At 49.9% G+C, this 71,120-nt stretch overlaps 1 protein-coding gene across 1 annotated transcript; it reads left to right on the top strand.

Annotated features, from left to right (window-relative positions):
• The first annotated feature begins 10,926 nt into the window (after nucleotides 1–10,926).
• On the top strand, nucleotides 10,927–70,503 carry SLC37A2 (solute carrier family 37 member 2). Its single transcript, XM_073320785.1, is given in 19 exon segments — nucleotides 10,927–11,026; nucleotides 11,029–11,270; nucleotides 35,326–35,407; nucleotides 36,067–36,142; nucleotides 37,745–37,823; nucleotides 39,382–39,517; nucleotides 43,603–43,679; nucleotides 44,945–45,111; nucleotides 47,816–47,853; nucleotides 49,830–49,979; nucleotides 55,348–55,438; nucleotides 56,058–56,120; nucleotides 56,825–56,910; nucleotides 60,473–60,521; nucleotides 61,876–61,949; nucleotides 64,313–64,391; nucleotides 65,489–65,586; nucleotides 67,172–67,236; nucleotides 70,167–70,503. Coding segments are annotated over 19 exon segments (1,731 nt in total). The 5' UTR covers nucleotides 10,927–10,963; the 3' UTR covers nucleotides 70,183–70,503.
• The last annotated feature ends 617 nt before the right edge of the window (nucleotides 70,504–71,120 follow it).

Below are 71,120 nucleotides of genomic sequence, written 5' to 3'. Positions count from 1 at the left end.
CTATTATCTTTGGGAGCTATGCACGATGTCCAAGAGGCAGAACTGCATGCTGCTGATAGCTGAGTCTCGGACACTGCCGTCTGTAGCTGCTTCACGTGACCCTAGCTCTTTGTACTATCAGAAAACAGGGCTTTTATTTTAAAATGCTTATGGGATTTTAGGCAATAAATTCACAAACAGCCAAACCTGAGAGCCATCACTCATAACAGAGTGTGACACTGGGGGGCCAGAAAGAGCAGGGACTTGAGAGCTTTCCTCACCTGAGCACAGAGATCAGGGAATGACACAAGTTTCATGTCCCATTAACAGAATAACCCCATAAACCAAAGTAACTGAAACAAATATAAAATAGCAGCAGATTTTAAATAACTAGCTCTGCTTACCCGGGGTCTCCTCACCACCCATAGTCCAGAGACTGTTGTCGAAAAATCCTCGCCAGGCAGGTCTCTATTGGCATGGGAGTTTTATCAAGATTATGTATTAAAAAAACCACAGCTGCAAACCTGGAGGCCCCCTATGGTGGCGTGGAAATTTTTCATAATATTTTGTATGTATATTGTGTGTGCCTCAGTTTCCCCTATGTGCTGTATGGTTAACTAGATGGTGGGGAAAGTTTCTTGGGGCTTGTCTACACTGGCAATTTACAGCACTGCAACTTTCTCACTCAGGGGTGTGAAAAAACACCCCCCTGAGCGCAGCAAGTTTCAGCGCTGTAAAGGGCCAGTGTAAACAGTGCACTAGGCTGGTGGCTATGCCTCTTGTGGAGGTGGTTTTTTTAGCTCTCCCAGCGCTCTGCCATGACTACACAAGCCACGTTAAAGCGCTGCCAGTGTAGACTAGCCCTTACTCTTTGCAGAGACCCAGATATCTGGGTGTGACTGACACCTGGCTGCCTGGGGCCCCGGGCCCATGGAGAGTCTGAGAAGACAACGGCCACTCCAATTGCCTGGACATTTGGCACCTAGCAACTAATGACCATGGATGGCTCAACCTCCTTAGGAAGCCAGTCGGGTGTGAGGAGGCCAGTGACTATGTTTGCCTGGGAACAAGGACAAAGGACTGAGGAGGGACCAAGTGGGGTTATTGAGTGTGGGCTGCTGGAGGCAGGAGAAGTGCCTGGACTGTGACTAAAGAGGAATCAGAAGGCTCTGGGACTGACCCGATGGACTATGGTGTAACTATCTGTTCTCTATGTTAACTAATGACTTTCTATACTGTGTTCCAGACAGCTAATAAACCCTCCTGCTTTTACACCACTGGCTGCAAGCTACTCCAGGTTAAGGAAGTTGGGGCGCATTGCTCCCTTTGGGTGTGCAAGTCTCCCTCAGGTGTCCAACTCAGGTGGACTCATTGCAGGTAGCTCACAACGTAAAGCAGGGGTGCTGAAGGCTCTGGGTTTCCGTCTAAGGAGGCAGTAAAGCCAAGTGACTTACCCTAGTGACAGAGTGTGACCCTAAGGGGGCTGGCAGACTGAAGGGATTCTCCCAGGAACTGTTCCAGAGCTGTACAAGAGCATCAGACTTGTGGATCTGTGACACCCCCAGTGCAGGAAACCTTTCTGTGTTGCCCAGTAGTTTAAATGTGAAGCTGTCCCTTGGCGTAGCTTGCTTGCTGAGCTCAGAGGAGCACGCTGTGGAAGGGAGGTGGGGCTGTCACCAATCCTGCAGAATCAATCCCTTCTTTCATAGAGTCATAGATTTTAAGGCCAGAAGGGACCATTGTGACTGTGACAGATATGAAAATATGGTGGACAAATTTGATTGCATTAAGTATAAGTATATTTGGAGTTCCTTGTGTTAGAAATGAAAATGTTTCCGTATGACTGTGGGATCAGAGGGGTCGCCGTGTTAGTCGGGATCTATTAAAGTGGCAACGAGTCCCGTGGCACCTTATAGACTAACAGACGTATTGGAGCATAAGCTTTCGTGGGTGAATACCCACTTCGTTGGAGGCATGTCATGGAAATGTCAGCGCGCTGCATGAAGGAGAACTTCCTTTTACTTGTTTTAGACCTGCTGCCCATTAATTTCATTGGGTGGCCCCTAGTTATTATATTATGGGAACAAGTAAATAACTTTTCCTTATTCACTTTCTCCACACCACTCATGAGTTTACAGACCTCTATCACATCCCTCCTTAAGTCTCCTCTTTTCCAAGCTGAAAATCCTAGCCCCTTTAGTCTCTCCTCGTATGGGACCCGTTCCAATCCCCTAATCATTTTAGTTGCCCTTTTTTGAACTTTTTCTAATGCCAATGTATCTTTTCTGAGATGAGGGGACCACATCTGTACGCAATATTCAAGATGTGGGCGTACCATGGATTTATATGAGGGCAATAAGATATTCTCCGTCTTATTCTCTATCCCCTTTTTAATGATTCCTAACATCCCGTTTGCTTTTTTGACCTCCACTGCACACTGCGTGGATATCTTCAGAGAACTATCCACGATGACTCCAAGATCTTTCTCCTGATTAATTGTAGCTAAATTAGCCCCCATCATATTGTATGTACAGTTGGGGTTATTTTTTCCAATGTGCATTACTGTACAATTATCCACATTAAATTTCATTTGCCATTTTGTTGCCCAATCACTTAGTTTTGTGAGATCTTTTTGAAGTTCTTCACAGCCTGCTTTGGTCATAACTATCTTGAGCAGTTTAGTATCATCTGCAAACTTTGCCACCTCACTGTTTACCCCTTTCTCCAGATCATTTATGAATAAGTTGAATAGGATTGGTCCTAGGACTGACCCTTGGGGAAACCACTAGTTACCCCTCTCCATTCTGAAAAGTTACCATTTATTCCTACCCTGTGTTCCCTGTCTTTTAACCAGTTCTCAATCCATGATAGGATCTTCCCTCTTATCCCATGACAACTTAATTTATATAAGAGCCTTTGGTGAGGGACCTTGTCAAAGGCTTTCTGAAAATCTAAGTACACTATGTCCACTGGATCCCCCTTGCTCACATGTTTGTTGACCCCTTCAAAGAACTCTAATAGATTAGTAAGACATGATCTCCCTTTACAGAAACCATGTTGACCTTTACGCAACAATTTATGTTCAATTTATGTGTCTGACAATTTTATTCTTTACAATTGTTTCAACTACTTTGCCCAGTACTGACGTTAGACTTACCGATCTGTAAGTGCCAGGATCACCTTTAGAGCCCTTCTTAAATATTGGCGTTACATTCGCTGTCTTCCAGTCATCGGGTACAGACGCTGATTTAAAGGACAGGTTTAAGTGTGAAACCCATCAAACCCATAACTCCTGGTAGAGCTACAGCAGATCTCTTACAGCTTCAGCCAATCTTGATTTAAAGACCTCAAGTGATGGAGAATCCACTACATCCCTAGGTCTGTTGTTCCAAAAGTTAATTACCCTCATTGTTAAAAATGTGTGCCTTCTTTGTAGTTCGAATGGCTTCTAGCTGTTGCACCATACTCTGCCTGGTAAATTAAAGAGTCCTTAATTAGCAGGAATCTTCTCCCTGTGTAGGTGTCTATATACTTGCCTAAAACAATAATGCAATGCTCAGCTGGTTAGTGCTAGCAGCATTGACTCTTTCTCATCCCACACTAAGCAGGGTGAGTGATTGCCAAGAATATAAGAAAGAAGCAATCAGTTGGAAGCAGCTAATTGCGTAATTAGCTCAAGGTTCTGCAGCTCCAGATCTGCATGGCCCCACAGCATCTGCTCTGCCATCTACGGCAGAGTGACCCAGTCTTGACAAGCCCAAACATCCAAAAATCAGAGAAGATTTTAATTCAAAATCATGAGATCAAAACAAAACCCAGATTTGAGCTCTTTTAATTTGCCTGCTGACTTTTCAGACTTTTAACGATCGTGGGGTTTTAAGCTTTTTTCCCCGCTATAAAGGCTAGACCATTTCCTCTCTTCTAAATGGAGGCTGAGATTATCACATACCCTTTTGACTCTAGGAGTTAACATGAAATAGTGCAAGAGTTAACCCCTACACTCCGGTTGCAAGGAAAGCAGAAATTCTACCTCTAATTAAATGCACATTCCTAATATAACTACAAGTACAAACATTGGTTTTCTACAGCGTCCCCTCATTGGGCCTACTTCTGCTTTTGACTGCTGTAAAAGTGGGAGATATTATGTTGCAGTAAAACTGATGTGACTTCAGAACCAGGCTCTACATTGCCACCTGTTTTAGGTATTGGTGCTACAGGGAAATCGCTTTGCTACTGATGGGGCAGTGACTACGTTGGGGGAAAACAGCAGCCACTAGGAGCTTCCTCCACCCTCTGACACTTAATCCTGCTTTAGTGCCTGGCAGACTACAAGCCAGAGCCCTGGGGTCTGGCATATGGGGAAGGTAGCTGTATATGGGGGCTGAGAAGTGTTTGGGAGGCTGAGATGTGGGTATATGGAGAGTGTGTGTGTGTGTAATGAAAGAAGCAGAAGGATGTGTGAGGAGGGCAAGGCTGGGGGGAGTATGAGGAGGGAAGGGGTGGAGCTGGGGCAGGAGGTCTATGGAAAGGAATAGGGTTGTGGGGCTGTATGTGCTTGGAGATACAGGCAGGGTTGCAGGGCCGGCCCACAACATAATGGTACCTGAGGCGGGGAGCTCAAATGATGCCCCCATTGCCCTCTCGCTTGGCCCAAAACTTTGAAAGGTCTCAATTCTGCCTGCTTCCTGTTCTAGTCCTCTCATGGTACTGCTCTGCCACCTACCCCAATAAAGAAGAACTAACAATTTAAAATGCCTTGTTCAAAAATGTTAAGTAACACTTAACTTTCAAACGCCTGAACAGCAAATGTAACTTCCTTGTCTGCAGAGTAAACACTGGCATTTGTATCTGTGTGAATAATCAAAGTGGTGCTTTCCCTGACTTCTTGGTTGCAAAGATTTGAACTGTTTCCCTGCTGAAGGTCCACAGTCTGGGCCAGCTCCTGCTCTGTTGAGATGGTTGCAAGGCCGACCAGCCTCTCCTGTGTCACTGTGGAGCGTAGAAGTGTTCTTATTAACTTCAGCTTGGAGAAGCTGCGTTCTCCACTGGCAACTGTTACAGGAAGAGTTAGAAGTATGCGCAGGAGCAACAAAAGCATTTGGAAAGAGAGTAGTCATCTTATTTGTGCACATATATTCCAGAACAGCCCTTGGAATTGATCCTGCTGAAATGTATCTTGAAAGGGCTCTCGGTTCTTCACCTAAATCACTCGCATCAATATCGCGCATGTCATCATGTGTCAACACTGTCTCCAGTGCCCTGCATTGCTGGTGTCGGTCTTCTTCAGGTATAGTGAGGAGTTTTGGAATATCGGACAACATCCCAAATGTACTGCTGTGTTCCTTGAGCTGCAGGAAACGTTCTTCAACTGACTGTATTGCACAATCTAGCACCTGGTTAAAGAATTCAACTTTGAATTGTTGTTTGGGGTCTCTTATGAATCATAGAATATCAGGGTTGGAAGGGACCTCAGGAGGTCATCTAGTCCAACCCCCTGCTCAAAGCAGGACCAATCCCCAATTAAATCATCCCAGCCAGGGCTTTGTCAAGCCTGACCTTAAAAACTTCTAAGGAAGGAGATTCCACCACCTCCCTAGGTAATGCATGCCAGTGTTTCACCACCCTCCTAGTGAAAAAGTCTTTCCTAATATCCAACCTAAATCTCCCCCACTGCAACTTGAGACCATTACTCCTTGTTCTGTCATCTGCTACCACTGAGAACAGTCTAGAGCCATCCTCTTTGGAACCCCCTTTCAGGTAGTTGAAAGCAGCTATCAAATCCCCCCTCATTCTTCTCTTCCGCAGACTAAACATCCGCAGTTCCCTCAGCCTCTCCTCATAAGTCATGTGTTCCAGTCCCCTAATCATTTTTGTTGCCCTCCGCTGGACTCTTTCCAATTTTTCCACATCGTTCTTGTAGTGTGGGGCCCAAAACTGGACACAGTACTCCAGATAAGGTCTCACCAGTGTCGAACAGAGGGGAACGATCACGTCCCTCGATCTGCTGGCAATGCCCCTTCTTATACATCCCAAAATGCCATTGGCCTTCTTGGCAACAAGGGCACACTGTTGACTCATATCCAGCTTCTCGTCCACTGTAACCCCTAGGTCCTTTTCTGCAGAACTGCTGCCGAGCCATTCGGTCCCTAGTCTTTAGCGGTGCATTGGATTCTTCTGTCCTAAGTGCAGGACTCTGCTCTTGTCCTTGTTGAACCTCATCAGATTTCTTTTGGCCCAATCCTCCAATTTGTCTAGGTCCCTCTGTATCCTATCCCTACCCTCCAGCGTATTTACCTCTCCTCCCAGTTTAGTATCATCTGCAAACTTGCTGAGGGTGCAATCCACACCATCCTCCAGATCATTTATGAAGATATTGAACAAAACCGGCCCCAGGACCGACCCTTGGGGCACTCCACTTGATATCAGCTGCCAACTAGACATGGAGCCATTGATCACTACCCGTTGAGCCTGACAATCTAGCCAGCTTTCTATCCACCTTATAGTCCATTCATCCAGCCCATACTTCTTTAACTTGCTGGCAAGAATACTGTGGGAGACCGTGTCAAAAGCTTTGTTAAAGTCAAGGAACAACATGTCCACTGCTTTCCCTTCATCCACAGAGCAAGTTATCTCATCACAGAAGGCAATTAGATTAGATTGTAGGATTATCCCGTGCCTCATAATCAAAATGTCTTCTTCTTCGGTGACTCTTGCATTCTTGAGTGGGTGGGAAAATACCTTCAGTGTGAAGTTCCTCTGCCAACTTCTTGCACTCTTCAGAATGTTTTGAAATCCCTCATCTGACCGGTAAGACTGTAGGTATGACTTTGCTTTGTCCAATTGTTCCATTGCTCCAGATATATCAAGGTCAACATCTTGGAGTCTCTTGCTTACAACATTTATTTCAAACACTATGTCATGCCACAACACTAAGCCACACAGAAATTTGACGTTATGTATGTTTCTGGTGATTCCATTTCCCTTTGCCACTGTTCTCCCATGAACAGTTCCTGTCACAGCATTATCCTCTATAATGGCAACTATGGCATCATCTATCTTCCCAATTTGGTGTTTGATAGGCTTTATCACCTCCACTCGACTTTCCCATTGTGTGGCACTCAGTGGTTTCAGTGTCAGAGAGGATCTTCCCAGATGTTGCTTCAAAATTTGCCATCGATGAGTTGATGCAGAGAAAAATACAGAGATGCTTTGAAATACGTTAAAAAATTCAGCAGCCTCACTGGAAGCTGATGCTGCATCACTGACCACCAAGGTCAATGAGTGAGAACTGCATGGGACAAAAAAAGCTCGAGGGTTTAACTCTTGGATCCGTGTCTGCACTGCTCTGTTCTGTCCTCTCATGTTGGCACCATTACCGTAGCCCTGACCTCTCATTCAGCTATCGCAATTCCCGTCTCTTCCAGCTTTTTAAGAAGCACGTTTGTCATACCAGCTCCTGTAGTATCATCAATGTCAATAAATCCTAGAAAATGCTCTGACAGTCACCATTGCAGGGACATTGTCACTAGGTTCTGGTGTTGTTACAAAACGCTCCATTAAAGTCATTTGTTCCATATGGCTGATGTCAGGTGTGCAGTCCAGAATAACAGAGGAATCTCTTGCTGACTTCAGATCTGCCCCAATCTTCTGTTTGACTTTTGTTGCCAGTGACTGTATGATCTCATTTTGAATTGTTTTTCCAAGGTAGTGGTGTGTGTACATTTCTTGGGTGGTGACTCTTCTTAGATGGTCCTGGAGAACAGCATCAAACTCAGCCATCAGCTCCACAATCTTAAGGAAGTTTCCACTGTTTGGCACATACAGCTGATCTGAAGTGCCACGCAGGGCTAGGCTTTGGGTAGCAAGCTTTCTCACAATGGCAAAGAGCCTTTTCAGAACATTTTGCCAGTAAAGAGACTCTGATGCAATCTTCTCTTGATGCTGATCATCCATGGTGGCCTTTAACCTTAGTCTCATCTCAAGCTCTTTCCACCTGTGGAATGCTCTCTGGTGATATGCTGCCTTCTCATGGCATGCCAGATTTCTAGCCAGTTTTTTCCAGTCCTCTGTTCCTGTAGAACCCAATGTGGCTGGAACATTAGACTGGAAGAGTTTGCAACAAAACCAGTATGCAGCATTCTGGGTTTTTGAGTACATAAGCCATGGCCTGTTTCAGAGCAGCAGCCGTGTTAGTCTGTATCCGCAAAAAGAAAAGGAGTACTTGTGGCACCTTAGAGACTAACCAATTTAGACAGGAGGAGCAGGGAGGGTGCAGGGGGTGCACGGCGGATGCGGGTGGGGAGGGGGCAGAGGCAGGTGGGGGGGCGCACAGGAGTGGGAGGAGGGGGCGCACGGGGAGGGGGCAGATTGGGAGGGGAGGGGCGCACGGTGGGTGGGAGGAGGTGCATGGGGAGGGGGCAGAGGTGGGAAGAGCAGGGAGGGCGCAGGGGGCGCACGGGGAGGGGGCAGAGGCGGGAGGGGAGGGGCGCATGGCAGGCACAGGGAGGGCGCAGGAGTGCACAGGGAGGGGCGCACGGCAGATGGGAGGAGGGGGGCTGAGGCGGGAGGGGAGGCACAGGGGGCGCAGGGAGGGCGCACGGCGGATGCGGGCGGGGAGGGGGCACACGGGGAGGCGCGGGGAGGGCGCACGGCGGATGTGGGCGGGGAGGGGGCGCAGGGAGGGGGGCAGAGGCGGGAGGGGAGGGGCGCACGGGGAGGGGGCGCAGGGAGGGCCAGGGGTGCACAGGGAGGGGCGCACGGCGGATGGGAGGAGGGGGGCTGAGGCGGGAGGGGAGGCGCAGGGGGAGGCGCGGGGAGGGCGCACGGCGGATGGGAGGCGGGAGGGGAGGCGCGGGGAGGGCGCACGGCGGATGCGGGCGGGGAGGGGGCGCAGGGAGGGGGCAGAGGCGGGACGGGAGGGGCGCACGGGGAGGGGGCGCAGGGAGGGGCGCACGGCGGATGGGAGGAGGGGGGCTGAGGCAGGAGGGGAGGCGCAGGGGGAGGCGCGGGGAGGGCGCACAGCGGATGGGAGGCGGGAGGGGAGGCGCGGGGAGGGCGCACGGCGGATGCGGGCGGGGAGGGGGCGCAGGGAGGGGGCAGAGGCGGGAGGGGAGGGGCGCACGGGGAGGGGGCGCAGGGAGGGGCGCACGGCGGATGGGAGGAGGGGAGGCGCAGGGGGAGGCGCGGGGAGGGCGCACGGCGGATGGGAGGCGGGAGGGGAGGCGCAGGGGGAGGCGCGGGGAGGGCGCACGGCGGATGCGGGCGGGGAGGGGGCGCAGGGAGGGGGCAGAGGCGGGAGGGGAGGGGCGCACGGGGAGGGGGCGCAGGGAGGGGCGCACGGCGGATGGGAGGAGAGGAGGCGCAGGGGGAGGCGCGGGGAGGGCGAACGGCGGATGGGAGGCGGGAGGGGAGGCGCGGGGAGGGCGCACGGCGGATGCGGGCGGGGAGGGGGCGCAGGGAGGGGGCAGAGGCGGGACGGGAGGGGCGCACGGGGAGGGGGCGCAGGGAGGGGCGCACGGCGGATGGGAGGAGGGGGGCTGAGGCAGGAGGGGAGGCGCAGGGGGAGGCGCGGGGAGGGCGCACAGCGGATGGGAGGCGGGAGGGGAGGCGCGGGGAGGGCGCACGGCGGATGCGGGCGGGGAGGGGGCGCAGGGAGGGGGCAGAGGCGGGAGGGGAGGGGCGCACGGGGAGGGGGCGCAGGGAGGGGCGCACGGCGGATGGGAGGAGGGGAGGCGCAGGGGGAGGCGCGGGGAGGGCGCACGGCGGATGGGAGGCGGGAGGGGAGGCGCAGGGGGAGGCGCGGGGAGGGCGCACGGCGGATGCGGGCGGGGAGGGGGCGCAGGGAGGGGGCAGAGGCGGGAGGGGAGGGGCGCACGGGGAGGGGGCGCAGGGAGGGGCGCACGGCGGATGGGAGGAGAGGAGGCGCAGGGGGAGGCGCGGGGAGGGCGAACGGCGGATGGGAGGCGGGAGGGGAGGCGCGGGGAGGGCGCACGGCGGATGCGGGCGGGGAGGGGGCGCAGGGAGGGGGCAGAGGCGGGAGGGGAGGGGCGCACGGGGAGGGGGCGCAGGGAGGGGCGCACGGCGGATGGGAGGAGGGGGGCTGAGGCAGGAGGGGAGGCGCAGGGGGAGGCGCGGGGAGGGCGCACAGCGGATGGGAGGCGGGAGGGGAGGCGCGGGGAGGTCGCACGGCGGATGCGGGCGGGGAGGGGGCGCAGGGAGGGGGGCAGAGGCGGGAGGGGAGGGGCGCACGGGAGGGGGCGCGGGGAGGGGCGCACAGCGGATGGGAGGAGGGGAGGCGCAGGGGGAGGCGCGGGGAGGGCGCACGGCGGATGCGGGCGGGGAGGGCGCACGGGGAGGGGGCGCAGGGCGGGGCGCACGGCGGATGGGAGGCGGGAGGGGAGGCGCGGGGAGGGGGCGCAGGGAGGGGCGCACGGCGGATGGGAGGAGGGGAGGCGCAGGGGGAGGCGCGGGGAGGGCGAACGGCGGATGGGAGGCGGGAGGGGAGGCGCGGGGAGGGCGCACGGCGGATGCGGGCGGGGAGGGGGCGCAGGGAGGGGGCAGAGGCGGGAGGGGAGGGGCGCACGGGGAGGGGGCGCAGGGAGGGGCGCACGGCGGATGGGAGGAGGGGAGGCGCAGGGGGAGGCGCGGGGAGGCGCGGGGAGGGCGCACGGCGGATGCGGGCGGGGAGGGGGCGCAGGGAGGGGGGCAGAGGCGGGAGGGGAGGGGCGCACGGGAGGGGGCGCGGGGAGGGGCGCAGGGCGGATGGGAGGAGGGGAGGCGCAGGGGGAGGCGCGGGGAGGGCGCACGGCGGATGCGGGCGGGGAGGGGGCGCAGGGAGGGGGGCAGAGGCGGGAGGGGAGGGGCGCACGGGAGGGGGCGCAGGGAGGGGCGCACGGCGGATGGGAGGAGGGGAGGCGCAGGGGGAGGCGCGGGGAGGGCGCACGGCGGATGCGGGCGGGGAGGGGGCGCACGGGGAGGCGCAGGGATGCGGGCAGGGAGGAGCGCCGAGCCGCAGCCCCAGCACACAGCGCCGGGCGGGCCCTGGAGCGGAGCCGGGACGCAGGAGGCGGGGACCCGAACCGGGCCCCGCCGCGGCCGCAGCATGTGACCGGCGGGGCGGGGAACGGGGCTGACCCAGCAGCATGTGCCCGGCGTCCGGCCTCCAGCGGGGCATTTAAATGGCAGCGCCCTGCGGGCCTGCAGCCGAGCTCGCCGCTCCCCGCGCCCGGCACCATGAGATCCTCGCTGGCTCCCGGGATTCGCGTCATCCGGGCTCTGCCCCGGGACAGCTGGTAAGAGCCGGGCCGGCTGCAGGGCACCAGCGGCGCTGCGATGCCCGGCCGGGCCGGGGCACCGCCCGTGGGGACTCCGGCGGGCGAGCGGGGCTGGTCCTTCCGCCGAGCCTCGTAGCCGGTTCATCTGCCCACAAACCGTGGCACTGTCTGCTCCAGAAAGACTGGGCTGGACTAGCGGGGCGCCAGGGAGAGGACATGGCAGTTCTAGGGGGAGCCCAGGGCTGGAGTGGGCGCGGGGTGGCACGGGAGAGCAGGAGGGGGAGCCCAGGGCTGGAGTGGGCGCGGGGTGGCACGGGAGAGCAGGAGGGGGAGCCCAGGGCTGGAGTGGGCGCGGGGTGGCACGGGAGAGCAGGAGGGGGAGCCCAGGGCTGGAGTGGGCGCGGGGTGGCACGGGAGAGCAGGAGGGGGAGCCCAGGGCTGGAGTGGGCGCGGGGTGGCACGGGAGAGCAGGAGGGGGAGCCCAGGGCTGGAGTGGGCGTGGGGTGGCACGGGAGAGCAGGAGGGGGAGCCCAGGGCTGGAGTGGGCGCGGGGTGGCACGGGAGAGCAGGAGGGGGAGCCCAGGGCTGGAGTGGGCGCGGGGTGGCACGGGAGAGCAGGAGGGGGAGCCCAGGGCTGGAGTGGGCGCGGGGTGGCACGGGAGAGCAGGAGGGGGAGCCCAGGGCTGGAGTGGGCGCGGGGTGGCACGGGAGAGCAGGAGGGGGAGCCCAGGGCTGGAGTGGGCGCGGGGTGGCACGGGAGAGCAGGAGGGGGAGCCCAGGGCTGGAGTGGGCGCGGGGTGGCACGGGAGAGCAGGAGGGGGAGCCCAGGGCTGGAGTGGGCGCGGGGTGGCACGGGAGAGCAGGAGGGGGAGCCCAGGGCTGGAGTGGGCGCGGGGTGGCACGGGAGAGCAGGAGGGGGAGCCCAGGGCTGGAGTGGGCGCGGGGTGGCACGGGAGAGCAGGAGGGGGAGCCCAGGGCTGGAGTGGGCGTGGGGTGGCACGGGAGAGCAGGAGGGGGAGCCCAGGGCTGGAGTGGGCGCGGGGTGGCACGGGAGAGCAGGAGGGAGAGCCCAGGGCTGGAGTGGGCGCGGGGTGGCACGGGAGAGCAGGAGGGGGAGCCCAGGGCTGGAGTGGGCGCGGGGTAGCATGGAAGAGCTGGGGGCGCAGAGCTGAGCTGCTGCTCAGGGTTGATTTTTTTGCTGGCAGACGTGCGGATGGAGGAGCGCTCCCGGCTCTTGAGTTTATTGTGTCTGTCACAAACTCCAGGTCCTGCCCCATGCACAAGCCCTCTGGCATCTGACGCTTTGTCACTGAAACAAGGAGATCATCCAGATCAGAAAGTGCCCTGGGTGGTATATTTTATCATTTGTGGACTTTCTCCTCCTACTTGGTTGGCACCTGTTATATTTCATGGTGAGCAATGGATTGCCCCAAGTCTACGCCAATTCCCGCGGCAAGTTGCTGGGCAACTTGCTGGTGTATCTTTGTGGACCAACATTGCGTGGGTTTTGGGGCAGAAGCAGGGGTATTTAGGGTATGTCTACACTCAGGAGAGTTCATCCAAATTAACATAGGCCACTAAAAAGGTTAACCCAGGTCTGTCGCTCAGGGGTGTGAAAAATGCACACCCCTCAGAGACGTAGCTATGCTCAATGGAAGAATTTGTCCATCAGCTGTCACCTCTCGTGAAGGTGAATTACCTACGCTGATGGGAGAAGCTCTCCTGTGGGGCGCAGGTGGTGTCTATACTGAAGTGCTACAGAAGTGCAGCTGTGCCACTGTAGCGTTTTAAGTGTAGACATATCCTAAAACTGTGCATTTGAAGTGGATTAGTTAAACTGCATTAAACTCCTTAGGACACTCATTTCAGAATTGATTGATGGCATTGGTGAGGCCTCATCTGGAGTACTGTATCCAGATTTTGGCTCCACACAACAAGAAGGATGTGGAAAAATTGGAAAGCGTCCAGTGGAGGGCAACAAAAATGATCAGGGGGCTGGGGCACATGACTTATGAGGAGAGGCTGAGGGAATGGGATTATTTAGTCTGCAGAAGAGAAGAATGAGGGGGGATTTGATAGCTGCTTTCAACTACCTGAAAGGGGGTTCCAAAGAGGATGGATCTAGACCAGGGGTGGGCAAACTTTTTGGCCCGAGGGCCACATCGGGGTTGCGAAACGGTATGGAGGGCTGTGCCTCCCCAAACAGCCTGGCCCCTGCCCCCTATCTGCCCCCTCCCACTTCCCGCCCCCTGACTGCCCCCCTCAGAATCCCTGACCCATCCAACCCCCCCCCCCACTCCTTGTCCCCTGACCGCCCACCCCCGGGACCCCACACCCTATCCAACCCCCCCTGCTCCCTGTCTCCTGACCGCCCCCCTGAACCTCTGCCCCATCCAACTGTCCTCTGACTGCACCCCAGGACCTCCTGCCCTCCCCCCCGTGCCCTTACCCTTACCAGGCCGCTCAGAGTGGCAGGACAGGACTTATTTGAAAGCCTGGGAGGTGGGTGGGCGCAAGCCGTGTTGCCCGTGCGGTGGTGTGGCTGCGGGGGAGGGGGGGGCAGTGGGGGAGGGGCTGGGGACTAGCCTCCCCAGTCGGGAGCTCAGGGGCTGGGCAGGACAGTCCCACGGGCTGTAGTTTGCCCACCCCTGATCTAGACTGTTCTCAGTGGAACCAGATGACAGAATGAGGAGTAATGGTCTCAAGTTGCAGTGGGGGAGGTTTAGGTTGGATATTAGGAAAAACTTTTTCACTAGGAGGGTGGTGAAACACTGGAATGCGTTACCTAGGGAGGTGGTGGAATCTCCTTCCTTAGATATTTTTAAGGTCAGGCTTGACAAAGCCCTGGCTGGGATGATTTAATTGGGGATTGGTCCTGCTTTTGAGCAGGGGGTTGGACTAGATGACCTCCTGAAGTCCCTTCCAACCCTGATATTCTATGATTCTACATGATCACAGGTTTAATTAATTTGGATTAATTTTTCTGAGGTTGGCTCTACACTACAGACCTATATCGGTAGAACCATGTCACTTGGGGGTGTGAAAAATCCCATGGACATAGCTACTGCCTCTCAGGGAGGTGGATTAACTATGCCAGTGGGAGAGCTCTCTCCTGTCGGCGTAGACCATCTTCATTAAAAGGCTACAGTGGTGCAGCTGCAGCATTTTAAGTGTAGACTTGCACTGAGTGTCACTGTGTAGATAGTCCCTGTGTGGCTATGGAAACCCCAACATAATGCTGGTGGCCAGCAATGAAACAAATGTTTTTAAGATTATTTTTGTGGCTCTTTAAAATCTGCAAATCCAGTGAAACTAAATGTGAAATAACACTTCTCATAAAATGTTTGCTTTGTTCAACTTCAGAGGTTTATATATCAGCAGAAGCAAAGAACAGGGTGTAGTATGTTATGCATGGGCTCTTAATATTTCATGCTTCCTATTTAATCCAAGGACCACAGTTTATTGCCTAATTAATAAATCTTGCAGCAGAAAGAGTATTAATAGGCTCATTTTAAAAATGGGGAAACTGAGGCACAACTAGCAAGGGACTTGACAATGTCACATGAGTGACAGAGCTGATCTTAGAGACTGTCAGCCTCCGTTTTCTCTGATTTGCTTTCGCTGGACCGTATGTCTATTTGCATACAATAATTTGCACTGCTTGCTGTCCACATTAATGTACCTGTCTTCCAGTTGTTACTCTGTTCAGATAAAAGAGTAAACTTTGGGGACTTCTGTTGGGGTGGTTTGCGGCAGATATCCTGTTCTACTTCAAACGTATTTCATTTACTCCATACCTTTGGCTTTTAAGTGACATTAGTATCCATGGTCGTAGTACGATATTTCCTATAATGCTATATTGTATCGCTGCAGTTCATGAGAGTGCTTTGTAAAAGCCTGTCACTTGATGCCCCCCTGGTAAAGTGCCAAGATTACAGGTAAAAGGCAGGTTCACTTTATCTCCTATATCAACTAAACCGTGAGAGTGAAGCTTATCTGGCTTTTTCAGGACACTGAAAGGAAAATACAACTCATCTGTAGCCGTTCTCCTCTTATAGCTAGTTCTCCCCTGCCCAGGCCTCTCGTCTTTGGCTACAAGAAAGGTTCTTCCCCTGGGCATTGCTGTGCTGTGTTGTATGGGAAGATGGAGCCCATATGTCAGGGGGTGCCTTGTTAGTCTGCTGAGTTGCATTCCAATCTCTGAAGAATTCTCAGGGCTTTGTTGGCCTAAGCTTCAGGCTCTGTAGGGGGCTTCAGTCTGCCCTGCTCTGAAAATGAGAAGATTAGTGGGGCTACAGAGATAGAAATGGATGTCTGCAGCTTTCATTTCCCTTTCTAATTGGGCAGGGCTGGGAGGGGGAAAACTCCTCTTGAGCCAGATAGGCAAAGATCTTCCAGAGAGAGACTTGGTCCCCACAAATAGAATGTTCACAGGGCTTCTGTCTTCTCTTTTTACATTCCATTTTTGATATTGTCTCTCTTTTTGGAAATGTAGATGGGGGCGGGCCGTGGAAGCCTTGTAATTTTTGATGAACTCTCAAAGCAGCACACGGAGTGGTGGTGCAGTTCCCATTCGGTTGAGTGTAGATAATTCCCTTACACCCTGTTTACAAACCTGACTGTCCTAGCGTCTGCGTGACTTTTTCTACATAACGAGGGCTTGGAACCTTTCAGTTCCCATTACGGCTATTAGTATAAATACTGAGTCATCACTTCTGGGAGCATAGTGGCTTGTGCCTCATTGGCATGGAATCTGGCATTGTCACATGATAGACACAAGATCGCTGAAGAATCGTGGAAAGTATTGCTTTCTTCTAGCACTGAGCAAGGAGCCCTTTTGCAATAAAGAGAAGCATTATTCCCAAAGCAACTTTTGTCTTGCTCTGCTTTAGTTTAAAGCTTCTACTGAGACTCTTACCAGCTACCCCTCACTCATCTCACTTGACCTAGCCTGACTTCTTGCTGCAATTTTAAAGAAACAGTAGATCATCTCATTGTGCCCATCACCATGGTATCTGGATGGTCATGAAATCTGGTGTATGGTAATGTACTGTAATGTCCCTAAGGGCAGGTCTTCACTACTCACTGGATCGGCAGGTAGTGATTGATCTATCGGGGATCAATTCACCGCGTTTTGTCTAGACGCAATAAATTGATCCCCAAACACGCTCCCCGTTGACTCCGGAACTCCAGCTTGTGAGAGGCAGAAGCGGAGTCGACGGGGGAGCTGCAGCCGTCGACTCGCCGCCGTCCTCACGGCCGGGTAAGTCGACCTAAGATCCGCCGACTGCAGCTATGCTATTGGCTGTGTAGCCCCCCAGTGTAGACCAGGGCTTAGAAAGCAAGGACAGAGGTAAGTATGCATTCGAGTGGTTAGAATCTGTCACATACATACGTACGGTACGTAATTACATGGTGTGTTAATGGTTCAGTGTGTAAGTAGGTAGAAAGCTATGGAGCCTTTCATGCTGGCATCACCATACCAAACGTGTGGTCTGTCGTGGCTGGCTGGCTGGCTGCCTGTGCATAACAAGTGGGTTGTCTTGGTTCAGCTCCTGTTGGACTGGGACCCAATACTGAATACTATCAGTTGTCCCCGGGCGAAATCTTTTGGCAAATAGTAAAAAATGCACTTTTTCAGGGCAACACAACTATTTGTGAATTTGGGTTGAATTCAACTAAGAGTTTTGAGGGAAAATGCTTTATTTTGACATTTTTGAAACAAATTGTTTCAATATTCCATTTCAAAATGTTTGGTTTTGGTTTTTGATTTTTGGCAACCAAATCAGAGTATTGATTATTCATTCAGCTCTACTGGGCCCATTGCTGCTAGTGAGTGACTGGGCCATGGAGACAGCACTTTCCTCTCAGCTACAGAGGTGGGTTTCTTTTGTTTGTTTTTGTTTTCCCCTCCCTCCCCTGCTCAGGGCCAAGGCACACTGGCAGTCTGGAAGGCTGCATTATTGTCACATTAATAAATATGAGGAGCTCCAACACTACGGGGATAAGCACCATAGAAATAAATACATCTAATGGATGTAATTGACCTTGGTTACGCTCTGATTGCTAGTAAGGCCATCTGACTATGGGACATGTGTGTGCCACAGGCTTTCATAGCAAAGCAGCATAAATGTTGCTAACTCACTCAAACCTGTTGCCAAGGAGTATCATCCACAACAGTCACTCAAACACTCTGAGTGGGCCTTCAAGAACTAACTAACCATAATGCAGTCTGAATGATGGAGAGTAGCAACAAGCTTTTGGGCACCTTAATTCTTGCTTTTCTATGGCTTTCTAAAATATCCCTGTTGGCCTTTAAACTGCAGAGATGTAGGAAGAAAGGACACTCCTCTCAATTTGACGCTGGTGTGACTATACTTGAACACTATGTCCAGATCCAGTGTCAATAGTTCAAGAAGGTTGTTGATAAATGGAGAGGGTTCAGAGAAGAGCCATTAGAATGATTAAAGGATTAGAAAACCTGCCTTATTGTGATAACCTAAATAGAGGGAGCTTCTTCAGTCTAACAAAGAGAAGGTTAATGGGTGACTTGATCACAGTCTGTAAGTATGGATATAGGGAATATATATTTTTGATAATGGGCTCCTCAGTCTACCAGAGAAAGGTCTAATGTGATTTAGTGGCTGGAAGTCGAAGCTAGACAAATGTAGACTGGAAATAAGGTGCAGATTTTTAATGTTGAGGGTAATTAAGTTGTTCCAGTGGTTACTAAGAGTTGTGGTGGACACTGGCAATTTATAAATCAAGCCTGGATGCGTTTTTAAGATCTGTCCTAATTCAAAAGGAATTATTGTGGGGAAGTTCTGTGGCCTGTGTTAAACAGCTCACACTGGATGATCACAGTGGTCCCTTCTGGCCTTACAGTATGTGACTCTCCTCACATGTGTTGGGCTTTTGTACTGGGTTTCAATCCAGTGTCCAACTGATTTTATGCATTAAGCATAGTAAACTCTTGGAAATGGGCAGCACTGCAGCTCGATCGAGTGTGATATGTGCCATATAGTTCAGCCTGTACCGGGGGGGGGAAAAAAGGCAGAGGAAGCTCAAAACACGTCCCTCATTTAGTGAACCTGGCTTTTGTACATCGGGAGTCAGAGCTCGTTCTTCACCTGGCTGCAGATTTGACATTTCTGCACCACAGATTAGTGTGTGGGGCAGGTGAACCAGACTGAAATGAAGGGAAAAATATTGGCTCCTCTGAATGCATCTCTGGTGCTTCCTGGGTAACGTTCCCTCAAAGGGGCAATGGGTGTGGGAAGTAACCCAGAAGGGGAAGCCTAGCTGGATGGATCCCAATGACAGACACTTATGATATTGCAATTATTTGTCCAAATGATGCCAGTTTACAAGGGTTATGTATTTACATGAGCAAACGGTGGTGGAGGTGTTAATAGCTTACCTTGGACCCTCAGGAGTGATCAGGAGTGACCCTTCCCCTACTGTGATACTATTGCCAGCCCTGTGTTCCATTGCTTGGCTGGGGAGTCACCGTGCTTGGTGCAGCCTGCCAGCCTCTCCTACCCCCATGCCTCGAAACACGAGAGCGAGGGCGGGTTCAGCTGCTGGACAGCTGCCAGGTGACTCCGTTTCTCTGGTTCTAGAGGCCTCTTCTATACTGGCATTTTTCTTAGCCTCTCCCGCTGTTGCTGTGTCCCTTGTGCAGCCCGCTGGTGATGGCATGTGGTGGGTAGCTGCAGTGTGTGTGTTTTGTCCTGTTGCAGAGTGCGCCAGCCAGGAGGCAGCTCACAGGAGAAAGCTGGTGCCCTCCTTCTCTTGCATCAGCATTAGGGGGCAAATGAAAGCGTGGGGGTGGGGCTAGGGTCGAGGAACACTGAGTCTAGAAAGGTGGGGGTATGTATTTAGAAAGGGGTCTGAAGGTTAAAGGGAGGGGAATGAAAATCATCTGTCCAGAGGAAAAAGTGAACCTACCTGCAGGGCTGGTTCTAGGGGCAGGCGAGCAGGACAGTTGCTCTGGGCGCCAGCTTCCAAGGGGAACCGTATTGCTACCCCACTTAAATTTTTGTTCCACTCTGATTGACCAGCTGCTTTTGTACTGCTGATTGACTGGCTTTTTTCCCTTCAGCTGTGTGTGCTGGATGCCCACACACGTACCCAGGGGTCAGGTGCAATTGCACTTGGGTGGCTAGCTTGAGTCACCACAGCCACATTTCTATTTTTAGCATGCTGGCTTGAGCAGAGTTAGAATCACAGAATCTCAGGGTTGGAAGGGACCTCAGGAGGTCATCTAGTCCCACCCCCTGCTCAAACAGCACCAATCCCCAATTTTTGCCCCAGATCCCTAAATGGCCCCCTCAAGGATTGAACTCACAACCCTGGGTTTAGCAGGCCAATGCTCAGACCACTGAGCTGTCCCTCCCCCCATAAGTACTGTGCGCTAACCCATTGTGTCACTGGAGCCCACGATTAGGGGCTTGTCTCCTTGCTTAAAGGAGTTTAGTGCATCGGTCTGCCCAGGCTGGGAAGCACCCTCCCAGCTGCAGTGTAGATGTGCCCTTCGGGAATGCTAGAGGTATGAAAAAAAACTACTCAGAGAAACAGTGCTTAAATCTGGCCTTAAATGATTCTGAGTGTTTGTGGTGGACACTCCACAGCTTTGTGAGTCTAGAGCACCGTTTCTCAAATGTGGCCACCAGGAGGTTTCCCTGCCGCCACAGCAGTTTCCTGTGCAGCATGTTCTTTGTTCGGCAGAGACTTGAAGATTTTTCGCTTTCCTCTCTACAACATGGGAGGTGGTTTGCCTGCAGGGAGCATTTGGCCATCTCTCACCTAATCAATTCCTTTTACTGCGGGGGTCTCTGGCATTACATTACCTGCCTTGATTTCTCTGTTCTGTCCCTGTGGCACATGGTTTAAACTAAAACGTTTCAGTCCTCAGAAGGCTAAAGTCTCTGGGCTTAACATAGGGGTATCTAGGTGGAAATTAATGGCCTGTGAAATATAGGACAGCCTAGATGATCCAATGGTCCCGTCTGTCCTTAAATTCTAAAACTATGAATTTTAAAGTGGCTGCCATTCCTGACTCGGGTCAGCAGGGTTGGAACCTTTAGCTCCATCAAAGAGACCAATGCCCCTTAAGTTAGTGGAGTAATTGAAGGCAATAGTAAATCATCTATGTCGATTAACATTCAAGGAGAATGAGACACACACTTTTCACAGGACACACAGGATTTCACAGATATTTGCTGTCTGCAGAGGAGTGGTGACTCAGGAATCTTGGATTTCATTCCTGGCTCTGGAGGGGGAGTGTGCTTTGTGGTCATAGACTCTTCGGCCCTATCCACTCCAACTTGTCCTTACTCCAGTCCTGTCTCTTCCCCACCATTTGCTTCATACCCCAGTTCCATTCTCCTTGCCTATCCTGTCCCACTCCTCAGGCTTCTCATCCAAGTCCCAGTGTCTTTGGCCAGCCCTACTCTCTCCCTCTGGGATCCCCATCTGAGTCTCAGTCTCCCCCCACTCCCAGTATCTTTGTTCAGTTAGTCCCAGTTGCCCCTGGAAAGGCACTTGGAATTAAAGTAACTTTGCTTGGAGGTCACAAATGCATGGAACTCTGTTCACAAGACACTTTTGGAAACTGATGCTACCTGGTCACCTGACATTAGTGAGGAGTCAAACAGGACCCCAAGACTTCCCACCACGCTGACAAATCGGAGCTGTGCGCTTTCTATAGAAGGTAGCAACAACATTTTGGCTAGCTCTTCAAAGTGTTTCCTCTTTCTTGTCACCATTGATTCAGACGTGTCTAGGTTCAACATGGGCCAGCTGCTCTTCATAGGGGAGCTCATTTCCTGTCGGAATTCTGACACTTGAGGAGTGGTGGTGATTCCGTCCGTCGAGGTAGGTAGTAGAGTGTCAATGGCATCCTGGGGCAGCTGAGCCCATGGCGGCTCTCCGTGCTCTCCTGTAGCTATTGAAGGAGAGTGGGATAGTATGGATCCTTGTGGAATCCCACCTTTAGGGAGGAGGAGCAGTTACCTATCACCATTCTCTGAGTTCTGGTGGAGAGAAATAGTTGGAACCAATTAATTGTAATTAAGGCTGTCCCATAATGCAGACATACAGGGGGACTAAATTAAGATTGCATCAGGAACCTTAATTCTGGCATTTCCTAACTTTTGAGTGCTTGATTTAGTAACCTTAATGCCCTTTGAATGGGGTGTGTGTGCACGCACGTGTAAGAATGAATGTTCTGGAAATGGGGGGGGGGCGATGAGGAAGCAACTGTAGGGGAATATAGGGGAACCTAACTAGCCATGATGTCCATTCCCTGGATAAAGGCAAAGTAATGCATATCGGAAGGAAAACAATAAACTATTTGTACACCTTATTTTATGTCACTGTATCAACTCAGAAAAAGGATGTGGGTGTCATTTAGGACAGCTGAACGGAGACTTCTGCTCAGTGAGACGCTGCAGTCAATAAAGCAAACAAGATGTTAGGATGCATAGGAAATAGGCTGGAGAATAATAGCAAAACTATTGCAATGACCGTATATAAATCGGTGGTGCAGCACCATCTGGGTATTGAGTGCAGTACTGGTCACTTCATCTGAAAATGGATATTGCAGAATAAGAGGGGGTTTAGAGAAGGCAATGAAAATGATCAAGGGCCTGGAAAAACTCTTATATGAAGAGAGATAGAAATGACTGATTGCTTATTTTATTGACTTTAATCATGTCCCCTCTTGTCTCCTTTCTAAAAGGTAACAATGACCTAGAGAAGGTAGACTGGGAGTTTTTGTTCACCCTGTCTTGTAACACAAGAACAAGGAGACATTCAATGAAATTAAAAGGTAGCAAATTCAAAATTGATAAAAGGAAATATGCTTTCACACAGTGCACAGCTAAACAGTGGAACTCCATTGCCATAGGCTATCACTGAGGCCAGAAACTCAGTGAGATTCGAAAAGATCCCAGAGATGTCTTCAAACAAAATACCAAACTCGTGAGGTGCTACTTTTTTGATCTAGTTAAAACTGGTGGAAGTGTGTAGGCTGGCCTGCTAAAATAGCAGTTTAGCCATGCTTAGGGCTTCTGCATCTGAGTTGCACTTGTTAGCATTAGGAGATATGTAAGAGAGGAACACATTGCAAAGCCTCTATGCACGGGGAACCTTAGACTGCTAATACTTGTCTTTTGAGTCTCGCTCCTCCAACTGCACGATTTAATGTTGAGGGTTCTACAGTAGAACCTCAGAGTTATGACACCAGAGTTACAAACTGACCAGTCAACCACACACCTCATTTGGAACCGGAAGTACACAATCAGGCAGTGGAAACAACCTCTCTCTCTTCCCCCCTCCCCCCCCAAACAAAGAAACAAATCCAGTACAGCACTGTGTTAAATGTAAACTACTGAAAAAAGGAAAGCAGTATTTTTCTTTTGCATAATAAAGTTTTTCAAAGCTGTATTATGTCATCTGGTTTCTGTGGTGAGGAAAGAAATTAGGGATTTCCAACTCTGGAGATGTGCAGTTGTCTAGCTTTCCTGTGTGAAGTCTGCACTGCATGCTTACGATGCACTTGTAATGACTGATAAAGTTGGTTGGGCTCACTGCTGTGGAGGTCTGATCCAAAGCCAAATGAAATAAGTGCAAAGCTTTCTATTGGGCTTTGGATCAGCTCCTACCCAAACCTCAATGTGGCTTCTTCTGATGCCTCCCTGCCACTGGAAGTCTTTGTGGCAATCCGCACTCGACTCCCGATGACTTGGATGCAGTGTGGTGTGGGAGTAGGGTTTCTTTGTGTGGCACATACTAATTTGTTACAGACAGAGCTCCCAGCCTGGTGTTTGCGCACAGGCTTTATAGAGCTCCGGCATCTCCTTAACTTGAGGATCTGGCTTCTCATCCAGACAAAGAAATGGGGGGTTGGTGTTAGTCCCAAAGCCTCTTGGTTCCAGTTCCCTCTTTTCCCAGCAAATACAGGACTTGCATATGCTTTGCCTGAGTCTGCCTTGGTCTCTCTTGTATTGAGAGATCCTAACTCCTGTTGCTCACCACATCATGGGACTGCAGTTTCCTCTCAGAACTCTTCAGCCCTCTCTACTGTTCACTCTTTCCTCTAAAATAGCTGAATTCTAGATTGAGCAGGGGCAGCAAGTTCCAGGAAAGGGCGCTGTGCATCCTCCATCAGAAGCTGCCTTGCCTTCTCCTCGGCCCCTCCCCCAAAGGGTCTTTGCTTTCTCTTTGCAGGATTTTCTTGAACTGTGTTTTATGTCTAAGTCAGTTCTCTCTTAAGCAGAAGTGAAACCAGTTTGAGGCAAGAACAGAAGCTGCTCAGAAGATTAATTCTCTGGGGGAAGGAAACCAAAAGCTACAATGGCATACAGTAGTTCCCTGGCTAAGCTGAGCTCTGAGGCACTCCTGTACTGGTCACTAGTGTCACATCTGTAGCGGATCTTACACAGTCCCCTGAATGTGCTTAATCCTTCATATAGACTCGTCAATTCTGTGTACTGCAACACTGATCTTCCTCAGTGTCTGATCAGCGCTAAGAAGCGGTCTGGTGCCTGGCTGCTATGTGGCACTGCTTTGGCAGCTCTAACACTTATTCCTGACTTCTTGCTCCCTTTCCTCTCCCTGGCTCTTCTCAAACAGAAATGAGAGGAGGACATGGCTTTTAACTGTCTCATGCTGCCTAAAAAGGTCCCCTTGAGATGAAATTTCCTGTTCAATACAGAGCACAAGATCCTTGCGACACTCTGGCCCAGCACGGCCCCTGAAAGGTATGAGGATGTGATGCTGTTTGTTCAGAACTCACCTGCCTAGGGAGTCCCTTATCCATTACTAATAGCCCACTGAGTTGACCTACTTAGTGTGCCTTGTGAAATCTGCTAGATGGGTTTACACATCTCGTCATCTTGACACTTTGGGACCGAAGGGAGCTGCAGACTAAACCACTGTCAGCTTGTGTCTTGAAGAGAAGATGATGTCCCTGGATGTGTCCATTTCCCCCTCTCTCTGCACACCTGTGGTGCTGCCCTCCGTTTGGGATAAAAGTACCTGGGACTGGTAAATTGCTGAACAGGCTCCTACTGTGTTGGGGCTGACGCTCCCCCCTGGCTGAAGTCGGTGTGACTATTTTCACTGATATCTCCCTGCTAATGAGGGAATAGATAATCCCTGCCTAAGACACTGACCTTTGAGGAGCCCGTCGGACCCAGCATCTTCTCTCCCTTCTCCCCCCAACACAATCGTCTTCAACCCAGTTTTGTCTCTAGCCATTCTATGCAGGGCAGCTGTTCCAGTGGAAGCGTTGTGGGACATAAATGCTGAATCAGATCCTAAGAGGATGTGGGGAGCTAGGGCAAGAATCCTCAGCTGTTTAAAACTGAAGTCATGTCTGTGAGTGGCTAGAGCAGGGCCTTAGTTTCCTATGTCTCCCCACCTCCCTCACCCTCACACAAAGGCCTTCTCTTCATCTATGCTAGGCACCCACAAATCCCACCAAAGTCAATGGGAGCTGCCAGTGCTTAGTACCTCTGAAAATTGAGTCATCATTACTGACCTGCGTGCACCACAGAGCAGTATCTGAGATACTCAGACTCTGCATAAGTGGGGTACCAGCGGAAATATACAGAGAATTGTTGGCAAATGTTCATTTTTTTTTTTAATGGGGACAGTTACCCTTACCAGACTCCCAGGTGGGCCAAGACACCATTTAGTAAGGATCTTACACCAGCATCACCCCAAGGCAGCCTGAGACCCGCTTGTCTCCTCGCATGTCTGATCTTTTGCACTCTCCAATGCATTCAGGGTTGTGAAAAAACAGACTTTTCCTAGGGGAGATAATGCCAGTGCGGTGGGTTTTGCTCATTTTGTTGGATCTTTGATTTATTTTTTCACTTTTTGAATGTCTTGCGTCACTTTTAATGATTTTATAGGCCCAAAGCATACCTGAAAATGTCTTTGGATGCTAGAAACACTCTCGTTTCAATGTGTGAATGTAGACTTTTATTTGGAAGTTAACAAGGGAAGTGATGACAGGCTCTTATGCCCGTCAGGAATGTGTAAAGCTGGCCAATTCGTTGCGTGTTTTTCAGTCTTCAGATTGTTTAATGCACTAATGGTGGCTTCTCCTTCCTGTAGTTAATGTGAAAGCTCTGGTCAGTACTGATCACCAGTAATCAGATATCTCAGTCTGAACTGTTGACTCTCCAGGCCTGAAGTAGACGGCACAGTGGCCAGCATTTGAATGGTCCAAAGTAGCCAAACCAAAGAATTCTTTTGAACAAAGATATAGCTCTTCTCAAGCTTGAGTGGGTGGATGGGAAGGACTCATGCTCATCTCAGAGCAGAGACGAAATGTGTAATTGAATGAGACCTTGTCTAGTGAAGTGGAAAAGCAGAAAATGGAATTAGGCGATTCTGCAGACGAGGTATTCTCCATGCCATTATTTCTGGGATGAAGCTACATCGACAACTTATGTCATTGATCTAGACCTCCCTCCCCTCCTCCCCCCCCCCCACTTCCATTTTTTTGTTCAGGTTAGGGAAATTCCCTTTTTCTGTGTGCAGAATTGGGTGGACTAGGGTGCTGATTCTTGATCATCCTTCCTGCATCACGCTTAAATGCTTGGTCCTGGGAGAAGGAAATATTCTCTGACTCTTTCCTTCCCTGTCCTGCCTGTTTCTCTGCATACAGTGCACACAGCAGGGCTTGAGTGGAACTTGGTCACAAGGAGGCAGTAATTCCACTGCTTCTCCCATGTGACACTGGAAACATACTTAGTCATTCTGTGCTTTGTCTGAGGGAAATATTGAAATGGAAATATGCTAATTTCAATGGCATCTGCTCCAGATAAACAGCTGACACATGAACCACCGTCAAAGCTGAGGATTTTCTTGCAGATTTCTGCTGCCTTTACACATATCTTTGAGTAGTTCCCTAAATTTCTAAACTGATTTTTTTTTTTTCAAGGCCAGAAGTGATCAATGTTGAGCATCTAGTCTGACCTTCATAACACAGGCCACAGAATTTCCCTGAATTAGTTCCTGTTAGGAGTCCAATCGCTGTGGCTGAACAAAGCACATCAAGTTGGAATTTTTTTCTAAAAGGTGTTTTTTTTTTTTTTTTTAAACTGCTAGTGGTGGAGAATCCACCACAGCCCTGGGTAGGTTGTTCCAGCCGTTAGTCACTCTCACTGTTTAAAAATAAATACAAAATTTACCAATTGCTCCATATTCCTATAGCCTGCATTTGCCCAGCTTCCACTTCCAGCCCCTGGATTCTGTTGTACCATTCTCTGCTAGACTAAAGAGCCCTCTATCTAATTTGGAACATCGTCTAGAAAGATGACTTAGCTGTTAGGCCCTCCCCACAGAAGTCTTGAGCTGCTTTATGTAGGGATTTATTGGAACCACTAAAAGCTAAGAACACAGGAGGAATTTTTCCTGTTGATCAGTGTTGTGGCCATTCACTGAAAGCTTCTTCTAATGTACAGTGTAATATGTTGTCAGAATGCGGTAGATACAGCAGGGAGCGATTCTGCACATGTGGGGGATGGACAGGTTGAACTAATTGTGCTTTTCAGTCTCTGATTTCTGTGACTGCCCTGCAATGATCAGTCCAGAGTAATGGAATGACCAGGAACTGCTCTGTTCTCTTGAATTTTAAACAAACGTGTGTCCCGTGCTGTGAGGTGCTCTGTTCCGTCCAATCCCACATAAATAGGGGTAGAAGGCACTTGATTGGCCCCCCTGCTTGCAGCATTTTCTCTTACTGAGTATGGCCCTATGCTGAGAGCTGCTCCTCCTTGTACATTGGCTCCTATTAAACTGCAACTTTATCTTATCTTATCTTAACTTATCCGAGTCACGGCACCAAGATGTTGGGGGGCTTATTCCTTCACCCACTCACTTCCCTGGTCCTTCTCGCATGAACAGAGAGCAACAATACCCGAAGTCCGAAGGTGCAAACAATTCGATGTTTATTGGGGTGAACTTCCAGCAAGCTTAAATACAAGTTCCTTTTTTCCTTATTTTCGAATCCCAACTTACTTCCTGTTTGCCCCTAATTTATATAGTAATATTCTTAGCTATACCTTAACCAATCATTCTACTAAAATTTAACTAACCAATCCTAACATGGATTAGCTAACCAATTATATCCCACCACCTTAATTAGTTTACACCCAGCAAAATTAATTATACAGCAGACAGATCTATGGCTTTCCATGTACGCTTCTGTAGTGAAACATGTGTGGACATTAAGGCTTGTGGGGAAAACAGTTAAGGCAAGTGACTGTTGCCAGAAGTGCAGTGGCTCAGTGAGGGGTGAACATTGGCCTATCTAACACCTGAGAAGGGGGTGGGGGGTGACACTCATGACTTCAAAATGACCGTCTGAACTTTTTCCTTGTCTTTATTGTTGAGATCTTTTGGATATATAAATAATCTTGTGGTAAAGAAGGAAGATCCTGCCAAAATGACTTGTTTCCTAAACGTCTGCTCTTAAGCTTGGTCATAGAGTCCATACAGGTCATCAGGTGACCTGAATTGTATGAGTCTTAGTGTGCAAGGGAACTAACTAATGAACTCATGAATCAGTGATAATTATAGTTTGTAAAAAAAATCACATGGAAAACTAGGGAGGTATTAGAAGTGTAGAGCTCAGCAAACTCCGTACTGCCTTTCCAGAAAAGAAAGAGCTGCCAGGATCATTTAATGTCCTGTATCCCCTAACTCCTGTCCCCAGTAGTGCATTTTTTTTTTCTTAAAGAGGCTAATGGAGCCATGAGCGATGGGCATGGGAATTTGGAAAGTACAAATCTTTCTGGACAAACTTGGTTGCTTTTTTTGGTTGCTAGAATCTCATGAATGAGCAGGAATCTAATAGGTGAACTGCCTCTTCATCGTACACTCTGAAGCATAAAGATGGGTTTGAAAGTCAGCTTTTGACTATGTAATGGTTGATGATTTTTAGAAAGAAATCCATGCCTACTCTGGGTTATGAATGGCAATTGAGTAGAACTTGTCCACTTCCCTGCATTCTGACCCTGGGTGGAGTCCTGTAGTGTGGGTCCAAGTATCCGGAAAATCTCCCTGACTGCCAGATGTATTGTGCTGTAGAATAGTTTCCCCAAGGAAGTGGTGAACGTCTAGTAAAACTAGACTGAGGACAGTGCGCATACACATGCCATAGGGGATATTTCTGCGCTGGGAGAGGGACTGGATGATCCAGCAGGTCTTCATCTCTAACTCTTGAGTTTCTAAATCACCTGATAAACGGTTGCTGGAGGAACCAGAGTTTCAGCTGCTGAACTAGAACTTTGACTGTTTAATTTCCAGACTGGGCCAGGTGCAGAGAAGGGCTGCTAGGCTCACCATTCCCATGAGTGTCCTATCTTGCAAAAGGAGACTGAAAGAGCTTGGTTTGTTTAATCTAGCAAACCACAGGCTGAGAAGGGGCTTGATAAATACATCAGGGGCTGCTCTAAGGAGGAAGAAGAGCTATTGAAGCTGAAGGACAATATGGTACAAGAAGAAATGGGAATAAATTGAAGCTGGAAATGAGAAGCAGGTTTCTAGTCAGTACTGGAGGAGTGCAGGTCTGGAACAGCCTCCCACTAGGAACAGTGGGGGCAAGAAACCCGACTGATTTTAAGATGGAGCTTGATCAGTTTATGAACAAGATTACATGTCAGGTTTGCCTGCCATAACAGGGACTGGACCTGGTGGCCCAGGAGGTCCCTTTAGTGTGACATGTTCTAAACATAATGTCGCACTAAGGCATCAGCCTCTGAACATGATCGTGTTGGCTCTAAATGGCACCAGTTGGTCTGTCGTTCATGTGGGATAAATCCAGCCCGAGTTCCCTCTGGTGTTCTAGTCTCTACCCTAGACCCGAAGAAGAGCTCTGTCTAAGCTCAAAAACTGGTCTCTCTCGCCAACAGAAGTTGGTCCAGTAAAAGATATTGCCCTCACACACCTTGTCTCTTTAATATCCTGGGACCGATATGGCTACAACACCACTGCAAACAATCTCTACCCAACCAGGGCAAGAGATGGCATTTAGATCATAGAAGCATAGAATATTAGGGTTGGAAGAGACCTCAGGAGGTCATCGACTCCTCAGGAAGGTTGCCTCTGCGCAAAGCAGGCCCAACACCAACTAAATCATCCCAGCCAGGGCTTTGTCAAGCCAGGCCTTAAAAACCTCTAATGGTGGAGATTCCACCACCTCCTGAGGTAACCCATTCCAGTGTTTCACCACCCTCCTGGTGAAAAGTTTTTCCTAACATCCAACCTAAACCTCCCCCACTGCAACTTGAGACCATTACTCCTTGTTCTGTCATCTGCCACCACTGAGAACAGTCTAGATCCATCTTCTTCAGAACCCCCCCTTCAGGTAGTTGAAAGCTGCTATCAAATCCCACCCCCTCACTCTTCTCTTCTGCAGACAAATAACCCCAGTTATCTCAGCCTCGCCTCGTAAGTCATGTGCCCCAGCCCCCTAATCATTTTTGTTGACTTCCACTGGACTCTCTCCAATTTGTCCACATCACTTCTGTAGTGGGGGGACCAAAACTGGATGCAAATACTCCTCACCAGTGCCAAATAGAGGGGAATAATCACTTCCCTCAATCTGCTGGCAGTGCTCCAACTAATACAGCTCAATATGCCATTGGCCTTCATGGCAAGAAGGGCACACTGCTGACTCAGATCCAGCTTCTCATCCACTGTAATCCCGAGGTCCTTTTCTGTAGAATTGCTGCTTAGCCAGTCGGTCTCCAGCCTGTAGCGGTGTATGGGATTCTTCCATCCTAAGTGTCCTTGTTGAACCTCATCAGATTTCTTTTGGCCCAATCCTCTAAGTTGTCTGGGTCCCTCTGTATCCTATCCCTACCCTCCAGCGTGACTACCTCTCCCTCCAGTTTAGTGTCATCTGCGAACTTGCTGAGGGTGCAATTAATCCCAACATCCAGATCATTAATAAAGATGTTGAACAAAACCAGCACAAGGACCGACCCCTGGGGCACTCCGCTTGATTCCAGCTGCCAACTAGACATCGAGCTGTTGATCACTACCCATTGAGCCCGACAATCTAGCCAGCTTTCTATCCACCTTATAGTCCATTCATCCAATCCATACTTTAATTTCCTGGCAAGAATACTGTGGGAGACTGTATCAAAAGATGCCCTCTTCCCAAGTGCTTGGGTCTCTTTCTGTATACGTAGGGAGTGGGTGCTTCTGTAGCATGTCCCCCTGCCCTTTAACTTGCCCTGGTGGAACGAGTATTCCACCTGTGTCACACCGTGTGTTAGTAAGCATGTCATCCGGTGGTCCCATCTTTTTCCCTCAGGCTCTGTGCTAAATGCATTCAATCTACAGATTCAGAGCAGGCTCTTCTAACTGCCAGCCCTGCAAATTCCACCTGGCATCCGGGAGTCAAAGTGGGTACTGATTGCTTTGTGCGTTAGCTGCAGTAAAAGTTCCATAGGCTGAGTTCTGCACTCAGAGACTCCTGGGCAACCTTCTGGAGTGTGTGTAGGTGTGATGCTGGAACTCCACAAAAAATTGTGTTGATGCACAAGAAGGAATAGATTCCCCCCCTCCCTCCCCCAATTGCTCTGTTGGCTCTGTGGAGCAATAGGAAGTAAAAAGCAGTAAATACTTTTATTTTGTCACTCAAATCAGATTTGATTCTGATGCACACACGGAGCAGATATCTGAGGATAGAGGATGCCATTTTACATTAGGCCTTTCTATGAACTGCATCCACACCTGGGAAAACATGCCTGGAGGTCAGGGCAAAGCTCAGGCTTGAGGTGCCAAAGTTCCTTTAGTACAGACAGTCTGATTCCATTCCATTGGCTCCCCAGATTCCCTGTGTTAAGGAGACTCTCTGTTTCTTATCTGGTGAGTATTGGGAGATGCTTGGGTACTCGGATCAAAGCCAGACCCTCACATCCTCAGCCGTGAAGACAGATGCAATTAATTCATTTGGTTTCTCCAAAATGGGCTTATCGTCCTTGAGTGCTCTTTTAGGATTTTGATCGTCCAGTGGCTCCACTGGTTGTTAGCAGGCTTCCTGCTTCTGATGTACTTAATTTTGTTTGCTGTTACTTTTTGAGTCTTTGGCAAGCTGTTCTTCAAATTCTTTTTTGGCCTTCCTAATTATATTTTTACACTTTGTTGATCAGAGTTTATGCTCCTTTCTATTTTCCTCACTAGGATTTAACTTCCACTTTTTAAAGGATGCCTTTTTGCCTCTCATGTGTGCGGCTGGTTTTTATGGTGGTTTTTTTTTTTTTTTAAACTTCACTGTTTAGCCATGGTGGCACTTTTTTGGTTCTCTTACTATGTTTTTTAATTTGGGGGTATACATTTAGGTTGAGCCTCTATTATGGTGTCTTTCAAAAGTTTCCATGCAGCTTGCAGGAATTTCACTTTTGGCGCTGTACCTTTTTAATTTCTGTTTTTAACTGACCTCCTCATGTTAGTGTTTTGTGTTGATTCTCAAATCTGCCTCTCTGCTGCTGAGCTCTCTCCCTCCATCCAGTCCAGTATCTCACAGCTTGTTCACACTTGTAGCGCTGTAGCACTTAGTGAAAACACTACCTATACCAGGGCTGGGCAAACTTTTTGGGCCAAGGGCCACATCTGGGTGGGGAAATTGTATGCAGGACCAGGGCAAGGGGTTGAGGTGCAGGAAGGCGTGCAAGGTGTGGGAGGGGGTGTGGTGTGCAGGAACGGGCTCAGGGCAAGGGATTGGGGCAGAGGAGGGGTGCAGGGTATATGAGGGGGCTTAGGGAAGGGGGCTGGGGTGCAGAGTGCAGGAGGGGGCTCAGGGCAGGGGCGCAGGAGGTGTGCAGACTGCAGGAGGGAGCTCAGGGTAGGGGGTTGGGGTGCAGGGGGAGTGCGGCAGGGGGCTCAGGGCAGGGGGTTGGGGTGCACAGGGGTTGGGGTGCAGGCAGGGGGCTCAGGGCAGGGAGTTGGGGGTTCCGGGTGCAGGCTCTGGCCCGGCGCAGCTTACCTAAAGCGGCTCTGGGGTGGCAGCGGCACGCACCGGGGCCAGGGCAGGCTCCCTGCCTGCCTGCCCTGGCCCCACGCCGCTCCGGGAAGGGGCCCTCACCACGTCCCTGCGTGGCCCCTGGGGAAGGGGGGGGCACAGGGCTCCGCGTGCTGCCCTTGCCGTGCCTCCAGGGACCGCCCCGAAGCTCCCATTGGCCACGGTTCCCTGTTCCCGGCCAATGGGAGCTTCAGGGGGCGGTGCCTAGAGGGGCCCTAGGGACATGGTGCCAGCTGCTTCTGAGAGCGGCGTGGGGCTGCGGCACCAAGGGGGGCAATCCCACGGGCCGGATCCAAAGCCCGGACGGGCAGATCAGGCCCGCGGGCTGTAGTTTGCCCACCCCTGACCTACGCTGATGGAAGAGCTTCTCCTGTCAGCAGCTCCCCAAGAAGCTCTCCTGTCGATACAGAGCTGTCTGCACCGGGGCTAGGTCAGTAGAATGACGTTGTTCTACTGAGTACGTAGGCCAAGCCTCAGCTGGCCTTCCTGATGCCTCTTTGGGTGCTCAGTCATCACCTTGAGGCTCCATCTCCTCTTGCTCCTTTCTCAGCACTGTGGGCAAACTACTGTCCTCCCAGCGGTGCAGGCCAGTAAGCTGGGTGTCAGCTGTGATGAGTCCTTCTCCCTAGACCTGCACTTTCAAACTGCTTCTGAGTCTTGCCACTTCTTTATACGACATCTCTGAAATCCAGCCTTTCCTCTCTGCCCACATAGCCAGATGCCTGTCGAGGCCTCAGCGTGTCCCACGGTGGCTGCTGCACTCCTGCTCCCCTCAGGTCTGTACGCACTGTTGGTGCTGAAATCACCACCTTGGCTTGTTGCTTGGACCCTGTCAGCCCCCTCTGCTGCCGCCCATTTACCCGTACAAGCTTCTTGCCTTCACCTTTCTTAAGGCCCCATCGCTTGACCCCACCCTTGTAACTTATAACGTCATGGATCCCTACCTTCCTTCTGCCAGTGTTCCCAGGCTTCATTGCCCACCAGTCAGCTTCTCTCTTACCCACCTCTGGGCTGTTTCCCATTGTCCTGTGTGGTTGGAAGGGTGGGGGGAGTCTCCCAGATAAAATCCAAGCAGCCTTCATCACAACCTTCTCAGGTTGCTCCAGACTCACCCTTGCCCTGATGGTGATCAAAGCTAGGCAGGTGACAAGCTGCGACTACTCCTCTCCCCTGTCTTTCTGCACTCCCTTCCTTCCCTGAAATACTACCCGTCTGACCAGATGCCTTGTTCACCAGGTTCTTTTGCTTGCTCACATCCTCAATTCTGCCCCCTCCCGTCCTCTTCTCTTGCTGTGCCTTTATGTTGTGAGCCTTCAGGGCAGAGATTGTCTGTCTGTATTTGGACAGCACCCAGCACAACGGGGCCCCGATCCTGATGGCCTTTGGGTGCTACTGAAACATAGATATTTATTTAGAGGCAAAAACCAAAGACAAACAAACAAAACCTGTTCAAAGCTATTTAGGTTACTACATCGAGCACTCAAAAGTTAGGAAACACCTGATTTACAGTTGTCCACATAACCTTAATTTCATTCTCTTGTGCATCCATCCTCACTCAAAAAGGCAGGATCCCGTGGAAGAAAAAATAGCATGTAATCATGGAACTGAAGACTGTAGCATAGTGGATATGCACAAGGGTGTGAAACTAAGGTTGCTTGGGCAACAGTAAATCTTGCATTTCCTAATTTTTGAAGTGCTTTACTCTGTAACCTAAAAGTTCTTTAAATGCACTTTTTTATGTAACTTTGTGTGTGCATGTGTGGTTTTTTGTTTTTTTGTTTTAAAGTTGGAGAGGAAAAAAATAAAAGCAAATTTATATAGATACAACTAGAACAGTCTCTCTTGATGCCTCATGAGTGGGCTTTGAACCTTGGGCCTTCTGCAGTCCAGACTTCTATCACCTGAATTACTGGACTAGCTATATTAGCTGGCAGCAGGAGAAGGCTGTTTTGTCTCGGAGGTGTGGACTGCTGGCTCTGGGGTGGTGTAGGAGGATGGGGTACTCCTCTCTCCCCACCCCTGTAAGTTGGGGGAGCACCGGCTGTATGTGGTGTCCCCAAGGGAGGGAGAAATGGGTCACTGGGACCATATGCTGAATCTAGGCAGCTCTGCTCTCTTTTCCCTGCCCTCCACATGCATGTTCCCCACCCCCACATCACCAACTGTTAATTTTACAGCTGCTCTTGCAGCTCCAGGCCCTCTCAGCACAATGTCTGCTGTCACCGTGGCATTGTGAGTTGGGTGTTGTCATCCGTTATCTAGGAAGGCTGCCAACACTTCCCTGAGGACTGCGGGAAGGGGAATGGAGACTGAATGATTTATAACTCAGGAAATGCTGAACTGAAATTTAAGGAAGAAAGAAAAAGGCATTTGTGTCATGGAAGGAATTTCCATTGCTAAATATCAAAGGCTTTCTGCAAACAGGTGTGAGAACGTCGCAAACAGAGTCAGAAAAATACCTTAGAATGGGACCGTTTAGGGAATTTAAATATAGAGATTGCTGGAACTAACTCGCTCCACCTAGCATCATAGGTGGGTGGATCAACTAGAAGCCCATCTTTGTCTCTTTCACCTGTGTAACTTATGTGATGCAATCCCACCAGTATCCTGCCTCTGCAGCCCCAGGGGTGTGATGAAAGAAGTGGTGCACCAGTCAGCTGAGGGTTTCTGGCAATGGGGTGGAAGCTAGTTTCACACCCACTTAAGGTGGAGCCAGTCCCTGTTCAGGCCACACTCCCCTGGACCTCTACATATGGGATGTGGAGTTCTTTCACCTTGCAGCTTGTGGGTCAGGGTTGTGGATGGGATCCTGCCCAGGTGTCCATAGAGTCTCCTTGCTCCTTGGTGGTGGAGAAAGGGGTCAGGCTTGTCCCCAGCTCTTCCATGGCAGAGCAGTGACTAGCGCAGGCTATGACTGCTATCCCTGACCCTAGTGCTAATGATGTGACTCCTGCAGCAGGGTCCCAGGAGCCAAAGAGGGCATTTCCTCTTCCTTTAAATGCCTTGTCTCTCTCTTAGGTATCGGGGGCTAACGCTTGTGCTGACGTTCCTGTTCTATACCAGTTTCCATCTCTCTCGCAAACCCATTAGCATTGTGAAGGTAAGTGCTGTACCTGGAGTGTAACTCGTAGAGTGGCCCAGTGCTCATGAGATGAGATTTCTGCTTCTGTAATTAGTCCTATTCTGGCCAGCTCCCCAACCCTCTGTTAATGCACGAATCTGATGGTTTTGCAGAGCCTTCCCCTGCCAGTACATGCATCCTGCCAATGGTCCCGGCGCACTAGTGTCTCTTCCTAGTGCACTTTACTAAGAGATGTTTGGGCAAGGGTCAGGGAGAAGAGTTCTCCAGACTTTCTCTTTGGGCGGCTTTTCAGCTCCTCAGTCACCCTGGCAAGGCTTTTCCCTTGAGGAGGATCTGTGTCATGAAGGTTCGAACCTTCACGCAGAGGTGTTAAATACTATTCCTGGTGCCTGAAACGTGGCCAAGCAGCATCAGGGAGACTTCAGTCAAGACATCCTAGGCACCAAGGGTGCTTAAAAGGCACTAGCTGGTGGGGGCGGGGTAGCCCGAGGGCATGGAGAAGCAGAGAGCACATGGGCCGGGGGTCTGGGAGGTGCTGGGTTGGGGACAGGCTGTGGGGTGAGTGTGTGCAGGAGGGAAACGAGAAGCAGGAGCTGCCTCTTGTTCTTGCCTGAAGATGATGCCTTTTGAAGGAGACCTGCGCTCTTCAGCATTTTCTTTCCTTGTTCGGTACACAGAGTGAGCTGCACAGCAACTGCTCTTCTCTCCGCAATGACACCAATAGCACCGTGTGGTGTGACTGGGCTCCCTTTGGTAAGAGCTTCCTGACTGAGTGCTGTGTGCCTCCTGCCCAGCTCCTCTGGATGGCTGCGCTCCGAGATGCAAAGAGCTCAGGAGTGCGCAGCTCCCTTCCCTCGCATGTCACGGGGCAGCCAGGAGAGCTTCACCTCTGAGCTCAGCATCCAGAGCTAGCCACAGGTCACTTGGCCCAAGGTTTCCAGGAAGGTGTTTGGGTGGGAGGCTCTAATGGCTGGGCAGAACTTACAGTGACTGCTCAGACTGCCTGGCTGGGACCCCTCATTATCTCCCCCTAGCCCATCCATGTCCCTCTGCCACACTCCCCATGCTGCTGTTGCAACCCTGGCTTTGTAGGAGTGCTGCTTGGGTAGACCTTGGGGCCAGCAATTTCCAGTGCCTCTGCATTGCCTGTTGGGGCCCCAGCCCCTTCTCCAAGAGCAAGCCATGACTGAGCCTGCGTGCCTCTGCCCCACACTGTGACCCCAGGAAGTCCGATCAATATTAAGAATTGGCAGTGCTCTGGCAAATAGACTTGTAACATGGTTAATGACCTTACTCAGGAGCCTTAATGTGTTTACACAGCGCACTTATGAGTCTCATTAGCGCGTTAGCTGAGGGTCGGTTCCCAGAGTACCTGGGTTTGGCAGTTGCTAATCGGAGCCAATTGGAGGCCATTAACCAGCTGAGCAGTGCCCAGTGTGCTTTTTGCCTCATGTCCCAGGTACAAAGGGCAGATGCCTAGTGGAAAACAGGCATGTAACAGAAGCCACCAGAGCTGGTCTCATAGTGGGGTGTCCTGGCATTCAGAGAAGGTGTCATTTCTGAAAGCAGTGGGGTTCCTCGATCTTTTCAGGCAGGTGCCCCTTGCTCAAAGTAATGTTTTTGAAACTCTCTTACATTTACTGTAAAAGAGAGTAAAAAGCATCGCCATGTGTACAGCACCAAGCCAACGGGATGGAGTGGTCGGTGCATGCTGCGAGGTTGACAGAGAACACTTCCCCGTGAAGGGTCAGGATGTGTGGGAGTGAGAGCCTCTGTGCTTTAGATTGTAAGAACATAGTCAATGTCTCATTCCTTTCATGTCGCACTGGTTGAGAATCACTGGCCTGGAGGAATGAACTCAGGAGGCAAAGTCCCGACTTTGAATCCCAGCTCCGCTGCATTGTCCCATCCCCTCTTTGTACCTTCAGCCCCCTTTGGTAGATGGGGATAATAATACTTCGTTTTTGGGGGGGTGGGGTGAAGAGCAGTGAGTTAATGTTTAAATACACAAGGTTCCGCTCCACTCTTAAAAATCTGATCCCTGAAGCAGTGAGTGAGGCACTCAGCAATTCAGCTCTGAGGGTCTCTGGGAGCACAAAGCAGGAACCTGCATTGGGGTGGGAGTGGGAGAGAGCAGGATCCCCTGTGGATGTGAATGAGATGCAGGGCTTCTCTAAAATATAGGCTTAAACCCAGAAAATATAGCTAGCAGCAAGCCCACCTTCCAGGTCTTGAAGCATCCCCGCAGTGCTGGGGTGGGGAGAGTGGGCAGAGACTGCAGTTGGGAGTCCTGCTATTCCAGCCTGTTGCTCTTTAACACGCTGGCTTCTGCCTGCATTGTCACCTGTTTTCTAGATCAGGCTAACTACAAAGAGCTCTTTGGTGCCCTGGACAATGCCTTCTTGGTTGCCTATGCCATTGGAATGTTTATCAGGTATGGACTTCTGAGCACCACCAGCATGTGGGGAGGAGACGGTTACATCTCAGATCCTCCCCCAGATGCCTCATTGCTTCCTGTTGGGGTCCCCTCCATTCCACATGCCCCATGAGAGCTTTCCGACTGTATAGCTGCCAACGGGTGTACTGGCTCTTGCATCGGGGTGGTATTTTTGCCTGGCTCAATGACTGTGGTGTTGTGGACGAAAGCTGGGCCAGACATTCTGATGCTGGCTCCCTACATTCCCCTGGGAGCCTCAAAAGCACAGGACATGTAGCATAGCCAAAGGCTGCTACCTTGCACCCCAGAAGTGGCTGCATGTCAGTGGTGCATGAGGCTGTTGTAAGCCGTTCTGGGATGTGCTGGGTGAATGGTGCTGTATGATGCCAATGACTGGCCGTTAAGAAATGGAACATCCCTTGGGGAGCTAGACCCTGTCAGAAAGCTGCAGCATCAGTGCTCTTCGGTCATGTCTCATGTCAAGCAAGAGGAAGGGAAGACGAACTTTGAACTGGCCTCCCAGCACTGAGACTAAATTGATTTCCCTTGCCTGCTTCAGTCCAGTGATTCCAAGCTCCCCAGCTGACTGGTCTATATAGACATCTCCCTTTCCCTTAGGCTCTGGTTATTGCTTGGAATGGGTGTAGGTGTGGAATGGGTGTGGCCCTAGCTTGGAATTCCAGCCACTTTGTTCTGTTCCTAGAATGCAGACTCTCCCCTCCATTGGAGCTTGCTGTTGGGTTATGATGATGATTTTGAGTGGCGTTTACCTTCCCCTGCCCCGGAAAATAACACTGTGGGGTTAAGAAATGACTTACGCTCCAGCTTGGTAAAGCATCCATCACGAGTGCTACAGGCTGTGGGCACTTTAGCAGGTTTCTTATCAGTTTGCTGTTTGTGACGGCAGTTGCAGGGGTTTCTATCTGAAATGTGTCCAGCCTGTTTGAGAGGTCAGGTTGGTTTCTGTGTTGATCTGACCTGAGTGGGATGGCGGGGTGGTCTCCGGTTTGGGTGCAGCTGGGAGGAGACCATGTACTAGGTCTGTCCTGGGGACGCTGCATTGGGTTGGTGACTTATGGCAGCTGGCCTCAGCCAAGATGGCACATAAATGGTAACATGGCCCAATGCCTGTGAGATATGACTTCAGCAATCCACACCGAGACAACCAGAGCCATTGAGAGGGGAGGGGGACTCAAAGAGCAGAATATTAGGAAGGTGCCATGGTGAGGAGATAGAAGGCCCCATCTAAGGCTCATTCTGCTCACGGGTGAGAGGATCAGGATGGCATTTTTGGTTTGGTTCTGAGTTTTGTTCCTGCTTGGGAGGAAAGTAGCTCTGTGTCCCTGGAGTTCAGACATCCCCTTCAGCCCTGCTGCATGCAGAGATGGGCCTCGCATTTCACAGAGCTGGGAAGGCTGTAGCCTTCCATAAGCATGTCCCAGCCCCTGGTTCCCAGAGGTAAGGCACCAGCCCTTGTATAAAGTATTGCTGAGCTGGCAGAATGTATGTGGGTGGCTGTTAATGCTCTTTCCCCTCCTTCTCCTCCTCTGTGCAGCGGCATCTTTGGTGAGCGCCTTCCACTGCGCTATTACCTGTCGGGAGGGATGGTGCTGAGTGGAGTGTTCACTTCCTTGTTCGGCTTGGCCTACTTCTGGAAAATCCATGTTCTCTGGTACTACGTCATCATCCAGGTAAGGAGTCCCTGGCCTTCATCTACCGTCTGTTCTGAAATGCTTCGCTGACCACAACATTGGGTGCCATCTATTGGCTGGATTTTCACTCTCTGGAAATCCCTTGTGCAGAGCAGGGAATTCAGTACCTCTGAAGAGGCAATCAGCAAGCCAAGAGTTTCTTTGGAACTCCTCTCTGCAGGTACGTGCTGCTTCTCAGCCACTTGGAATCTTTAAACCATATCAGACTTCCCGCTAAAAGCGATGCGCTAACTCAGCCACAAGTGACGGGGCTCAGTGCAGGAATTACTGGAGGGAAGCTCTGGCCTGCATTGTGTAAGAGGGCAGAATAGTTTATCATAATGGCCTTAAATCTGTGCATTGGCAAAGCTGTAATTAAATGTCCTGGTTTAATGGGAGCAGCCTAATGTGTGATCATTACAAAAGGCTGAGTTTCCCGAGGGGAATCCTCAGCATCCTTTGAGTGTGAGTTTCTCAGTAACTTCAGGAGTTTCTCTTTGTCCTGCCTGATGGTTTCTTTTCAGTACTTACTTCTGCAGCCTTTGATGTGATCATAGAACCATAGAACTGGTAGGAACCTTGAGGTCATCTAGTCCAGTCTCCTGCTCTCATGGCAGGACTAAATATGATCTAGACCATTCCTGACAGGTGTTTGTCTAACCTGCTCTTAAACCAGCTTGGGGTTCAGTTCCTCTGACCAGCCCAGAGAGCCAGGAATGCAAAGCAAAACCACAAACCTGTACTGTCCCCGTCCCCCGCACCACCCCAGTATGAAAGAACAAGCAAGGTAGCAGATACACTTGGCATGGCCAGGCATCTGCCTAAGCATGCAGAAACTTTCCATGGTGTCCTGAGTCAGTGTGAAGTCTGCAGTGGATTCTCCAGGAGCTCTCTCTAATGTGGTTGTTCCAAAGTGCTAGCAAGAACAGGGCACTTCCTAGGACATTTTAAGAAATGGGAGGCTTGAAATGCTCCCAAACTTACAACAGCCAGGCTGGAGCTGAATGACCAGTATGGAAAAACTAGCAAGTGACTAGAACTGGCAGACTGTGTTCCTCGAGGGAGACCCAGGCTACAGAGCAGTGCCAAGGCTGCTTCTCCTTCAGGATTGGAGAGACGTTCATCTCCTCCACTCTGATTTCATCCAGAGTAGGCTGCACAGATATTCTCTGCAAGCTGATAGGTCCTGGAGAAAAAACAGTTGTTCCTGTTCTTGAGATTCCCTCCTCAAACCCTCTTGCTGTGAACCACTGGAAGAAACCAAAAGCTAAATAACTCCATTCAGAGGAATGTTGCTATCTCAGGCACTTCATCTGGGGTTCAGCTGGTGCACACCCCAGACCTCTCTGTGCCCCTCAGGTAGGAACAGGAAACGGAGGGGCCCTATTAACAGAAAACAACCTGTAAAGGTTCCCTAGATGTGCCACATTACAGGAGAGTAGGGAAATGTCCCTGATCCACTGGCTCTGTCCATTGCCAGTGGAGAGCAAGTAGCAGGAAATATGGATATTTCTGAACACTGATGTCCCAGATGCAGCACTGCAAATCTCTGCTTCACCAGACAGCCTGTACCAGAGGCAACTGGCACCCGTGCTGATGAAATGTAACCTACTGGCAACAGCCGTGTTTCCTGAACGTGTAATTGCAGGTTCCTGTTCCAGTTCCCTGCTCCAGTTTCTCTGATAAGAAATATGCCGTCAGACCTGCCACTTTGACGTGGGGTGCAGCAAAACTTGACTCCCAAATATATCCCAGCTGCAGACGGAGGCACCATTCCTCACAATGGAGAAACCTTGACTTCCAGGGCTGCGGTGAAGCTGCTCAGATTTCAGCAAAGCTGCTGCTACTAGCAGAGTTTCTGTTCTCCCAAGCAATGCCAGGGAAGCATTTCACAATGAGCTGGCTATTGGTGGGGCCCTGGGTGGGGCCCTGGCTATTACTACCTATTAAAGGATGAATTCCCAACCAGCAGCGCACACCTTAATTGCAGCTTTGGCATCCAGAGGGCAGCTGCCTTGGTTAAAGGCCTTGTTTGTGTACTGCTCACATTTTGTGTTTTGACATGCCAGTGCTTCCTAAGTGGATGTTTTAGGCTGTCTCATGAGTTGGGATCTTGTGCTTCAAACACAGGCCTCCTTCTAAGTGCAGAGATACTTCTCCTCCCCCCCCGCCCACCTCCTACTCCCAGCGCTTTCATACACCTATTTTCATGTCTCAGGGTGGTTCTGGCTTTATTTACAGGAGTGACTGGGATGCTGAGCATGACTTGATGAACCGTCTACACTTTAACAAGTTTAGCCTCCCAGCCTCCCTGTGAAGTGGGTCAGGTTTATTAATCCCAGTTTACAAATGGAAAACGAAGTCACGGAGAGAAGTGACTTGTCCAAGGTTACACAGCGAGCTAGTGGCAGACTGAGAATCTGCTCAGTAATCTCGTGCCTTAGATCCAAGGCTCTCCTCATTCCCTAGGTGGTGGGGGCAGTCGGAAAACGCTGTGGTATTGAAATAAGGCAAAATAATTTGAAAGTTCAGCTCCTGGAATGACATTCAGACAGAAATATCACTGAACCCCCGAGGAAAGCACTGCTTGGCACTGCAAGGATTCCCAGCCTCCAGGTGGGGTACATCAGTAGCTTACGTTCCTGATGCATATAAAATGGCCCAGCAGGGAAAACATACCAGCTACTCACTGAAAAGGGTGGGTGCTTTCAGCATCCCAGACATACTGGAGCAGTCAGCCCTGGGCACAAGGGAGGCGATATTGGGCTGAGTATGGAGCCAGGGATTAAGAGTTCTAATCCCAGCTCTCTCATTGACTCACTGCATGACCTTGGGCAAGTGACAAGCTCCCTGCTTCTGCACACCTCCAGCCAACTGCATGGGGTGAGGGGTTCTGAGGATTAAGGCACAATTTTCAAAAGCAGGAACCTAAAGTTAATCTGCCCAGTCTGTATTTAGGTTCTGGAATAAATGTCCTGACTTGTCAGAAGTGCCGAATTACTAGGGGGCTGTTGGGTGCTCAGCATGTTTGAAAATCAGCCATTTTGTTTAGGAGTCAAAAATACGTACTTGGGACTGAACTTTAGGCGTCTGGTTTTGGCCTGTCCGATTTGGCATCAGGGACTGGTGTTTTCCAAAGAGCACGGCAGTGTTTCCCTTTAGTGAAGGAAACGGCCTCTTCCACTACGAGCAGAGGTCTGTGGAGACCACGAGAGCTAGTGGATGCTGTGTCCCTCTGCAGTGAATGCCTGCAGCTCCATCCAGATGGAGGCCTACTTCCTATGGTAGCTCCATGAATGTCCTTGTAGCGCTTCTGAAACCTGCCCTGCATAGTTCCCTTTACTGATTGGGGTGAAAGTGTACCTGCACTACTCATTGGCCTTCCCTACGACTGCATGGAGAGGGTGGGACTGGCATGCTTTTAACTTGGGCACCAGCCCTTCAGAACGACTGCATACTTGACTCCCTGAGCAGCCAGGGTTTTGGAGAAAATGGACTAGTGGGCCATGGAAAATGCACTGCCTTTCCCCAGGAGGCGCAAGTTACTTGGGCAGTATGGCACCAGTAACCCCATAGGATGTAGGCACTGCTTTGGATGGTAGACTGTCTACTAGACAGCATCTGCACTGATGAGTCTCACCTCTGGCTCTAGAATGACTTCCTTTCCCCCTTGCAGGGAGAGGGATTTCTTTCTTTCCTATATTTCGCCAGAATTGCCTGGTACTGAGGTATGATTTCAAACTGCTCAGTTTGCCACCATGCTCCTGTACTGAGTTAGCTCTGCATTTACCTCGGTAACCAGTGGCAACCCTGAAATCCAGAAGAAATGGTCAGGTAGGGATGTCTTGAGATGCCTCAGACAGAGCTTCTCCTTTGGGGTGGGGAGGCTGGCTGGAGTGAATGGCCTGAGCATGGTCAGGGTGTAAGGCACTGATTCGGGTGGTGGATATGTGTGATGGGCTAATGAGAACACCTCTGTCCTAGTGGAGGACGAAACTTTCCAGGGGCGGGGGTAGGAGATAGCACAGTCTGACATTGTGACTCTGTTGCATGGCTTCTTGACACACCTGCTGTCTCCCCACTAGATCTGCAACGGTTTGGTGCAGACGACTGGCTGGCCATCCGTGGTGACGTGCGTTGGGAACTGGTTCGGAAAGGGGAAGTGAGTCTGTTTCTTAATCTCTCAGGCTTTTTGTTGTGGCTTCTCTCAAGTGTTTGTTGCTTAATCCCATCCCCTGAGGAAGTGCCTGATTCATACCCTGGCAGTGGCAGGAAACAACACCCGGCACAGAAACCTCTGGACTAACATTGGTCGTGGTGGCACTGTCAAGGCCTGGCCTGAAACTCACACCAGGTCCTACAATACAGCTTTTTTGCGTGGCAGGGGAGACCCTAAAATGCTGAGGCTTCCCAGCGAGGATTGTAGCACCATTAAAGAGGCAGCTACCCTGAGCCATTTGCCAAAGTAAGCTCTGTGCACATTGCATGTCATCCCCTTCTGTGCATACAGAGCAGGAGCCTATCCTTAAACACTTTATCATTTGCGTGGGAGCCAGTTCTGAGGTATCCCTCCTTGTTTTTAAAACTCCATGGACTCAAAGCAGCCCAGCTCTCATCTGCTCGTCGGCCTCTTTTATGTTGCTTCACAGTCACACCATTGTTCATGCTTCTCATTTGCTGATACTGCCACCTGTAGCTGCCTTCGTGGATCTTTGCCTCTCTCTGATTTTACAGCTGAAAGACCTTAGCTGTGACTGTCTCTTCTGGCTTGCTCATGCCCCCTAGTTTTGGCTTTTCCTTGATTGCTACTTTGTTAACTGTATCTCTGTTGCTAAGCTCTGATGTGTTTGGGCCCTCGCGGTATATAGGAACGGTGCTACCCAGAGTGAAATTCCTGGTTACGAACTACTGGCCCATTATCGTCCGTTTCAAGCAATAGTGGGGGCTGCACACAATCACATCACTAATGCATGCCCTTACCTTGGAAAAACGTGAGCAAGGCTCAGTTCCCAAATTTGTGGGCCCTTCCTCCTAGAGAGGAGGATATACAGCACCAGCTTTCTCAGGTCCCCTCTTGGGTTAGGTTGGCCCAGTCTTTGGTGCAGGGTACTTCTTACTGGACCCTGCCATGTTCACACCCACTGGCCAAATCCCCTCTGCTTCCCCCCTCCCCCCAATTGGCATGGCTGATTGGAACAGGAGAGAGTGTGCCCTGGTTCCTGCTCACACATTTGTCCCCATCAGCTGAGCTGAGAACCCCTTTCTTAGCTGCTGGGGTATAGGGCCTGGGCGTGGAAGAAATGGCGGGACATGGAAGGCTTGCAGGGAAGAGTCTCATATCCACTAGAGTCTATCCCAATAAATGGTCATAACTGGCAAGCACTGCAGAAATGCTGTACTAATGGTTTCCCTCTTGTCCTTCATCAGGAGAGGTCTGATCATGGGCATCTGGAATTCCCATACCTCTGTAGGGAACATCCTGGGGTCCCTGATCGCTGGAGTGTGGGTTTCGTCAGCCTGGGGCCTGTCTTTCATCGTGCCTGGGATCATCATTGCAGTCATGGGAATCATCTGCTTCTTGTTCCTTGTTGAATGTGAGTGTGAGCTGGGCCTAGATGCTTCGTCATAACCTCCTGCAGACATGCTGCGGCATTCTGCTGGCATGGGGGAGGGAAAGGTGGATACAGCTCGTGGCAGAGAGGTTAGCTTCCCAGTAGCCTCTTCAGGGAGGACAGTACCTGGTGCAGCTTTGCTGACACCATGCCAGCCCTCCGTAGTGACGAGGAGAGAACTGGCTGTATTCAATATTTAGGGCTGGCATCTGAAGCCTTTCAGCTCTAGGACACTGGGATAGCTGGTGAATGACCCTGAAACCTCCCTTCAGTATTGGCTTGACCTCTGGCAGGGTGCCATCCCCTTTGTGCTGGTGTCTGAGAACCCTCCAGCAAACCAGTTCCCTGGCAGGAGCATTGGTGGAAATGGCAGATGGAACCAGTTGGTGCTGGAGAATATCCATGGGCTGTGGATTCAGGCTGTCGGAGTACTCTCCCCAGGAACTGGGTTTTACGAATGATGCTAGTCTCGTCGGTGTTTGTGAGATCGGTGTCAATCAGAGCTAGCTGGCAGAGCTCTAACTGTGAAGAGCAGAGTCTTGACGGACCAAAAACTGATTATTCTACAATATCTCGTTAAGCTGATGAATTCTGAGCGAGGATAACCTGGGCACAGGTTATCTACGGAAAGAGCCAACACCTGTTACTGAGCTAAAGACCCGGGTTCCAAAGTCCTTATCTGATGGCTGTACAGTGGCCTGTGTGGAACCAGTATGTGGTGTCAGAGCAGTTCTCATGGACTCAGTGTTGTGTCTTGACTTTAGAGCTTGAAAGGCTTATCTCCCTTTGGGAGTCCCTGTGGGACTGTCCTCTGTAGTACAGTGCTGCATGGCCATGTGGAGGCTCTCTGGGAAAACACTAGAAAATGATAGACCAATAACAAGAATGAAAACCTTGGAAAGGAGTTTGGCTCTCCAGGGAACATGAGGTCCTAGAGGAGCCATGCCCGAGGGCAGTGACTGAAAAATCTCTTATCCCTCAAGCCCTGGCAGCCTCTCTCCGTGGTGGCACACGCTGGTGAGGTGCTGAACGTCTTTCTGACTGGCACGCAGAGCAGTAAATCGGCAGCATGGGAGCTAGCCATAGGGAAAGCCGCACAAAGCAGGGGCCCACTTCCAACCTTAGTATTTCACTGCTGCTGTGTGGGGCTTCTGCAGCCATGTGAAGCCAGGAAGCTGTCTGCTGTAGGGTTGAACTCTTACAGTGGAAGGAGTGCAAAGGAGCATCTTGACATCCAGAGAAGTGAAGCAGGGACAGCAGTGGGGAGAGTTCCTGGGAGCTCATACACCCCCTTGCAGCCACAAAGATCTCTGCTGGAGGCATGGTACCTTACAGTGGGGACAGCTTTCAAAGCTCTTTGGGGAACATGGGGTCACCTAAGGGAAAAGCCTCCTAGTCAGATTCCATGAGAATCCTCACGCCATGCGCTGCTGTGATGTGATGTGTGGGGACCCCAAAGCTGAAGGGAACGTTGGGCCAGACCCTGACTTACCAAGGGATTGAGGCACCTAAAGATGCAAAGAGGTGCCTAGTGGGATGTACAAAAGAGTCCAAGTTAGGCACCTGACTCCCCCATTAGGCACCTGTTGAACTCCTTGTCAGGGGATGTTGTGAGGGCCAAAAGTATCACTGGGTTCAAAGAAGAATTAACTAAGTTCATGGAGGATGGGCAGGGAGGCAACCACATGCTCAGGGTGTCCCTAGCCTGTGACTGCCAGAAGCTGGGACTGTACGACGGGATGGGTCACTCAATAAATTGCCCTGTTCTGTTCAGTCCCTCTGAAGCGCCTGGCATTGGCCACTGTTGGAAGACAGGATACTGGGCTAGATGGACCATTGGTCTGACGCAGTCTGGCCGTTCTTATGTTATTAGGTACCTCTCTGCATCTTTAGGTGCCTAGTTACCTTTGTCAATCTGACCCTTTGTGTCTCTTGCCCCACGGGGCTCAGACAGCTCACAGAGCACCTTTAACTTCAGACTCAGAGCACTTTGTATGGAAACAGAAAATGGCTATTGCCATCTAGTGGCAAGTGATGATACAACTGCTTCCCTATCTTGGCCTCTCTATTGCTCTGCATGGTTGAGCTGAAATGGTTGAGCTGCGTCCGCTAAGCTTTTACCGCCAGCACTAGAAAGGGAGTGAATTTAGTGCTCTGGTCTCAGAGCTCTCCTAGAGGTATGTAGATCTGCTGCCTGCCAGGCATGTTCCCCATAAAAGCCAAGGCCCTCTCCCACTCATCTCTGCAGCTGGAAAATAGAGGGGAAATGAGCCCTTTGGGAACACTTGGGGTCTTCCAGTTCACTTCACTTCAGCAAATATAGTCACTGGTCTCTAAAGTTACCTTTACTGCGAGCTGCTGCCAAGCCTCAGTTTTGCCATCACTGCTAAATCTTGGACCTGCTTTTCAGATTGCTGTAACTGGGGCCTCTTATTCTTCAGGTCTTGTAGCATGAAATGCTGGGGCACACTGCGCAAGGGTTTGCACTCTCCTTTTCCTAGTTGTAGGGCTCCTGAGTTAGTGCACAGGAAAGCTCTTGTCCCGTGGGGCGGGCTGCACACATGCTACAGACTAGAGACTGCTGGATTAGCTTCCCACACTGGCTGTTATGCATGTGCTGAGGTAACGGGAGGATGCAAGGGGGTTGTTGTGTGTGGCAGTCACATGGAATCTCTCTCTCTTTCAGATCCTGAAGACGTTGACTGCAACCCACCTCTACACCATGTAAGTTAACTTCCTTTCCAAGCTCTCTGAGCAATCCGGGGCTAGGCAGGATTTCCTCTTCCCCTCTCAGCAAGGGCAGTACCATTTCCAGGGAACACGGTTCCAAACCCCAGCTTCCCATTTCCCTGGTGTGGGGCTAGCAAGGGAGATTGCAGCAATTCACTCTGCTGTAGTACAGCAAAAGCTCCGATGTGCAGCCATAGCCATGGGAATGGCACAAGTTAACCAGAGATGCAGGATCTCTCAGTGAGGGTGCTCCTGATGCTTTGGCTGTTGAGCTCTGGCTCATGTGCTGTTGTGTAGTTCACTGGCTGGAATCTATAAATAACCTGTGTAACAACATATTTCCCCAGGAACCCTGTGTGGAGAGGTACTGTAATGTTCTTGGCATGTCCCCTGTTCAGCTGCCTTGACGGAGGCACATTGATCCCATGGCACAGGTGGTGCTCTGAGCTTTCCTGCTTTCATTAGCCGTGCGGCCTTCCTCGCTCAGAGCACTTTTCAGGGCTAGAGACACATCAGTTAGCGAGGGTGCCAAGCTGATGTGCGTGAGTGGACTGACCAGGCAGCTCTTCGGCAGAACCTAAGAAGGGCTGCTGACAGCTGCTTGACTTTTTTTTTTTTTTCTTGTTTCTTAATGAAGTTTTTTCTAAAATTAAACTTCAGGGAAAGCTTTTTAAACCCACCTTCTCCCTCCCCCCCCAGCCTCATGCAGCCTTGATAGAAACTGAACCTTTCCGTTTTCCCCCTTATCTCTTCCTCCTCCCTCCACCCCCCAGAACAAACAGAAAAGCTGGGGTGGGGGGAGGGAGGGAGAGTTTATATTATTCGCAAGTTTTCCTCTTGAAACTCGGACAGAGCCTGATGTGTGTCCAGTTCTCGGGCAGTGGGATTAGCAGCACCGGCCACAGGCAGGTGTAACTGTCAATGTGCAAGCTCATTCCTGAGCTGAATACCCCCACATTTCCAGTGATGGACTCCAGTGCACCTTGGTACATGCTTCAGCCATGGCCTGCCACACTCCTGCTCTATTACGGCTGGTCTACCCAGAGAAATGTACTGGTATAATGACACTGCTGTATTCAGTATAACTTCCTGTGTGGACATTCTTATTCCACTATGGCACTAGAATTTACCAGCAGAACTATATTGGTATAACATCCCATGTAGACAAGCCCCTAGTCCTGTCAGTCTCTCAAACCCAGAGCCAGGTGAAGGCAGCTTGGAGTCCTTGGCACAGCCTCAGCCTGGCATTGGGACCTCACCCTGATTGGAGCAGTGTTGGCAGGGGCTGCCCATGTGAGTTGGTTGGAGTCACCCTCCTTTCTGGGAAAACTGAAAATCACTGCTCTGTCTTCTGGGAACCTGGGGCTGCCCGAGCAGTGAGGACTCTGCCTCCACTCCCCTGAGCAGAGAACTTTGGGGGATGGGCTCTGCTGACATCACCCCATGAGAACTGATGATGGGGTGGCAGCAGTGAGGGCCCCTGTTCTGGTGGTGATGGCAGGGCCCCTCCCCCCAGCCCAGCTGTGGCTTTCACTGTTAACAAATCCATTGAAATGAATGGCATAGCTCATTTGTCAGCTATTGTTTCAGGCTGTCTGCAAACGCAGGCATGTGTGACTGCCTTGGTTCACCTTGGAAACGTGACCTGAGTGTTTGCAGCCATAAGGGCTAGAAGCAGTTTTTGTTGTGCGTTTGTGTTTTCGTTTCTTTTTAAACGAGAGCTGAGATTTTTGACCCCAGGAGTGAGAGCCCTACACGTGGGCCTATAATGCCTGGCCCTGAAACAGCAGGCTTGTTTCGCAGCTGTGTGACTGTGCAATACTTCATCCCGTTATACTGACGGGTCTGAGAATAAGCTGTACCTGCAACCAAAGGGTGGGCTGGGCTTGACAGGTGTGCCAGGCCAGGGTATGGGCACACTCTGCTCCAGCTATGCCTGAGTGTAAACTGCTGGGCTAATCTGGTTTCAGATGGAATCGGAGGAGAGAGACCCTGAAGCGACGCTCTCCACGGATGATGGGAGCTGTATCCGAGAGAATACTATCGATTCTTCAGTGTGTCCCAGAGAACAAGCTGAGCAGCCAGAAGCCATCAGCTTCTTAGGAGCCCTCAGGATACCTGTGAGTAGAAGAACCAGGCTGCTTGTGGGTCCAGAGTATTCTGAACAGGGGGCTAATGTCCTGTGGGATTTGGGATGCCACTTACTATACGCCAGCACAGGCTGAGGTGAAGTCCAAGCTGACCTGTAGCTGAACATGAGAATGGCCCTATTAGGTCAGACCAAGATCCATCTAACCCAGTACCCTGACTTCCCACAGTGGCAAGTGTCAGCAGGAATGAACAGAACAGGGCAATTTTATCTAGTGATCCATGCCAGGTCATTCAGTCCCAGCTTTTAGCAGTCTGAGGTTTAGGACACAGAGAGCATGGTTAATAGCCATTGATGGACCTGTCCTCTATGAACCTACCTACTTCTTGTTTGAACCCCATTATAGTTTTGGCCTTCACAGTGTCCCCTGGCAACGTGTTCCATAGGGTGGCTGTGCGTTGTGTGAAGAAGTATTTCCTTTTGTTTGTTTTAAACTTGTTGCCTATTCATTTCATTGGGTGACCCCTGGTTCTTGTGTTTATGTGAAGGGGTAAATAACACTTCCCTATTCAGCTTCTCCGCACCTGTCAAGATTTTATAGGCCTATTCAGCTTCTCCGCACCTGTCAAGATTTTATAGGCCTCTTACCTATCCCCCTTAGTCGTCTCTTTTCCAAGCTGAACAGTCCCAGTCTTATTAATCTCTCTCCATATGGAAGCTCCAGTCATTTTTGTTGCCCTGCTCTCTGTACCTTTTCCAATTCTAATATATTATTTTTGAGATGGAGTGACCAGAACTGCACACAATATTCAAGGTATGGGTATGCTGTAGATTTATATAGTGGCATTATGATATTTTCTGTTTTATTATCTATCCCTGTCCTAATGGTTCCTAACATGAGCTTTTTTGACTGCTGCTGCACATTGAGCAGATGTTTTCAGAGAACTATCCACGACTCCACGATCTCTTTCTTGAATGGTAACAGCTAATTTAGACCCCATCATTTTGTATGGATAGTTGGGATTATGTTTTCCATTGTGTTTTACTCTGCATTTATCGACACAGAATTTCATCTGCCATTTTCTTGCCTAGTCACCCAGTTTTGTGAGATCCCTTTGTAGATCTTCCCAATCTGCTTTGGGCTTAACTATCTTGAGTAATTTTGTATCATCTGCAAATTTTGCCACCTCGCTCTTTACCCCTTTTCCCAGATCATTTATGAATATCTTGAACAGCACTGGTCCCAGTACAGATCCTTATGGGGGCCTGCTATTGCCTCTCTCCATTGTGAAAACTAACCGTTTATTCCTACCCGTTCTTTCCTGTCTTTCTAACAGTTTCTGATCCATGACAGGGACTTTCCTTTTTATTCCATGACCGTTTACTTTGCTAATGAGCCTTTGGAGAGGGACCTTGTCGAAGACTTTCTGAAAGTCCAAGTACACTATATCCACTGGATCACTCTTGTCCATGTGTGTGTTTGACCCCCCTCAACGAATTCTAATAGATTGGTGAGGCATGAATTCCCTTTACAAAAGCTGTGTTGACTCTTTCCCAACAAACTGTGTTCCTCTGTGTGTCTGATAATTCTGTTCTTTAGTGTAGTTTAAATCAATTTGCCTGGTTCTGAAGTTAGGCTTACTGGCTTGTAATTGCCAGGATCGCCTCTGGAGCCTTTTTAAAATATTGATGTCACATTAGCTATCCTCTAGTTATCTGGTACAGAGGCTGATTTAAGTGATGGGTTACATATCACAGTTAGTAGTTCTGCAGTTTCACATTTGAGTTCCTCTAGAACTCTAGGGTGAATCCCATCTGGTCCTGGTGACTTATTACTGTTTAATTTATCAATTTGTTCCAAAACCACCTCCACTGACCCTTCAGTCAGAGACAGCTCCTCAGATTTGTCACCTTAAAGGAATGGCTCAGGTCTGGGAATCTCCCTCATTATCTGTGGTGAAGACCAATGCAAAAAATTAATTTAGCTTCTCCGCAACAGACATCCTGTATTAAGGCCTTTAGCACCTCGATCGTCCACTGATTGTTTGGCAGGCTTCCTGCTTCTAATGTTGTTGTTGTTGTTTTTTGTTTTTGTTTTATTTTATTGTATTTATTTATTTATTTTTGTGTTTGGTAGTTTTTGTGTCTTTTGCTAGTTGTTGTTGTTCAGATTATTTTGTGACCCTCCTACTTATACGTTTATACTTCACTTGCCTTGCGGGCAAGTCTACACAGCAAAATTTAGTCAACCTAAGGTACATAATTGTACAGCCACCCAAGTGACTAAATTGCTTGGCGGTGTGCACTCTCGCCAGGAGTGCCTGCACCGATTTAACTGTTAGTGTGGGACGTTGTGGGATAGTTTCTGAAAGGCCTCACCAGTCAATGTAAACAACACAGTGTCTATGTTGGCACTGCGTGAACCTAACTATGTTGACCTCAGCACTATGCCTCTCACCAAGGTGGAGTTATTAAATCGGTGTAGTGGGCAAGTTACATTGGTGGGAGCTACATTTGAGTGAAGATGCTTTTGGAATTAAATCCATGTAAGCTGCCTCACATAGAACTCTGTAGTGTAGACCAGGCCTGAGTTTATGCTCCTTTCCATTTTCCTGAGTAGGATTTGACCTCCAATTTTTAAAGGGTGTCTTTTTGCCTCCAACCACCTCTTTTTCCTTTTTTTTAATTTGGGGTATGCATTTAATTTGTGCCTCTATTATGGTGATTTTAAAAGTTTCCATGCAGCTTGCAGATTTTTCTCCTTTGTCACTTTTCCTTTTAATTTCTGTTTAACTAGCTTCCTCATTTTTTTGTAGTTCCCCTTTATGAAGCTAAGTGCTTCAATAAGTGGGTTTATTTGGTATTTCTCCTCCCCGTCCCCCCGGATGTTAACTTGAATTACATTATGGTTGCTGTTACTGAGTGGTTCAGCTATATTCCCATCTTGAACCATCCTGCACTTCATTTAGGACTAAATCAAGAATTGCCCTCCCCTTGTGGGTTCCAGGATTAGCTGCTCCAAGAAGCAGTCATGTAAGGTCTCTAGAAATTTTATCTGCATCTCATCCTGAAGTAACATGTACCCAGTCGATATAAGGATAGTTGAAATCCCCCATTATTACTGAGTTTTCTATTTTTGTAGCCTCTTTAATCTCCCAGAGCATTTCACAGTAAGTGTCACTATCTTGGTTAGGTGGTGGTTAATAGTGTATTCCTTCTGCTATACTCTTATTATTCAAGATTCTGTGGTATAGTTTGATTCATTTAATATTTTTACTATATTTGACTCGGTGCTTTTTTTCATGTATAGTGCCACTTCCCCACCAGCAAGACTTACTCTGCCATTCCTGTATATTTTGTACCATGGTATTACTGCGTTCCATTGACTATCATCATACCTATTATATCAATATCCTCATTTAATACCAGGCACTCAAGTTCACCCATCTTATTATTTAGACTTCTAGCATTTGTATATAAGCACTTATAAAATGTGTCCGTATTTAGTTGTCTGCCTTCATGTGATGCATTGAATGGTCCTCCTTTTTCATGGAGGACAGGTCCATCAGTGGCCATCAATGGACCAAACCCCCTAGTCCAGGGGGTGTCTTCCAACCCTTATATTCCATGATTCTGTGATTAACCATGCTGTGGATATCCTAAATCTCTGACTGCTAAAAGCTGGGACTGAATGACAGGGGTGGATCACTAGATAAAATTGCCCTGTTCTGTTCATCACAAACCCAGCTATCAATATTTCTAATGATGAAATCCCCCAGTACTATTACCTGGCTCTTCCAAGTAATCGGGGTCCCTTCCCCTGGAAGAGTATCCTCCGTACGAAAGGATACCATGACATCATCTGAAAGGATTGAAGGGATGCTTACTAGCAAAAGGCAAGGACTAGCTTTGTCTTTCAGCTAATGACAAGAACAGACACAGGCAAAACACTGGCCTGTCAGACTCTGTGTGACAAGACGGGAGCCCCTGCCTCCTAGAGGGGGAGGAGTTAACCTTGGGGACCCAGTGACTGACCAGATTACAGAACCGGATGTGCAGCACCCTCTGCACAATGGGTCTGAGTCTCTGGTCCTTAAGAATAGCCCTGACTGTCCAGGGCCCCAATAGGATGGGCTAGCCCCAAGGGTGTGCACCACTCTCTCCCATCCCCTCAAACCAGGGTTTTCCCAGCTGCCTTGTGTGCCCCCCAACTGCCCAGAGGGGCCTTGGTGCCTTCCCCCACCCCTCTGTGTTCCATATGGCCTCTGTTACTGCAGTAACTGAGCACCTCACAATCTCCTTGTACCCCCTCAGCCCCCATGAGGCAGGGTAGTGCCACTGTCCCCATTGTACAGAGTGGGAAGGAAGGCATGGAGACACCACTAGGGTTGCCAGCTTTAGTTGGATATATTCCTGGAGGTTTCATCACATGACATAATCTTTAATTAATGATTGATCTCTGATCCCTGGAGACTGGAGGGTTGGCAACCCTAGACACAGCAGCAGAGATACAAAATCAACTATTGTGCTTTAAAAAAGAAAAGTATTTAAATTCAGTACATTTATATTTTTAAAAATAAACCCATTGAAAATAAAATTTTGAAATTGAGAGCCTATACTAGGGCCTAAAAATTGTACAATCTGTTAAAATTTCCATTTAAATAAAATTCAAGCAGGCCATGTTCATTGCTCAACTTTGAAAGGAAGTCAAAGCACTGAGCTGGGGGAAGTCACTGGCGAAGCACCTAGAAGCAGAGTTTGTTGAAGTACTAAACCAGCTTTTGACGGCAGTAGCCTCTTCTTCACATGCAGAGAGAATACTTTACTTCCTTCACTTCAGTTTATTCAACAAGTTCAGTTCCATGACTTTCTCCTCCAAAACTGAGAAACCAATTTGGGAGTTGAAAAAGCAGGAAAGCTTGTTTTCCTCCTCCAGTCTATGAATAAAAATGAGGTGTGAGTCCTACGTATCGAAAATTCAGAAGGACAATGCTCAGCTGCTCTTCCTGGTGTTTATTTTAAGATGTGAGCTTTAGAAATGTGATTAGTGTGCAGTGGGTGTGCCTTGTGTGTCAGAGAAATCCAAATGGTGAGCCATTTCCCTGAGACCGTGTAACTCCTTGTCTGGTTGTGCTTCGGATAACATTCCCTCCATGTCTGCAGTGTTCTTCTTTCCCTATCTGCCGTATGCTTCCCGAACACCTGGAACTCTGCAAATAGTGTGATGAAGCTGTTTGATTGACCAAGGTGATCATTAGCACCGCTGATGCACCCAACGTATGGGATTGGGATGAAAGCAAACGGAAGGAAAGAAGAGGATGGAAGGGGGAGGATGGAGGTCCCCTCTGTGTCTTGGGGTTTTATGACACTGACCTTTCTCCCCTCTATCTCCTCCCCAGGGTGTGGTGGAGTTCTCCTTATGCCTGCTGTTTGCAAAGCTGGTCAGTTACACTTTCCTCTATTGGCTGCCTCTCTACATTGTGAATGTTGGTGAGTCACAGGAAGCTACTAATATCCATTTAACTACTTCACCGTGTGTGCTCTGGATGGAGGGTTCTCATTCTCCAGACTCCAGGCAGGAGTGCACAGGCTTCCCGCAGAGGAATCTTGCTCATTTGCTCTTAGTGTTCTAGTGAAAGAAAGTGTTCTCTGCTTCCTAGTAAGTCTTCAGTCTCCTGGGAAAACCTGGCTGTGGTTCAGGAGTGTGTGGGGACCTCAGCTGACGGACATGGATGTGCACCACAATGGCAGCTCAGCTCTTGTGGCCAGCTGTTCTCAGTGATGCCCATCGTGGTGCTGGGCAGGTCCATGGGGTTTCGATGCAAATGTTGCTCCAAATTAAGCAAGTGACAGTGCGTCCTGTGCCTGCAGTCTAGGGTGCAAGTGCCTTACAGTGGGCTCCTAGTGAACAAGGCGTCTTCTTGAGCATCCACAAGAGCTTGTTCTGGCTCCCAAGAGATCCATACCCAGCATCAGTGGATGTCTGTGTCTCAGCCCCCACGAGCTCTGGCTCCTGATGCCAGGAGAATAACCACACAGCCAGAGCTCAGGCTTGCTCTGAACTTCTGACAAGTGAACGTCTCTGTTGATGCATCTCATTTCATTGCAGCTCACTTCGGCGCTAAGGAGGCTGGGGACCTGTCCACGCTCTTTGATGTTGGTGGCATCCTAGGTCTGGCATTCTTCACTGTTGCTTGCTGTGTTGCCATTGTGGACAGGGAGGGATGATGACTTGTGGCTAAAGCACAGGCCTGGGACACAGAGGAGTTGTATCCCTGGCTCTGACCAGGGTTCCTGGGGGGAACCTTCGCCAACTCAGTTGCACCTAAACTGTCAAATGTGTCTCCTGATTTGGGTGCCTACCTTGAGATGAGGCATGACTCCTAGAGGTGTTCAGCATCCACCACTCCCATTGCTAGCTGGAGTCGTGGGTGCTCAGTGCCTCTGACCATGAGTGTCGCAAGTTGGCCCTGTTCTCTGCCTGGGCTTTATCTGAAAAATGGGAGTAACACTTGCCCTTCTCACCGGGGCATGGGGGCTGTAAGGATTGACTCCTGTTTGTAAAGCTTGTTAAGAGCCATGGAAGGCGAGTGCTAATAGAAGTACCAATTATTATCACATATTTTTATTATTCTGCTCACTGATTGGCTTGTAGTGACAGCTGTTTAGAATCTGGGCCCTTGCTGCATACGTCTGTTTTCCAGCTCAGAGTGTGAGTTGCCTGGAATTCTCTCCTCTGCCTGAGGGCTAACCGGTCACCAGACAGTAACATCTGTCTGCAAGGCGCCGAGCACCTTCCTGAAATCGTGTGGAAAGGCAGCAGTGGGACAAACCCCTGCTCTGACAGAATACAAAGTATGTGACTTTCTCGTGCAGGAGGCATTCTGGCTGGTCTCATATCGGACTACACTGGCGGCAGGGCCACCACATGCTGTGTGATGCTGATAGTGGCTGCTCCCATGGTGCGTATTGTGATGGAAAATGCTCACTAGTCCTCGGTCACGAGGGCTTGACACGAGCCTCTTCCCTCTGCTCCTCCCAAGTAAGCCCCTTCGAGTCATATGCACTTTCCTGCGATGAGTGGCCAGATGGAATCTTGTGCAGGGGTCTGGAACCTAGGGTGGGATCAGCATGAGTCACAACTTGCATGTCTAGCTCTTGTTCCTGGATGAGGATATTCACTCTGGAGCTCTTCCTAGCTCTTCCAGCATCCTCCACAGCGGGGCACAGGAGGCCATGTGAGAGGCTTTCCTCCACCCCCTGCGCTCTGCTCACTGCCCCTTCCTGAACCTCTGCAGTGAGGGTGCCACCTCCACCTCCCTTGGGAGTCTACTGCACTATCCAGCTGCTTCTTCCTAAACTTCTACTCCTCAGCCTGATACCAAGTGTGCTTGGTCTGCACCCTAGAGGCTGACTAGCTTCCTGGTTCTGCCCTGTGCTAGCTCTTGTAATGTCCTCCCGTAAGAGACAGGAGCCGTAGAGCAGTTCTCTCAGCACTGCTGCTCCTCTGCCTGGTCGATGTGGGTCTGAAACAGAAAAGCTATACTCCACTATTAATGTTCAAAACTCCCAAGCGTCATTCCTAGTGAGGCTGAATCAATCACTGAATAGGGACCCGTCTACTCCCTTTATCATAGAATCATAGAATATCAGGGTTGGAAGGGACCTCAGGAGGTCATCTAGTCCAACCCCCTGCTCAAAGCAGGACCAATCCCCAACTAAATCATCCCAGCCAGGGCTTTGTCAAGCCTGACCTTAAAAATATCTAAGGAAGGAGATTCCACCACCTCCCTAAGTAACCCATTCCAGTGTTTCACCACCCTCCTAGTGAAAAAGTTTTTCCTAATATCCAACCTAAACCTCCCCCACTGCAACTTGAGACCATTGCTCCTTGTTCTGTCATCTGTTAGCTGGAGTAGAAAGGCAGCCTTCAGGATCTTGGTGTCTCCAAGAGGAATGGAGGGTGGGAGGGAAAATGAATAGCCATCCCTTTTGTTCTAAGGCACTGGAGTTCTCTGCAGCACAGGGGAGCTCTTGGTGCAGCTGTGAATCAGTGAGGTGCAGATAGCAGTCCTGCTGCTATGCACATTTGGCAGGAGGCTGGCATCTGACTGCTCCCTGCTGGAGCTCTTCCTCTGCTTGAATGCATGGTGGCTCAGGCAGGGAAAATTATGGGGAGCCCTCCTGTCTACTTTGCACAGCACCCAGTAGCATCCGGGAGGCTGTTCTTAAACTCTGGCCGCTCATCCAGGCGTCCAGGACTGTCCGAACCTGCTGCACAGTGATGGAAAGATGGGCCTTTTGGCTGGTATTGTCTGGGCTGGTGGCAGGTTATGGTGCCTCTGGGTCACCAGATCAAAGCAGCCAATGTTGATAGTTGCTGAAAGCAACCCAACCCACCCATCACAGTGGACAGAGTGCTGCAGATACCCGTGGGCTGTTTGAGGATCGGATGCAGATGCTAATTTGTTATCTGCGCAGGGCTCTAACAGTGGGACTCCTTCTGCCAGCCAAGAAGTGTCCTGTGGGTTCTGGAGTAAAGGAGGAGTTAAAGTTAAAATGTTTGTGGCTTTTCCCCCTGTGGGTAGGATACCCCCCACATCTGTGCTGAACTCCACTTCAGTTTGACTTCACCGTTCACCCCTAAAAGCAACTAATTGGACCAAGTTGCAATGTGAACGCACTCTGACTCTTAGTTGCCATTCTGTTCCCAGCCCAAATGCCTCTGGTGCTGCAGTCTATCATTAGTGCAAAGCTGCGGCGGTGAGACCCTGTCTAGGAGGTCAGAATGCTGGCTCTGAGGTCCTGGTCCTGATGCTGTGGTAGAGCAGTGACAGCACCACGGAAACAAGTTATTTTGTATTGCTGGATTTCACCTTCTTCCAGACTCTGGATTCACGTCGCCCACCAAATGAAACCGAATCCCAAAGACAGCTATGTTTGGCTGGCTGCCCAGTTACCAGCTGCTGGTATTTTATCTGGCAGTCGAACCACAGAACTGAAGGCCAAATGAGAGATTCTGGCTCTGTTATTCCCCTTCAGTCCTGCCCTCCCATAAATACCTGCCAACATCTGCTCTGGCTGACTTACTCAATTCACACTTTCTGGAAAGACTAAAAATTTTCTAACCAAGAAGTAAAACTTAACTTCCTCTTAAAAACACATTGCTGAGTGACCAGCAGGTGTCTCTAGAACGCTTCCCATAACCCTTGGCTTCAGATGTGATTGGGTGGGATGTGCACTGGCAGGATTGACACTGGCTCCTGCTCTCCTGCCATGTGGCAACGACGCCCTTCCCTCAGCAAGCAGGATGGAAGTAACACTCTCCTTAAGATGCCACAGTGGGCCTCTTTTCCTACACTCAACTCTACAACTCCTAAAGAGATCTCCATTCAGGATAATGGCTGTTAATCAATCTAGTGCTATCTTGGAACTAACAGTTCCTTCTGATCCTTGAATGACCCCCCCTCCCGCCCATATCTGGGTGTGTCTAATTGGCTCTCCTCACCCTCTCTGTTTTACTCTTGTCTGGGAGAAGGGGTGAGAGACAGGTACAGAATCAATACTGCTATGTCGTCCACCCTGACACATCTGGTTCCAGGAGTTTAGCATGGAAAGCATGAGAACTTAGCTGTTGGAGTGCAGGTTAGGTTTTCCCAAGAGCCTTCTTGAGTAGAGGCCAAATTCTTTGAGCATTTCCTTTTGCGCTCAGAGGGAGCCATGCACATGTGCATGTACTGCCCCCCAAATCCCCCAGTCACAAACTAGGTCTAAATTAAGGGCCTCGATGTTTATTTAGGCAGCTAAGTATGTGGGCTGAAATTTAAAGGGAATGAGCACCCCAACAGCTGGCTTCAGCGGGAGCTGCAAGTACGTACTCGGTCCCTTGGAGAATGGATTTAGCGCCTGATAGGCCCCCAAGCTAGACAGTATTGGGTCCCTCCTTTGTCTGAAAGGATCCAAATGTGGACTCGGGGTCTTGCACATATGGGGGGGAGGGATCGCTCAGTGGTTTGAGCATTGGCCTGCTAAACCCATGGTTGTGAGTTCAATCCTTGAGGGGGGCCATTTAGGCATCTGAGGCAAAAAAAAAATTGGGGATTGGTCCTGCTTTGAGAAGGGGGTTGGACTAGATGACCTCCTGAGGTCCCTTCCAACCCTGATATTCTATGATAAGATAAATGCTCTTAGCTGGGAAAGGGGATGGGAGAAGAATCCAGGCAGGTGCAGTGAGCAAGCCCTTGCAACTCGTCTGGGACCCAGAGATGCTCTGCTTGATCTCGAGAGGAAGGCGAGTTCCTTCTGGAATGGGGTCGGGGGGAACTTGAGACAAATCGCTGTTCTGTGTCCAGGATTGTCCATGGAGGGTTTCCATGGAAATAACCCTGATACTTGTGTCCACTTGTCATGGCTGCAGCTAGGCCCTCCACCCAGCTGGGGTCTATGGAGGGAGAGCAGAAATTAAGTAAGGGGTTTGGTAATTCTAACCTGCTGGCATAATCAATATCTCCTCTTTGCTTCCAGCTATTCCTGTACAATCACGTTGGCCAGAATGGAATAGCCAGTTCAATAGGTAAGTAGAACTTCAGACTCTTTTGAACAAACCAGTGAGTTTGTTCACAAGTTTGAGTTTCTAGATGAGCCATCTCTGCCTCTCTGGAGGCAAATAAACCATCTAGACTCCTCCCATCTCCTCCAGAATGATCTGCCCTAGGGAAATCTTAACTGGTAGACCCTGGACTGTAGTCATGTACACTGGGAGAAGTTGTCTGATGCTAGACGGCTCTTTAATCTAGCAGCCAAAGGCAGAAGTATCTTCCAGCCAATTAAGTTGGCAAAGTTCAAACTGGAATAAGATGGCTTTTTTAACAGGGAGATTGGTTGACCATTGGAAGAATTTATCTAGGGATGTGGTGGAATTTCCATCACCTGGACATCTTCTTCTAAATCACATCATGGCCCCAACAGTTATTGGGCTCAATGCGGGAATTGCTGGGTGAAATTCAGTGGCCTGTAGGAAATTGGACTCAGTGATGACTGGGCCCCCTTCTGGCTTTAAAATCACAACTAGTCACTGGTACCACACGGTTGCTATTGCTGTTATTTTGTAAATCTCCCCTGTTCACCCCCCGCCAACACCCCATTTCTGTCTTCAGAACCTGTTTGCATCAAGGTCCCCAGCAAATCTTCCTCTGATCCAGGCCTCACTCACTGTCACACTTGTCAAAGCACCTAACTATGGCTGACAGGTACAGAATAAAGTGATGCTGTCACAGCCCAGAATGTTCCCTTCCCATCTGCACTCAGCCTTCCCCAAGCCTTGGCTTATTCTTTTGTCACCACTGTAGTCACGTTCTAGGCCTTCGAGTAGCCGGGGGAGTGGAGATGCAATGGACCCACAACTAGTCTTATTTCATCTCCTTGCCCTCTCCCCAGGACTCAGGCTCCAATTAGTTATCAGCCAAGTGACTGAAATGGAGGTCACGGTATCACTGAAGTCGTGTTGTAAGAGTTTGTTCCTGCCTGCAGGAGGATGGTTCTTGAGCCAGGCACTTGGGGAGCAGAGGCGGGAAGATGTGACATTCTGAAAGGGAAGAGTAAATGTGTAATGCAGAACCAGTCCTGCAATGGCCTCCAGAATAGTATGTTGGAGATGGAGAGGGGACACTCAACCTAACAGGGCCTTCCTGGGCTGCCTGTAACTCCAAATGGCTCTTGCTTCCAATTCCCTTGCTCCCAGGGTGACCTTGTTGTCCCGCTATGAACTCAACGGCAGAACTATAAGCTCACAGAAATTAGAAGCACCCAGGAGATCCTGCCAGTACAGCAGTGTAGCAAATACACAAATCTTTGACTGAATCGCCATAGGCTCTTGGCATTCAGCAGGGGCAGCTGTGCTGTAGAATTGATACTCTTTCTCTTTGCAGCTATGCTCATTATATGTGGTGCCCTGGTGAATGGGCCTTATGCTCTCATTACGACAGCGGTTTCAGCTGACTTGGTAAGAATTCTACTGTTTGTTTTTTCTTAGGGCAGGTCTATACTTAAAACACTGCAGCACTTCAGTGAAGACACTACTTATGCTGATGGGAGAAGCCCTCCCGTCAGTGTGCGTACTTCACCCCCCTGACAGGAGGTAGCTTTGTCAGCGGGAGAAGCCCTCCTGTCAGCATAGTGCTGTTTACACCAGGGATTAGGTGGTTTACCTGCATTGCACAGAGGTGTGGATTTCTCACACCCCTGTGTGACGTAGTTATGCCGACCTAATTTCCTAGTGTAGACCTGGCCCCTCTCGTCTCACTTGAGCCTTTTTTCTTATTTTTTGGCTAGGTCAAAGTTTGAGGCCTTCCATTCCAACTGCAGCTTTTTGTGCACCGCCCTCCATACAAAGGCTGTTCTGTCTCCTCTCCGTAGAGGGTTATTACTGGTGTATCATGTGCAAATACCTGCATCTTGGGCCTCTCCTTAGTGCAAATCCCTCCTCTCCCCCCCCACCCTCCCGGGCTAGGATCGCACACAGCACAAGTGCAAGAAGGTCTTCTCATCGAGTGTAAAGCTGCCACCTGGGCTGAGCCCTCCTGGTGGCAGGGGGACAAGGGCTGGGACGCTGCATTAGAAACTTGGAGGGATTTAAGTGATGTGGTACAGAGTGCTCAGACATCTCGGAGGCAGTTCAGAAGGATTTGTGGTTTTATGCAATCTGCTGGCTGGCTGTAAGCATCCCTGAGATAAATTCTCCAGAGCAGCCTTTCAAGTATAACGTGTTCGTTGTTATCTGTTTCAAAAGATTTAGTCCAGTCCAAGTGTTCCTCAGTTATGCAAGGATATTTTCTGTTGCTGCTGCTTTTAGGACTAGAACATCTTATTCCCAGCTCTGGGACATGCTTGGACTGAGACTCTTCAGACCAAATGTGAGGCTAGCTGGTAAACAAGCTCTATGCTCTGACAGCACAGAGTCCCATTCCTTGCCATGGCCCCGCTGCCAGCAACTGCCCAAAAGTTCCTCAGTAACAAACTGGAAGGCCTTCTGATGGACAGGGGAAGCTGTCTACATGCTGCTCGCTTTCTCCTCTAAATAACATTCTCCTTAGGAGCTTCCCATTGAGACTCTATTATAGTGGGGAAGTAGCACCACTATACTTAAGGTGATTTTACAGCCTGCAGTTGGGCTTGCATCAAGCTAACTTCCCTGTACTTCAGTGGGAGCAGAGCTGAGCCAACACAATAAGCTTTTGAAAATTCCATCCTTAATTCATAGGGAAGTAACTTTGGGTTTTGTTTTTTTTTTAAAGATGACACTTTCAGCTTGTTCAAATTGAAGATATTTCTACCTGCTTTCATAACTGGCTTAAAGTTAGGATTTTGGCTGTGTGGGGAAAGAAAAGAAGGGACTTAAAATCTAACTCCTGTTGAATTTCAGTGGTATTTGGGCACCTGGCTCTGAAACCTCTTTGAAATCCCTAGCCTTAAAAACTTTACAACTGCGGAGTTAATAAAATCAGATGGGATTAAAATCACTGGATTTTTAGCTCTCGTAGGAAGGGTCTGGTTTATATTTGTGCAGTGCCTAGCACAATGGAACCTTGCACATGACTGGGGTCACTGGGCACTATAGCAATGGAAGTCCTCAGTAATGATCCTATTATCCATTCATCAATCTTACTATCAACTCAGGCAAGCTACAGAGGTGCCACCCCCACCCCTTCTCCTCCAAAGATTCAGTACAAATGTAGCTGAAACGCTGATAAGTAACAGCAGAAACCTGACCCAGGTCTGGCCCCTGTTTCAGGCAGCAAGATGCAGTAAATCTGCAAAGAGGCCAGCAAAAAAATCATTCTCCCCCAAACCAAACTTCAGTCTTCAAAAATCCCTCGGCTCCAACCAGCACAAGCCAGGACTCCAGAGAAGCCAAAGCAGCTTCTCCTTCAGGCAGAGCAAAGTACTTCAGCCATTGTGAGCTCTAGTGCTGCTCGTCTGCCTTTGGAACATGGCTGCAGGAGGCAACATAAAATGTGCAGATAATCAGGCTATTGGAATGCTGCCCCTTCCTGGTACATAGAAGGGGAGCGAGTTCCCAGAGATGAAGAATCTCCTTCTCCAGGCCTTCAAGAAGAATACCTTCAGGTTTCCCCTCTTCAAGGAACTGTCTCTCTAGAGTGTGTCTTCCTAAATCTGCCTTCACAGAAGAAACCTCCCTGGCATTTTGATACCAGCATTCCTCGCTGGAAGCTGGAGACAGGTGCTGGACTAACCCCAGTAACCAGAATGAGTCAGGGTTCAGGATGCACTAATGGATCACAAATTGTACCCCTCATTTTCACTCTAGTATTTTGATTTTTTTTTTTAACTTCACCTCCCGCACAGGGAACTCACGAGTGTCTCAAAGGAAATGCAAAAGCCCTGTCCACTGTCACAGCCATAATTGATGGGACTGGATCTATAGGTGAGTAGGGTTGGCTGTACTAACCAAAGGGGGCAAACTATTCCAAGAACTCCATACAATAGCTGAAGAACCTAATTCAACCCCCAGCTCTCCTGGCCCCCAGTAGGGTCAATGTTCCTCTTGCCCCCAGGCATGAGCACCCTTTGCCCAAAGGGAACGCAGGCTGCCGGTGAGCTGGGAGTGGTCTGGGGCCAGCCCAGCTCACTTTCCTTTCAGAGAAGGGAAAGGGAGAGAGACTCTTTACTTCCCTATGCAGGGATGGTGATTGGGTCCTGTAAGCTTCAGCCACCCATTCTCGGGCAGGCAGAGAGACGGGAAGGGAGGGGATAAGACTCAGGGGACCTGTTGTGTTCCCGCAGCCCTCTCTCTGCCCCCCCCCCCCGGGGGGGGGTGGGAGCTAATGGTGCTGGTGCTGCAAGGAGCTTTTCATACTGCCAAGAAGAATCCAACTGCATTACACAGAGGGCCCCGGTGCTTAAATGGTCCCCAGTGCCCAACAAATAACCCTGCTGTGGAACTGAGCTAGGCAGTGAGGCACACCCAGGCTGGCACTAGAGGAAAGTTACTGCCGGCTACTCCAGCTCTGCCTGTCGTTGGAGCCAGGGGCGTCCAGACACTCGCTTCCTTAGCAGGGCTGTGAGGCTACTGCTGGCCATGTGGAAACTGCTCAGAGGGGAGACCTGGAGCAAGTTCTTCCGCTCTCTTCTGGCCCTTGAGAAGTGGGAGCTGGATCTGCAGGCCCAGCTGCAGCATCCGGCAAGTCTGGCCAGTGCATGATAGCAGGGGCGGTGGGAGAACACAAGGGGGCATAGCTAATAGCAGCGGCTGCCAAGGTGGAAGTGGGAGCAAGACGAGAAACTGGCAGGGGGAGGAGATGACTGGGAGAGCTGGGAGAGCAGGCAGAGGAGCTGGAGCCTGCATCTCTTGGCACATGCAGCTGTGAGCATGCAGCCTTCAAGCACTCACTCCAGCACGTCTGTCAGAACTGATGTGGGGGCTGGGTATGGGTTTTCTGCCCTGCATACGCCAGTGCCCAAAGGCTGGCTGCCCAGGATGGTTCCTGGCTGCTAGTGATGTGCGTTGTTTGTCCTTTGCAGGTGCTGCTCTGGGCCCCCTGCTGGCAGGGCTGATCTCTCCCTCTGGCTGGAACAATGTCTTCTACATGTTAATAACAGCGGATATCTTGGCTTGCCTGGTGGGTTTCTCTTGAGCCTGCTGTGGCTTCTTGATGCAGATTAGGGGACTGGTGTGCAGCTGGGCCAGGGGTTGTCTGATTTCACAAGCTAAGTGTCTGGCATGGCCAGCATTTGGATGGGTGGCCTCTAAGTAAAGGCCAGGAGCTGTAGCACATAATACAGGTGCCTGAGTATTTGGTGCTCTTCTCTCCGAGGCAGCAATGAATTTGTGTCCCAGCATCCTGAGGGGTTAACATCGTGTCTGACAGACAGCACCCAAAGCATGCTTCTCAAGCATAGAGGGAGGAACTCTGGTGTTGCGACCAAATGCCAGTGGGGTTAATTGCATTTGTCTCCCAGAGTTACTCCTGGAGTGTCAGCTGGATACAGGAGTCTTCATTTCCTGCCCTAACTCTTGTGTAGTGCTGCTGGGCACATGTCAAACAGCAACTGGTGCCACTATCAAGGTGGCTCCATTTCAGTGCAGGGAGCATTTCCATCGCTTAGAACATGCTCTGGGAGCTTTCAAGATAAAAGACAAAAGCATGCATGGTGAAAGTGGTGGGCTCTGTATAAAGCCAGACATGATGAGCAGCCTCTTCCATCTACAGGGCTGCTTTTATGCACAGCAGGTTCTCTTAGCCATCGTGAAGTGGTTCCTAGATTTGTAACACAGCCTCGGCTCTGAACCGCTTCACTCTTCCTAATTCCTTTGCACTGCACTGGGGCATCGAAAGAAAATCTGCACTCTTTTCTCCCCCTTTTTCTCTGACGATCAGTGCTGCTGTTAACTGGCCAGTGGTCGCTGAAAGGGGCCAGGTGATCAGCGGTCAAGGCACTAGACTGGAAGTGGGGATACCTGGGTTCTATTCCTGGCTCTATCACTGACCTGTGTACAGCACCTAGCACCACCATGGGGTCCCAATCTTGGTTGGAATCTGTGCTCTTGCAGTATTCCTCCTCCACAGCCCCAACAACATCACTGCTCTGCCTTTTTTTTTGGCTTTCCACTTCCATAAAGAGGTAACTGTGCTCACTGAGACTTGAATCCTGCACCTTTCCATGGACATCCTGATCTACATCAGGAGCTTTTCCACTCCTGTTTTGTCGGATTTTTGATTGCCTTTGTGCATGTTTTGCTTTGCAGGAACACGTTAGAAAACAAGACTTTGCAGGAATAGTCATGGAGATGGCAAATTATGTGAATGTTTCAGAGCAGTTGCAGAAAGTAAAGCCTGTATTTAACCAAGTGTTGTCATTAGAAACCTGATGTTAGGAATATGCTCATCCAATCATGGGATAGATATAGGCCCTGTGACTCCTTCGTCCCATCCGAATTTTGACTCTTGAATACTCGTAATGAAAATGCTCTCAATCTACAAACAAAGAATTATTCCCTGAAACTGTGGTGAATTATTTATTCACATTTATAGACAATACATGGCCTGACAAACTAAATTCAAACTCAGTCATTCATCCAGTTTTGTTTGCCTACTTCTCATTCACTCCGGGGATGGGGCGGGTGGGGGGACTGTATCTTCAATACTTTCCCAGAGGCTAGAATCGTAAGTCAGATATTCATCTTGAGTGTCTTTTCCCTTCCAGTTCCTTTCCCGGGTGGTGTATAAAGAGATTAAAGGATGGTGTGGCTGCTACACAAGAAAAAGAGGGTATGTGCTTCTAAAATCCCAAGTTTTTGTGTATTTCTATGACTGTTCTCAGATCTCCTGTAGCACTGGCGGAGAAGCCCCCACTTCCAGCGGTGTGTCCTGGCCTGGCAAAATATGCAGGTATGGTATATGCTGAGTGCACATAGGAGTTTGAGATATAAAGTAGGTGCCATTGAAAAGGGAAACATACCGTACTTGAGTAATTTACCTCTACTGCTGCATTCCCTGCATTTAGAATGGGAAGCACCCTAAATGCTGCTGTAAATGTTTTGTCTTTGATGGAACCCCCTGCACAATGAATGCCTCCCCACCCCCTATCCTCTCCAAAGGGACATCTAGAACCTGGGCCACAGAAGTACCCAGGGAGAGTTATGACTGTTCTCATGACCCAAGAGTTCTACCTCCAGCCTGGCAGCACCCTATTGATGTGTTCTAAATGAGTTGTCCTTGTGTGTCTTCTTAGCTCGTCTGTGGCACTAACAAACGCAGTAGTGTTGGATGCGAAATAGTTTGTATTGTGAGTATCTCTGGTATTTTGCTGCCGCAGCTAATTCCACCTGCGATTTATGCTGATTTTTCTTTCTTGGCATTTGTGGGGTAAACATGAAGGTGTCTGTTCTGTGGCAAACTGAAGAAGAGCAGAGACCCAGGGCACAGTAGTCCTACATCAGTCTTGTGAGGGAGCAGCTTCCAAAGAAAGGATCCAATATGTCCACCAATAGTGTCCATCCCCAGTGCCTGACTGTGACAGCAAAACACGCTGTGCTCTGGGTCATATTGCAGAGTAGTGGGGCTAACTGATCAGAATACTGCTTGAAATGTCCAGACACACTGGTCTGGACACCAAATTTTTAGTCATAGAGTATAAGGCCAGAAAGGACCATCAGATCATCTTGTCTGACCACCAGCTAGTTTATTAAACTAACAAACTATTAGTGGCAAAGTACATAGCCCCACTGCTCCTGTAACCTTGCCAGTGAGTCTGATGATAAAAATATAAATGTAATGACGTACCAATCAAAGTAATTTCCAAGCCTGTGTAAAATGAAGGTAATAATCATGTGTCTGAATCAGTATTGTCATAAAAATACTCCTGTCCTGGAGTCAAAACAAATTGACAAGATTGTAGACTACATTTCTCAGAGGCCATCTTTGCTCTTTAACTGACAGTCCCAGGGCAGCTCATGATGGTGTAGGGCTGTGCTTTGCCATATGGGATAAGGTGTGTTCCCGCCATGCTCTCAGGAGCCTGGTACGCTACATCTTGATTTCGTTTACAGGTAAACAGCTTTTTTGGTAGTCATGTTCTGGGCTCCTGTGTTACAGTAAGTCTGGCCCATGTCTCCTCCTCAGCCCTGGTGCAGAGTAACAAGACTCCTGCTTTCATGTTTCGGCTACCTTGTCACAAAGGGCCGAGTTCTAGCTTCTCCAACCTGCACAAGCTCCCTTTGGAGTGACGTGTGCCCATCTGCCGGCAGAAATGGGCCCCAGGGAGAATGTGCTGTGAGCAGCTCTGGCTTTGGGAATGTGCCACTCTTCACTTGCTGGGCCCACCAAAGGATGGCAAACCTGCTTCCTTTATGTTGGTCAGTCAGGGTGATGCTTCAGTCTCTGTTTAGAGCCCTTTGGTGTCTGAGGCTCCAGTCTCATCCCTTGGGAAGAGAATATGGTGGGCTCAGCCAGCTAATGACAGCTGGACCTCAATTTATATCTGGCTGGTTCTGCCTTCTTCACCTCAGTCACCTCAGTAGCAGCCTGGAAAAGTAGGGCTGTAGCCAGGGTGCCTCTTGTTGCATTTCATGAGACAAGGTTCCCTTTCTTCAGGGCTTGTGAGCCTGGCACAGCTGGGAGAACTGGGCCAGAAGGCTGTGGGTTTGAGTCTCTGCAGTGTGATTCTGGCTCATCCTCAGTGATAGCTGTGCAGAAGCAAAAAGAGAAGGGAATGCTGCAGTGCAAGAGCTGCGACATTCAGCTAAGATGAAGGCCAGATCCCCACAGGGACGTGGGCATTGCAACACCTAACTTTTAGGCATCTAGAAATCCCTGGAATAAAAACAGGATCCACAAAGCCTGAGTTAGGTGCTAGTTTCCCTATGCAATGAATTGGGGGGCAGGTGCCTAAGAATGGGACCAACAAAAGCCAGCCTCTTCTCCTGTGGATCTGACCTGACAGTAACATCCCATCTGCCAGCTTTTGGTGGCTGGGCTAGGAAGTTGGGCATTTCCCAACAGTCAGTTCTGTCCCCAAATTCCCTCTCAGAGTAAGGGGTTCTAATGTCTAAAGCTGAGGCCCAAGTGGTCACTGGGGGCTGCCTCACTGTCTGCATAGTCACTGCAGTGCTGGTGTCTCCTTACGTTGGGGACCCCCAGCCTCTGGAAGGTGCTGCAGCCATCCCAGCCCCTGGGTGGTCCTTGCGTGTCCCTCTTGGGTTGTTTCTCAGACTCTCACCATTTAGTTCCCCACTGAAATCAAATTAACAGCTGTGAGCTGTTGTCTGCTCTCCGGGCCACCCACTAGGCTCTTGTGTTAGCAGGAACCAAAATGGTGGTGATATCTCTGCTGCCTTCTCTCCCTGCTTGCTCCTGTTTCTCCTTTGGCTCTTTCCCTCACATAAGGACTCCGTGGCTCTAAAACTCAGCAGGTGAGGTGAGCTGGGTGAGGGCCATGCAAAGGGGCAGGATGTAGGTACTAGTGACTTGGCTTTGGATTCTGGCACCGCTGCAGTTATTGAACAATCTCCATCAGAGCAAAGTTCCATCTGTCCCTGACTGTATCTGAGCACCTGGGAAGTGGTGGCTATTAAGGCTTAAAAGGGCTTCGGAAGCTTATTGAATGTAATTAAACTCATGAAAATAAACTCTTCCTTGGCAGGCGCCTGCCTGATCACACTCCATGGGCTGTGCTCTAATCATGGTTCTTGTTCTCACAGATTTAAAGAATTTTGACCTGACTCCCTGTGACCAGAGACAGCGGAGTGCAGCAGTGATGGGCTTTGCTGGCAGAACCCACCTTTTAATGCTCTCCGTTTAAAGTGGGAGGAATTTTATGGAGGCAAAATGAACTGGTGAGATGAGTAGTTCTCTAAAACCCAACCACCACGGACTCTAATCATTGGCAGCAGCTTTAACCAGGGCGAAGGTGTGGAGAAGATGGTGTATTCTGGGCCAGGACTGTTTTGTGAGGCATAACTGGGGCCTCTGTCTCTTACCCGCTGCCCCTGCTCCTCTTCCATTATTTCTTTTATTATTAAAAGGGTGCTAAACCTGTGTTGTAGTGGAGCTTCTCTTTGTTCTGGGAGTGGAGGGAAATGTTCCCAAGGTCGATGGGCTCAAGGAGCTGCAGAGACTGGCATCCTTCTGTGCGATGTGCTAGAGCTTCTGGCCCTTGCCTCGTCGAGATCAGCAGTTCCATCTCGGCACCAGGTGATTCTCAAATGATTGACAGTCCTCAGGTTTGAACCCCACTTCTGGCTTTTCAGATGCCTCTATCGTCATTTGTTTGTAACATTGATTAACCTGCTCAACAACTGAGCCGAAAACTTGCCAGTTCCTGTGGCTGGATTCTCTCTCATTCTGGAGTTTAAAACAGTAGGTACTAATAAATGGATAGTGATTAGCTATCAAATAGGTATTGCAAGCAAGAATTTTATTTTGGGGAACAAGACAAAGGGTTGTCTCAATGCTCTTGGCTCTCCATAATACAAAGTTGTGCTCGACAGTAGAACACTGCCATTTGGCCTGGGAAAAAAAGACTCGTTAGTTTAGTCCAGGAATCCCATTTCTAGATTTGCTGATAAACACAAACTAAGGTTTATTATGTGCTTTGCTGTTTCCAGAACCACTCTTTACACTGGAAGGAAGCAGCATCTTTCATAATGGTACCG

This window comes from Lepidochelys kempii, chromosome 22, assembly GCF_965140265.1.
Source record: "Lepidochelys kempii isolate rLepKem1 chromosome 22, rLepKem1.hap2, whole genome shotgun sequence".
NCBI classification, from domain to species: Eukaryota; Metazoa; Chordata; order Testudines; family Cheloniidae; genus Lepidochelys; species Lepidochelys kempii.
The sequence above is the reverse complement of the archived record's forward strand: the minus strand, read 5'-3'. Positions and strand labels throughout refer to the sequence as shown.